This window comes from Denticeps clupeoides, chromosome 16 (genome assembly GCF_900700375.1).
Source record: "Denticeps clupeoides chromosome 16, fDenClu1.1, whole genome shotgun sequence".
Lineage (NCBI taxonomy): Eukaryota > Metazoa > Chordata > Actinopteri > Clupeiformes > Denticipitidae > Denticeps > Denticeps clupeoides.
The window spans coordinates 5803488-5873284 of NC_041722.1; the positions used below are offsets into that span (position 1 = coordinate 5803488).

The window sequence follows — 69797 nt, forward strand, 5'->3', positions numbered from 1 at the left end:
TAGAGCCTGATAGCAAAGATTAAAAAAAAAAAAAAAAAACTTTTATTATTGCACCACAGTGAAAACCTGCTCCTTTTGCAGGCATTTAGGCTTCTGCTACCAGAATGGTCTCAAATAATTTGCACTAATTGACTCTGAAGGCAATTACTTGGGGGGGAGAAAAAAAAATCAAGCGAGTGGAATGTTTTAAACCAAGTTGTGCGGGATGAAATGCATATTGATGGCTAACATCAAAAGAACTAGCTTTGAAGTGGTGTGGTGTCAGCGTGTGATCAGAGTGCAGATAGGGAGCCCCCGATTCTAGACAAGTCCTTCTCGACCAGGAGCCCACGTTTGATGAAGGGGAGAGCTTCATCTCCATATTCCTTCAACCTTCAGCAATGACGTTAAAATCAGAAAGGCTGTAATGGCTCATCATTGAAATAGAATAATGGGAGTAAGTGACTGATGGTTCTCCAATGGTACCACAGGGTATCATTAGATGGAAATGTATCATAAAGTTGATCATAAAGTATATATACTTGCAAGCAGAGCTGTGCATGAACACCGTTCATTAAAGAATTCATTAATCTGTATGAATGAATCATTTACAAAATTATGAAGATGCTTGGTGTCTCATGACACCTTGATAGACACATGCCGCTCTGTGCCCTTTGACCGATTCATTCTGCACATTGCCTGCTTGTGCATTCAAAAAACATTTGAAATTTATCATCAGTTGTGTCAGAAGCACGTTTTTGATTCCATTTTATGAACAATCAAGCATAGTCTTAGACAGAAAGAAGAGGTTAAAAGAACAAATGAATGTGAAGTAATACATTTTTTAATTTTCTTTATTTTTCTGTGTGAACTGACACAACACTGCTTATAATATAGGACATAGAATATTACACACATACACATATTAACCATAATATTATAAATTAAACATATTATGTGAAACTCTACATGGACCCTGGAACCACTGACTGTGCCTACACCAGTGTAATCTGAGCACATTAGAGATGCAGTAGCCAAGGGTCTGGCTGGCCATCAATGTTTGCCACTCTTGTTCAGTGGCTAAGCTCTGATGCTGCTTGTAATTTCTCTCCCCTTGTGCCTCAAGGGCTGTGACAAGCCCATAACCACAATGAGCAAATCCCTTGGCAGCGTACTGGGGGGGTGGGCAGCGAATTTGTCGTTCCTCTGGGGCAAAAATGTGTGCTGCAGCTTGACAGCCAGCGCTATAATTCCCCGCAATGACCCCACAATGCAAAGGGTCAGCACAATATCACTATCAGCCTTTGTGCTACTGGGCAGCCCTCAAAGCTCTTTCGCCTGTTCTTTTGTTCAGTGTCACAATGTGCATTTACAAAAACGAATTTGACTCATTTCAACTTTGATTTCATGTTTAATTGCATTGTCCCAGAGCTCAGAATTAATACTAAACGAGCATAAAAATGAATTGCAATTTGATCCAATTGTTTGCCCAATAAAAAATATGACAAAAATGTTAACGTATCATCTTTTTTTCACTTATATTAAAGGGGAATAAATGGGAGTAAATATTGGGAGCTCACATTTCATAGCCGTGTGTTCTCTGGTTCATCCTATTGATTTCTCCCCTTCTGAAACATACATTTTAAAAAGGCTTCCAGCCATCTGACACCATGGTCTGGCTAGACGCAGTCGGGCAATGCTGTGCCCTCAGGGTGTTCCAAAAGACCCAGCACGGAACCGTAGAGAAAAAGGGGCAAAGGTGCTTTTTCACAAGACAATGTCTTGCAGGTCCCTCCTCCCTGCAATCTGCACGAGCATGACCTTATATTCTACATGAAAGGGGGCACTGCATTTAGCACTGGTCGGGATGTGTGGAGAGAGAGAGATATATATATATTTTAAATTCCCTTGTGCTATTCAGACACACTTCCAACCAGCTGGTCCCTCACTTCCTGAGCCTAAATCACCTGACCTCACACTGTATACCCACTCAGAAAGGGAGCGGAAACAATTATAGGTGTATCCATCTATCAGGTTTATGTTTGATAGCATACCAGTTTGTCAACCATCTTATAAGTCTTTTCTCAGGTGCCTGCCGTTGCTTCTTCTTCTTTTTCTTCACCCTGCATTAAGTGGTTGTTTAGCTGGTTTTTCATGGAGATTATTGAACACGGTGGGGGGTGGGGACCAGACGTCGCCTTGAATAAAAAAAATGAAAAAACATCTGTGATGTTGGTGGTTCTATTGATTTTCCAATCCACAGGTGGTGAATTAATATATTTGACTAACCTTACATAAGGGGGCAAACAGCTTGAAAGTCTGTCCAAATTCATTAAGAGCCTGTGTGCTTGAGACTGCGTGCATGAAAGTACTCTTCCCAGAGCCAAACTTGGGTTTTAATGTCAAGCTGCAGCTACTTGCTCATGTAAAATGGCTCCTCATTTGGAAAACCAACAAAGACTTCCTTCAGATGGGGTGGTATGGAGCAAAGAAAACACATTCGCCCCGCCACCTACCACTGCAGAAGTGTTGCTTTTAGCCTTGTGAAAACACAGGGCCGCGTCGCCGCAGCATTATTCCGCGGCCTATCGCTGACCATAAGTCACATTTACGCCTGACCTGTGGGAGCCAAGAGTGATGGCTTCAGGAACTGGGACTTCCTCGGTGGCCAGGCATGCCGGAAACGCCGTGTGTGGGGCTGTGAAGGAGGGCCACTCAGTGCGTGTCATGTGCTCCCTCAGGTTTTTCGACCCTCAAGGGGTTCAAGGGCGAAAGTCAAGAGAGAGTGGGGGGGGGGCATTAGGAAGAGCTCCGTAATTTATGGGCAAGTGCTGCAAAATGGAGGCTCTGAAAATGTGTTCTGTGGAAAAATGGTGGAAAAGCTGAAAACGACCCAATTAAAACTTTTCTGACATGCAGAATGCGGCAAAAAGGTCATATTTTCAATCACACGTCTGCTCAGGAGGATGTTGTGTACGTCCCCGAGTTCTTTTGAATTCTTAGGCAAATTCATCTGCCCTCTTTGAACCGAGGGATCAACAGGTCCGAGGACTGAAAAGACCGAACGTTTCCCTCAGACAAGAATCAAAGCACATTTCTTCTGTCTCCGGCATTTGCCTCCGCCGTGAGCACGCTCTTCCCTCTCTGCCTCGCTCGCCCCCTGGTATTGTGAGCAGCCACGCTGGGGGAGAGCGAGCGCGCCATGCATGTGCTCGGTGTCATCTGACTTTCCGGGCCGGCTCGCTGATCTCCTGTGATGTACAGTACGTGACATGCCGGTGAGAGCCATCCTCTAATCAGAGCGATGAGGGCCGGGGGTGCGGGAGCGTAGCGCGGCCCTGCGAGAGGGACTGTGGGGGAGGGGGGGGGGGACAGGCGAGGGCACACGGCGGCTGCACACGTGGCGCTCAGGTGGAATGAGGGGATTGGTGCGGGGAATGGAAGCGGAGCAGAAGGTTAGCCGAGCAAAAAAGCCGGAGATGTTTGCATGCCTGTGCTGCCTCCAAAGCCCCCAATTACCACTGTAGTCCCACCAGCTGCGGACGGCTCGCGGACGGTGGCTGGGGCCGGTGGTGGCATTCCTTTTGTCGGGGGAGATTAGCCACACTCCTTCTCCTCCCGTCTTGATGCTGCAGACCTGTGCTGGTGATGACCATTTCCCAGCCTTGGAAAGGTCAGGCCTCACCAACACATCTATCTACACCCGGATTCATTAAATAAACTGGCTTAACCAAGCCAGGATGGTCCGGAGACTAGAAGCAATCACGGCAAGAGAGAAACCAATCGGCCATATTATTAACATCACAGACAGGTGGAGGGAATAAAACTGGTTGTCTCATTACACTGCCACCAGACGAGCTCACATTTTGTCCTGGAAGGCAGAAGAAATTGGCAAGTGTGAGGATTTAACCAAATTTGACCCAGACCTAATTGTGACGACTAGCTGGCTGGGTCATAACATTTCCAAAACTGCAGATCAGGTGGGGTGTTTCTGGTCTGCAGTGGTCAGGTCCTACCAAATGTGGTCCAAGGAAGGAAAACTGGCAACATAAGTCATGGGCAGCCAGAGAAGAGTTACTGTACATTTACAGCATTTATCAGACGCCCTTATCCACTTACAATCAGTAGTTACAGGGACAGTCTCCCTGGAGCAACTTAGGGTTAAGTGTCTTGCTCAGGGACACAATGGTAGTAAGTGGGATTCGAACCCGGGTCTTCTGGTTCATAGGCGAGTGTGTTACCCACTAGGCTACTACCACCCTGTACTGTACGTTCTCAGAACACGCAATGCAACATCAGTCTGTTGCATATAGAGCTGTGTAGCTGACCCGTGTCCACATGCCTACAATGACCATGTGGGTATCAAAAATGGACCATGGAGCAATGGTTCCTTTTATGTGTGGATGTGGTGCTTGTGCGTCTGGGCAGTGGTGGCCTAGCGGTTAAGGAAGCGGCCCTGTAATCAGAAGGTTGCCGGTTCGAATCCCGATCCGCCAAGGTGCCTCTGAGGTGCCACTGAGCAAAGCACCGTCCCCCCACACTGCTCCCCGGGCACCTGTCATGGCTGCCCACTGTTCACTCAGGGTGATGGGTTAAATGCAGACACATTTTACTGTGTGCACCGTGTGCTGTGCTGCTGTGTATCACATGTGACATTCACTTCTCATCCCCGGGGAAGACATGGAAGACATGAGAAGGCAAGCTGTTGGAATCTTTGGGCGATGTTCTGCTGGGAAACCTTGAGTACTGCTTTCTTGTGGACTTTACTTTGACACCCTCCTAAACATTGTTGCTGGCCCCGTCCACCCCTTCAGAATATTGTGCTCTGCGCCACCAAAAAAAAAAATGGTTTGAGGAACACAACAACTAGTTTGGCCTCGAAATTCTCCAGATCTCAATAAAATCGAGCATCTGTGGGATGCGCTGGATCCTCGAAGGCACCACCTCACAACTTACTTGACGGCTTGGTGCCACAGACCGCAGCATTCGTCCAGAGGTCCATCGGAGTCCATGCCTTGAAGAGTCAGGGCTGTTCTGGCAACCAAAGCAAAACCAAATCAATAAAGTTATGAGTGATCAGAGTAAAATAACATAATAACAACAATTGTTCTAGATTTATGCCAAGTTTTTTCCCCCCTTTTTAGGAAGTACAATTAATCACCCCATGATGGTTGTCGGTGCCCAGGGAGAAATCTGTTTGCCTTTTAATTACAACTGTCAGACTCGCGAGATGGATCACAGGACATATTCAGTAGGAGGGAGCCGGTGCCTAAACGTGCCCCAGCGTCTGCTCTGTGTGTTAGCCGCGTCCGTCCCTGACACCGCTCCTCGATCTGAAGAAGGCATCGACGAGCACATCCCTGAACAGGAGCACATGGAGGGGGTTGTAGGAGGTAAAAAAAAAAAAAAAAAAAAAAGAAAAAGCAATAACTGCGGAGCCAGAAAGAGTGCACTATGCTGTGGCGGAAGAGCGAGGTGCCCGAGGGGGAAGAAATCACCGCACAGGGAGTTCAGGCAGGAACTACAGATAGAAATTACAGTGTCTATGGCTGAGCAATCAATACTGTCACTGAGGAATGGGCACTGGTGCAAGACCTAACAGCACCTCCGTTATTGGCCAGGCTTTGTTTGTGTGTACATGTGTGTGAGCGAGATGGGGAAAGCGAGAGGGAGGGAGGACGGGAGCGAAAGAGGGGGAAAGTGCGAGAGAAAGACAAAGACAGAAGGAGGCAGAGCAAAGCATCCCTCACCACATCAAAGATCTGTAATTGAAACCGACACAAAAAAAGAAGAAAAAAAAAAAAACATGTTACTGTGGGTCGGGAAATAAATAGTTATACAGATTAAAAGTGTAACCTAAAATAAAGGTGATGTCGAGAAATAAACTTTTAGAAATAAATCTCTGGAAACAGACTTTCATTGTGCAGAGGAGGTTGTGCGCTTTACGCTAAACAAAACTATTTCATGCTGCTTTATATTACTAACTAAAATCCCATCAAATCCCGTCAGTGTGCCACGGTATTGACGAGTGTTGTTTCTCGTAGAGAAATAAAATTTCTCAATCTTTAATCTGTGATTTTTGCACAAGTGCACGACCTCAAACAACACCGACAGTCAAGCGTGCAAGACGGGAAATCGTACACGGTGTATGCAGCAATCATCTGGAGGTTCTTTTCTCGAGGTTCTTAGACCATAAATAAACGTGGCTTGCCAGATCCGTCGCTTGAGGGAAAACACCGGGATCCCCTCCCCTCACTGTCAAAGTAAATGACACACATGAAAGTACAAAAAGCAGGAGTCGGTAGTTTTGATGAGTAAAGGATGTCAAAGCAACTTGGAAGGCCAGTTTATACACACACACACACACACACACACATTTTAAGATTTGCCAGTGAATGCTGGGTTTATGTAGAGAAAATGGCTTACTTTCACCATTAAAGCACTTGAGATGCTGCTCTCTCCAATAAAGCGTGTCACAAGCCTCGTCAAAGTCGTCTTTTTCTTCCTGGGGTCTGGTTGGTGACAGTAAATCAGGTCGGATCGAACCAACTCCATGTATCGTCCACGCCTTCATAATCCATAAGGCCGGGACAGGAGGGACAGCCCGCGGCGTCTGATTGGCCTCCTGTCACGCAGAGCCCGCGGGAGCGCGCGCGTGTCACCTGTGTCGCGTTAATGAGCGCGCGCCGCTCTCGGCTTGCGACAAATCGTCGCGCCCGTTTCCGCCGGACGCCGAGAGGACCAAACGTGCGACAAAACGCGCCGGCACAGCGGCCTATAGTGTGACCAAGTGGCGCCCAGAGGTGCGGGATGGCGTCGGTAAGTCACCCTGTAGGTGCGCGTCGCGGGTCCTGGATTTGGGGACGGGAACTAGCATGAACAAAAAAAAAAACAGATTAACTTTCTTAATTCACCAAAGAAAATTTCTTTAATGCTCAGTAACGTATAAAAAAATTAGAACCTAGTGTCACATTGATTGACATTTTACATTTACGGCATTTATCAGACGCCATTATCCAGAGCGTCTTACAACCAGTAGTGACAGGGACAGTCCCCCCAGGAGACACTCAGGGTTAAGTGTCTCGCTCGGGGACACGACGGGAGTAAGTGGGTTTTTTTTCAAGAAATAAAATTTTCCTTACGTTTCCATCACGTGGAATTAGTGCGATTCTAAGGCCAGAGAGGAAGTGACATCCTTTGACCAAGGTGACACTGACGTCGACCAGCGGTGACTTGTCTGAATTTAATAAAGCGTAAAGTGAAATGTCCTGTCAAACTAAACATTTGCAGCAGAGAATTAATTTAGATCCAAAATGCACGTTTTTGCACGTTAACAATTTTGATGCTCGCACGCTAAATCGGCTGATATGAAATATCTGAAATGTCCTCACATCGCAAGCCGGCTGTTTTTGTGGTGAGATTTAAATAATACTTAAAATAAGTGTAATATATCCTCCACATATCTCAGACATAAGGTCCAAGAATAAAGTTCAGAGATTCAAGTGTAAATGTACGTGCAAAGAACTCTATAGCAAAACAGAACATGAAACCTATGCAATGATTAGCAAACTAATCTAATAAAGGCCTATATTAGTGAAATTTGTCACTTGATGTCCTCTATCTCTCCCCTTGGATATCTCGCTGACATCCACAGGATTGTTAAATTGATCTAATATTGACCGTGGAGTAAAACATGACCGGTGCTACGGGGGTTTTTTTCTTCGTAGAGCAAGCAACAGATATGAACAAAAAAGTGAAAGTGAAGTGATTGTCACTGTGAAACACTGCAGCACAGCACACGGTGACACAACGAAATGTGTCCTCTGCTTTTAACCAGCACCCTTGGTGAGCAGTGGGCAGCCATGAGTAGCGCGTGGGGACGGGGATTCGAACCAGCAACCTTACCCGCCAGGCCCCCACTGCCCTATACAAATCTATACAAATATAGTGATGGTGACAAATGTGGCATTGGTCATACCATTGCACACAATTACGGTGATTGGTAATGTGATTGGTGTTCCTAGTGAAATAATGTTATACGATCAGTATATTGATCATGTTGGTTGAGTAGAGGTGAGCTGTGCAGGTACTAGTGATGAGATAATGTACATTTACTTATCTTAGGGGGGTTCCCTAGTAGCGGTTTAACACGTCCAGGACTTAATGTTTAAATGTTTAAATCGGAATTATTTTCTTAAAACAACAATTTATTAGTTGAAGAAATAGTGAGACCCTTATTGTGTGGGCAAATCCTCGTTATTTCCCCGAGATGATCATATCACAACCACACGACACCATTGCATGATTGTCATCTTTTCAAACTCGCCACCTCTCCGCTGGTGCGGAGAAAACACATGTCTTAACAGGAGGCAGGGTGAATATTTTAGCATCAACAAAGGCATTAGCGGTGTCAGGGTAGTTGATGCTGGTGGGGTTTTAAAGTGCACATCTGGCAGCGGCCGTGGGCGTAGCCAGTGGCAGCTCCCTCTTCCCTGTACCAGTCTCTGCAAGGGAGCCGTCGCCCGGCTGATTTATGCTCCCCTAATGTCACGGGATAGCGATGTGGAAATTGTGGCATAAACACCCGAATACCTCCAGAGTTCAGCGATTATGATTCAGCGCGCAGGGAGGAGGGCTTTGCCGGCCTCGCACCGGCACTCAGCGCGCTCCACTCCCCGTGGGCCGGGGAGATATCCCAAATCGCGCTGTGCCTCGCCGTTACTGACACAAGGAGGTGGTCATTACCGAGAGGGTCGGTGTTATCTCATAGTGACATACACTGCATTTTTTAAGCCAATTTTTTTTTTTTTTCCCAGGGCTGCTTCAGGTAATTGTCCTTGACTAAAACCACCCACCCCCACCCTCTTATCAGTTTTTACAGAGCATTTGAAGCCCGACTCCGGCTCTCTTCCGCACAGGAGTGGATAAATGGCCACCGGCCTGAAGTAATACTGAAACATTCAGCCGTTTCAGATGACGGCAAAAATCACGGTTTACGCCGCCCGGCCAGAGCCGATTTCATCACCCGAGACGAACCAACGAAACCGCACCGCACCGTACCAGTAGCCTCTGACGACTTTGTCACGGGTCCGACGCGCCATCGTTTTGCTAATGACCCCCCCCCCGACTTGAAACGCAGAGCATCCTTGCTCGAGTATTCTGTTTTGGAGGCAACGGCGTCCTCCAAGGAGGCCTAGCGCCAGGGCAGGCCAGGCAGCTCGCGGAGCCTCTGAAACATTAATGCCCACGCTGGATTACCAATGCCATCGTAGGCATTGCGCTCGAGTTTATTGATTTTCCTTCCGCTCCTCCGAAAAAGGAGGGTTGCCAGGGGGCCCACGAGGGGAGTCACTTATGAGATTTTGAACCTGTCTTTACTACAAGACCTCGCGTTGTCCAGTTCGGTGCTTCTGCAATAACACTCTAATTATATTGTTTTCTGGCCTCCCCCACTACATGCTATCATTCGAGTTCGCTGATGCCATGTTAGGGAAATCGGCCTCAAGTGTCACCTCAACTTTCTCCAGAATGCCGATTCGGAATGGTTCCGAGAGATTGCCGTTCTTCCTGGACTGCGATGGAATAATGGATATGAGCGTGTATGTTATCGTGAATTGTCGGTTAATTCCATCTAAATGCACCCAACCTCACTTCGCGTTCTTCCGTCGGACCGGCACGACAGTCTTTGTCTCATGTGACCGTTCAGTCGTTCGCTCTTGTTCTCATCTTTCGTTAAGTATTATTTTTTCGACAAACGGGCAGTATTCAAAAAGTCCTTCGGGGACCCAGCGGCTCCCACGACGCCCATTTCTTTAACCTGAAGCACCTTTTCATGTGACGAGGGGAACATTTTTCTACATATTTTTATGTTTAAATCATTTAAATATGAAGAGAGAAACGCTGCTTGATTAAAGAACGACTCATCTTGGTTTAGCGATCAGCCAGTGTTCAACCAGTTTCATATTAAACAGGGGAGAGTGAGGCACCCATGCGGTCGTCTCGATTGTGACGGTAATACCGTGGTGAAATACTGCTGCTTGTCGTTCGGCAGTCCGGCGTTTTTTCCTGCGCTTGTTCACAACAAGGAGGAAAAAAGAAGAGTGCAGCATCTCATGTGAGAAATGTAACGATTGCGGCTTCAGGCGAGCCACCGTGAAATGCCTCGCCAGAGGCGCAGCACCCTTCACCGTGTCTGTTGACACAGTCAACTGCCTCACTTTGGAGCAAACACCTAATTACAGTAATTATGTTTAGGTGACACGGTCTAGACAAGCTGAGGTGGGAGGAAGTCATCTGTTTAGAGGGAGAAAATGATCTTTCGTTAACCTTAAATTGTGCTGCCCCGGCAAGACCACACATGCCCGAATGGAAGGGAGAGTCCTGTTGTGTGGCCACACCGGGAGGGACGCTGACGACTCCGCTAGGCTGGACCGTTCTTATTTGTGACACAGTTACCGAGTCATTGGTCACTTAAAAACATTCCTCGGAATGAGGTGGACCTCACATGCTCCGGGGTGAAATTAATTGTTTTAATGACAGACGTGCTTCAGGCAAGCATGTACTGAAAGGTGACCTGAAAACTTATAAATGTGTGTGTGTGTGTGTGTTTTTTCTCGCCACGGACCTCTCCGTGTTTTTCCATGTGCAGAGCTCCGGGGGTGAGGAGGTGGGGGTCTGAGCGGTATTGATGATGTGCTGGCACCGCGGTGAAGGCCAGCCTGGCTCTCATCATCACTACAGTGAGCCGCACTGAGAGCCCCTCCGCTCCCGTTCACGTCAGGTAGCGTAAAGCCTGATCAAGAGATAAGGCTGGCATTACTCTCCGGACAGGCAGGCCTTGCAGTTACTGCGTTATCTATAATTTAGGAGTACTTTCCCCGCTACAAACACGGCCGTACAACAGAATATTTAAGCTTCCCGGCTGTAATTGGTGCTCATCATTATTCAGTCCCTTTACTGCAAGGAGGACGACGGCGGACTGTAAATAACCGCGTCCAGCACTCCGCTTTTATTTACATACTCCCTTTTGTGAAGAGACGTGAAATACCAGAAACTCATAAGAGCAAAGAATTTTATCTGTTTTCTTGGCCTGAGCCCATTTGAGCCGAAGACCGAGGGGAGGGCAGACCCTGAGAACTTGGCGGGTCTCCTGTGGCATGTTCCAGGAGTGCGGGGGTCGGCCCAAGCCGATCCTCCACAAGTCCCCGTTTTTGGGGGTTTTTTTTTTTTTACTTTCAGTAAAGTTTGAGAGCGTTGGCACTCTGGGCGGTGCCTCCATTCCAGCTGAGTCTGGTGCCAGATTTCACTGGTCACTGTCCCTGACTGCACAGCTTAATAAAATCAAATAATAATGCTAACAATTGTAGTAGTAGTGTTATTGGTTTATTTTGATTAGATTGGATTAGATGATTTAGATTTAAATAGTTTTTCCAGGACAAAAGACTGTGGCTGTGACTGAATTTGCTAATGTTCTTTATTTAACCCAGAAAATAGTAAAAAAAAAATTCTGATGAATAATTGGTCAAATAACAGCTGGTTCATCATACATGCATCATTTTCTATTATGAATATAAGATACTGTTCAAAATTGTATTGCACTAATTACCTTTGATAATTATGATTAAAAATGATCAGACAAACTGATAATTAAGGTAATCTAAGGATCATGTTCAGATATTATGTGTCTACTCCATGATATGTGGCAATGCTGATCCTTACCACTTTCATTATGTTGGCTGTGCCTGAAAGACAAGACGTCCTAAGGTCCCTGATGCCAGAGGAGGAATCAGATGAATTATCTTCCCTCCCCACCCATAAAAGCGTCTGTAGGCAAACGTTTATGGGAGGCAGGGACCTGAGACAGAAAAGGCATAGAAGGTGCCTTAGTTTAAATGCTGATTGATGTAACTTTGGCTTTTGCAGCCCTTTGGCATAGGTGGAACAGGTGTGACTCCGCCACAGAGCCCAGCTCAGACAAGCTCCATCACAGCACAATGAGGTCATTGTGTAACATCAACATTCTTGCAAAAGGGCCTAGACTTTTACAGGCAGCATTGCTAAAGGTGGCCATCTGCGAGCTACGGATCCAGGTGAGGAGGATTTTTGTGTGTGTGTGTGTGTGTGTGTGTGTGTGTGTGTGTGTGTCAAGACTCATAGCCATAAGCTGAAAATTCTGGTCTGGTTAAGTCCTGGCAAACTGTCTCTCCCTCCCCAAGTGTTTAAGAGCAAACAGGGAGAATACATGCCCTGGAGAGGGAGTCTTTCTCTAGTCTCGAAACAGGTCTGAATGACACAGGCAAATCCGAAATACCTCTGGACCTGCATACGGGTTTAGAGTTACTGCTTGCATGAAGTGGGGTTCAGACTCACGGCTCAATTCGTAGTCTTTAATCATTCAGCCTGAGTGTTTTACCTTACAGTTTTGCGATTTTTCTCTCTTTTTTTTTTAATTCATTTGTTTTGTAATGGGGAACCCAATATCACTTTTCCTCCTGTCTTCGCCCAGGTGGACGATGGAGAACCCAGCGCTGCCGAGTGTCAGAAAGTGACAGAGACGTGTATTTTTGTTTGAGCGGAGTTGGGTGTCTGGACGAGGTCCCTTAGCTGTTTTATAGTTTAACCAGCCTTGACTTGCTCTGTGGTGACATGCATCTGCTGACTCGGAGGATCAGTGCGTTAAGCTCGGGGCTGACTGGTGGGCCATGCTTGAAAGACTTTTGGCATGTGCTGGTGCCTGCATTTTTCACCCTTGACTGAAAGCATATGCCGCGCACAATCGAGACAGTGTTAGCGTGTGGGTCCCAGGCAGCTTCCTACACATCTGGCAGCGCTTGGCCCCCCTTCCAGGTGAATCATCTCCCCTGGGAGGGTGGCTCGCAGTGCTGTGGCATCTGTGGAGTGGCAGGAAGTGTCTGAATCTGTCGGAGAGTGATTTCTATCTCCACATGCTTTTCCAATTTCATCAGACCCTCCTCCTCCCCTGTTCCCTCTCCCCCCCTGTACCCCGAGCCCATTACACCCACCTTCCCCTATTTGGCTCCCAGTTATGTGATGAACCCAGTCACAGATGCAGCAACGGCTGGCTGGTTTTAAAAAGGAAAGGGGGGGGGGGGTATGTATGTATGACCCTTAAACAGGGGTGTCATGGCCAAGATGGGTAATTATGTCCTGTAGCCTGATGGGAAACACCAGTCACTCGTGCAGGGCAACTTGAATCACACTGATTGTTTGTGACACAAACAGATGTATGCTGTGCTTCCAAAATGCGTGTCAGTGCCCATGTGGGATTGGAATATTGAGACCTTTTTTTTTTTTTTAATTGAAACAGCCTCATTCTGCCAATTTTTATTTATTTATTTACACATTTCTCCCTAAAATCTTAATGTTGATCACATTAGCTGGCTATAGTATGTTAATTTGTGTTCATTTTTAGCATTCATTGTGAACGTTGTTAAAACTGCGAATTCCAGCAGAATTACACCCGACCCCTTTAGCTGGGAATGCTGTTTGGGTTTCAGATTTCACTCGGGATCCGAGAGGAGGGGAAGGAAAGCACCACGGTAGTCGATGCTCATTTGGTGTCAGAAGATGCGTGATTGAGTGCATCAAACGGCTTTTCCTTCGCCACAGCACGCTGCTCAGCGTATCGCCCCGATCTGCCTAGTCAAGGCGGGGGCTTTGATTAGCCGCGAGTGTCGGGCGGTCCACTGCGGTTGCCTGCGCAGGGTCCGTGATTGGCAGGGCACGATGTTTGCTCGCCGCTCAGGAGCCCGGGTTTGTACCCCCTCCAACCCCCCGGGGTACGCTGGCAGAACAGGGAGGCCTCCCTCCTGTGACCCGGTTTCCTGCTCCGCTGAGGGAGAGCGTTAGTGTCAATCTGGAAGCTTCTCTGGCAGACAGAGACATGCTGGTCACGGTCAAAACAATAACACCTCGGTGGTAATTGCCACCCCCCCACACAGATTGCGCACATCCACGTGCAATTTTTTTTTTTTCCGGTGCACCGTACCGTCTGTATTTTGTATGTGACTTACGGTGGACACATACATTTCAATTCGGCGATTCTGTCCCTTTTTTTTTCTCTCTCTCTCTCTCTCTCTCTCTGCTTTTGTCAGGCAGGCCACGGTGTCGCTGCTACGGGTGCGGTTCAGGCCGGCTGTCAGTCCTGCAAGTCCTGACACACACACGCTGCCTGGGGCCACCGAGCGCTTCTCTCCTCTCGCCTACGAGAAAGAAAAAAAAAAAAAGCAGGGACCTGATCAGGAGACGGTGCTCATGACACGCGTTAACCCTTTTCCTCCTTTGAGCAGACGGCATCAAACCACCTGCAGCGGCTGGCGGTGAAGGAATACAATGCAGGGAGGCGCTTCTGAGCCTTCATACCTGCCGGTCCCTGCTGGTTCCGCGCGAGTCCAAGGTCTCGCCGAGGCCCTGTGGCCCATGGAAGGGAGGCCAAAAGCCGGATCACCCCTTCATTTGATTCGGTGGTTAATTGGAGCCTGGTGGACTGTTTTTCAGGACAGGGGTGGGGGGTGGGAGATGCGAAGGAGACAAATAAACAGACAGTGAGTGCAAGAGACCTACCCCACAGAACTCTGTCTTAACGAGACCTAAACAATATGGAGGCACGCACGCTCGGAAAAACAATCTTCTGCCCCTCTCTCCTTCATACGTGCGCGCAGTTATCCCCCCCAGAGAAGCCCGGCTCTCGCCGCGTCCAGCGCTGACACCAGCTGGTCCGAGGTCAGGGTGTGGGGCTGCGGTGCCAGCTGGAAAAAGAAAGAAAACTCCTTCACCTCGATCAACCAGCCGAACTTCTTACAAGCTGGGTCAATATGGATCCTCGGGTGACAAAGACTAGGGTAGCTGACGAGCGCGGCGTGGGAAATTAGAGCCTATCGGCGTCCGTCGTGACGGGATGGGAAAAAAAACGGGTTGATGTGAAGACGTAGGGCACGGCACATATGAAAGGTGCTGTTTAAGAATTAAATTATTCCCTTTGAGCGTGACAGGGACATTCGTTATACACTGGCCTGCCACATGTGTGGCTCGATCCAGTAAGAGATCACAAAGCTGTCAAAGACGAGGGTGAACGCCGCGCTGGCCTGGAACCGTCCCGTGGCGCGGGCCTCTGTCACTGATACGTGTTTGTGTTGGTGGGGGGACTCCCACGGACACGCGGCGAGCGAGCGCATGTGGACGGAGATGTCCCTCTCTGAGTCCTGGGCAGAGCGCTGGAAAATGTGTCACGTTGGAAAGGGGAGTAAGGAACAGGCAGGGCGTGGGGTCAGAGCCAGGCCGGAGTGGAGGGGTCGCCAGAACGCCCACCGCGGCCGCACTGAGTCACCGCACACGGTGCAGAGCAGGTCGGAGAGCGTTATTCATGTCTTCTGGTCTGTCTCATGTCACTTGAGGTTCGCTATGGAATGTGTTCAAATTCAGGGAAACACACCAGAACATTCTGTTGCTGTGTTTCTCTGCTTTTTGTTCTGATTCAGTAACCGACGTTCATCATCCAGAACCATAGATACTTGAGGGGAATTATTATAGATTTACATTTAAGGCATTTGGCAGACGCCCTTATCCAGTTACCTGCTTTCAAGTTACCGACGATGAAGTGGTCAGTTCTGGTTCACTAGGACCCCCAACCATGAATACAATCTTTTTATTCACTCTGTTGTAGATTCTATACATAAGTTAGACATAAGTCAGAGCTTCCGTTTCATTCTTAGAAATGATTTATAGAAATGATTTTAAGCACATCTTTGTTAGTGTGACATGTATTGGCAGTGCGTACTCTGTATTTGTACAATATTAAATATTCATCTGCTCTGTATGCCTTAATAAATAAATATTAATGTTCCGTGCGTTAGTCGGGTCGCGCCGTACTTTGTGCTGAATCGGTGGGACTTCCCTTGTCCCATATTTGGCCCGACCCTGGTTGCACTCTCACCAGGTCTTGTCCCACGTTTCTGTGCTGGAGGTGACAGTCGTTTCACACCTGCAGAGGTGGAATCCTCTCGCATTCCCGCGCGGAATTTTATCTCCACCGGTGCTGCTTAGCACATTGTCTGCATTCCACTTCTATGAAATATTGTCATTACACGCCTCTCGCGTGTAACCCCCCCGCTTCTCAAACATCACTACCGTTCCCAATCTTCTCTCCTTGTTGGAGGGGGGAATCTTTGATTTATTTGCATCCCTCTCTTTCTTCTGCTGTTCTGACAGCTTTAAAGGTTTGCTCTTCAATTCATGAGTGTCATGCAGCGTTACGACTTCACAGTAAATTACAGACACTTACATTAGGATGTCAGGACTCTGTAGTCGAGGCGCTCTGAGCGCGCCGGCGTGACTCAGCTGCTGTGACTATTTGACTGCAAGGCCACTCGGGCCCCTAAGGGCCCCTGGGGCCTGCTGGCCAGGAGAAGGCAGCCGCATTCACTGGTGCAGTGCCACGTTGGCCGTGGGCGGGCCTGGTACCGAGGGCCACCGGTGTCAGCCCCTGGTAACGATCCCCTCCCTTTGAATGCTAAGTGTTGTCCCCGTTGAAAGATTCCAGAAACTTCACTAGCGCTCAGGGCTCCTGGGTCACTCGTTTGTCATCATGACCCCTGACCTGTGCAGGCCAGCGTGCCTGGAGGAATGTCGGGGATGTTTACCTTGGGTGAGACTGATGGTGTCCAGGTGGCTTTTTTTTTTCTTTCAGTGGTCTGTTCCTCTCCTGCCCGGGGTTTATAGTCTCACCCCTTCAGCTCGCAAAGTAACAAATCTTCCGCTTTGTACCGACAAAACACAGTAATTCGCGTTGTGTCTGCCCAAGGAATAGGGCGATGAGCGAAGCGTAATCGGGTTAAAGCCGGCGTGCAGTGCTGCGGCTGCGTGGCCGAGGCGACAGCCGTGCTTTATTGGGACGCGATCGGTGAAGAAGAAGCCTATCGATCGGACTTAACTCCGCTGTCTGGGTCCACGCTTAAGCTAATACACCCTACTTCTGTGCAGCACTGAGCTCAACAACAGGGGAAAGAGTGGCGACCATAATGGACAAAGCAAAACAGTGTCATCTATCACTCGATCATTGGATATCCCAGGATGGCTTTTTGAAGTGCTCTCTCCGGGTGGAACTTCTGGAAAGTTTTCCACCATGCCCTCCCCCACCCCGGGCCCACTAAAGAGGCCATTAAACACCGTTGTAATGCAAACAGTAATTCTAAAGAGACCAAACAGGTGTCAGATGCTAAGGGATGGTGCCTCTAATGTAGCCATTACATGGAGCAAGGAAAGATTATCATAAAAGCATCGCTGGTCTAATGTGGATATGTCTGATCAATACCAGACAGGCGGAATGGAGCGCCCAGGAAGAGGGAGTACTTGTATTAATCTTTCTGCGTTCTCCAGTGGCCTGATCATCGCGCTGTCCTCGGCTGGGGGAGTGGTGGGGACCCGACACTTTGGTGGGGCCGAGCACGGTGGTCAGAAAATGTGGAAAGAGCGCTGTCTGCAGCCTGCCGGACAATTAGAACTAATGACATGGGTGCGTCTACCTAAAGTCATTATCGACCGACCTACGTCCACCTATGATGGTGCTTTTATTTGGGTTTCTGTTGTGCCAATTCAGTCACCTGCTTCACCTTCACTCCCATATTTACTACACGCTTCTCACTAAATACCTGGCTCACATTCGTCAGGGTGCCGAACTCTCTGAGAATGCGACAGCAGTCGACAAAACCGTGTGGTCCATTTCACACCTTGTGCGGTAGAATTGATAGCGGCTGCTGTGGTGCCTTCTCTTTCCCGTGTATTGTTTGAAATGCACAGACTCGGTGCGAATGTTCTGACCCGCGCTCCCGTTTTCTGCCTCTCACCCAAGTTTATATTTTTAGAGTCGACTGTGGAATTAGCCGCTCTTTTGCTTTTACATTTGAAGTGCACTCAGAGGACTTAAATGCTTTTACTCGCCCCATTTTATATTAAACTGATAGTCATTAAAGCACGATGAGCCCCCTCATCAGATCTAAAGCGCATGGGGAGGCTTTTTAAATGTGCCTTTTGTTGGAGAAGCGCGCTTTTAAACTGCGCCGTTTCAGTTCTAATATGCAGTGCAAAAGGACAGCTTCATCTTTTTTATGCCATTTTTGTCATATTTCATGTCTGTGATGTCTGATCAGATACTTTTTTGTCATGCTTCATATCTATTTCATTTGATCACATTCAACTAAATTGTGGTACTTATAGGTCGGTTTAAGAGTCTTAGTTTTTTAAATGGCTTTGACTTCAGGTGGAAGTCCCTCTTTTGTAGTTTCATTTTAAAATGACCCAGTATGACAGCGTCCATTGAAATATGGAACCAAATTTGGAGGAGAGGCCAGTACCTTGTACCTTTTTGCAGGAGTCATTTCTAGGTCCCCCGCCCCTCCGGCCCGATTTTTTTATTGCCAGGTAAACTGAAGACAGACACCCGGTGTGGTGTGGCTTGAGCACCGGCCGGCCGTGTCTGGGCAGGGTCGCGGGGCTCAGCAGCATGTCTCTGCACTTCCAGTGCTCAAGGCCTCTTTTTCTCTTTGAACGGATCGGGTCACATTTGGCATATATGACGTGGCAGGTTGTTGTGTGCTTTATGTGTTTTATTGATGTTTATGAAATGTCGCAAAGTATTACAAACGTACATTTTTCTGAAAAACCGATTCACTTTGTAAAAAAAAACAAAAAAAAAACTTATGCGATTCCGGTGCTGTTTCACTTGTTATACGTATGCTAATACAATGTGATGTTTTTAAAGTAGCATATCCATCATACATATATAATGTAGACACAGCCACAAACATAAATATCAAATATGAAATATGAAAATTTCTTCTGAGACCTGTTTGGATCAACATGCAGTGACGCATTATGCCTCGCCCCAGACTCTGCCCTGGAGGGAGGGACCAGGTCTGGAGTTATTCAGTTTAAAAACTGCGATTTTTACAAGCGGCAGCCTCTTAATGCCAGCTATTTCTGCGAATTGATTTTCTATGCATCCCCTGGGTGCGGAATAAATAAGATCTTTGCTCGACAGGACGACCGCTTCCATCTTGTGGTACATGTCTGATTGAAAGCATCCCATATGTAGCCTCATAAAATTTTGCTTCTGACAAAATAAAAGCTTTGATCTTCTGGAAGCACTGCCTATTTAATTGAATATTTCAAGGCTTGTTAGTTACACATTAATAGATGATGCCTGGGTGTTTTTTTTTTTTTTTTTTTTTTTGCTAGTTGATATAACAGAGTGGCCGCAAGATACTTAAAAAGAAAAAAAAAAGATTTTGCCCATCACATTCTGTAAGAGCCTCATTCCTCTCTCAATTACAGAACCTTCGCACAAAACATACCTGTTAAAACTTGCGTAGTAATTTATGGATTAAATGCCACACCTAATGGGCTGGAGCCACGGCACAGCTTGTTACCTTCAGATGCACGGCGGATCTAAGCATCCCTTCCCACTAAGAGCTGCAGCCATCTTCATCATCTTCAGTGCCGGAGAAAAACAGTGCCTGTTTCTAAATGTTAAGAAGGGACCATTTATAAATGGTCATTCAGATTCAGATTAAGAGCATCAGAATCTAATATCATTAGTTGAGGAAAATTGTGACTCCCCCTCTTTTGTTTTTTCAATGTAATTGACTGGGGCAACTTTTTCAAATTCCAAATGATGTCTCCAAAATGATCTGAACTCCGTTATTAATCTGTAACATGAAAAAACGGATTTGCTTTAACATGCTAATGACTATAATGTATGTAAGGGACTATAAGAGTCACCTGAGACGGGCTTAGGAAGAAGCTGAAACAGACAGGTAAGCTGCGCGAACATGTTTCAGGATACTTGGTCCAGACGTTGACGTGTTCCCATTGGCACAAGGTACAACTTGTTATTGGGACTGTTCACGGAGTGGTGGTGAGCACACACACACACACACAACACACACACTCAGTCAGAGTCCGACTCTGGGGTGAGCTCTGTGCAGGGCTGCATTGATTTAATGCATTACTCAAGCTGCCTTGGAGAGGGAAAGAAAGAGAGAGAGCAGAGAGGTAGAGTCTCTCCTGACTGCATTAGGAGTGCCTGGAGCCTTTGTGATTCCTTTTGATCAAATCTCTGTGAAAGATGAGTGTCATGCCCTCTTCCAGCCAGCTGTGAGGGGACTGCCCTGTGACTCGGCGGGGGAGGGTGTGTGTGCGCGCCAGTGTGTGTGTGTGTGTGTGTGTGTGGAGGGGGAGGTGGTGAGCGGAAGGGTGGAGGGGGGGCATGCTCAAACACACCACGCTGGGGCTCGCCGGGGAGAGAGAAGGCAGCTCCTGAGGTGAGAACGCGGAGTGGGAGGGAGGGAGGATCTCGTTCCAGTCCCCTGTGCCCAGTTTCAGCACGCTGCACATCTTGAGCAGTTTAGAGCCAGACCACGGCAAACATAGGAAGAGGGGGAGAGGAGTGAAGAAAGGAGGCATGTGTGAGAGTGGCGCGTTTGTTGTTTTTAAAGCGTGAGCTTGAGCTTTGTGTGTGTGTGTGTGTGTGTGTGTGTGAGAGAGAGAGAGCGAGAGAGAGACATGAGTGTTCATGTGCGACAAACTGCAAGAGCCGGCGTGTGACGGCTGCTCAGCCATAGTACTTGTGCAGACAGGAGAGTTTGAGGCATTTCTTTTGTAGGGACACGTAGGGAATGGCAAACTACATGGTTACCCTGGGAACGTCCATTTAATAAGAATGTCGGAGGTAAGAACAAGAAATGATTTCCCCCTTTTTCCCTCTTTTCTTTCCTTAACTCTGTAGGTGACACTATGTAATTTAATGATTTATGTATTAAAATGTTTTTTGACTCATTTTCAATGTCGGAACTTTAATCTTTCAGTTATTTAGTCACAGTTTTTTTATATATAGAAATGTGTATTTCATTTATCTTTCTTGGGTAATTACCTGGAACATGACTGTTCTTTTTTTTTTTATTATTAAAAAAATAATAAATCTGAGATATAGCAAAGGAGGAACTTCTCCAAACTTGAATGGGCAACTTAAACAAATACCACTTGACATCCGTACCACCAGAAACAAACACCCTTTACAACCACTGTCACGTCCATTGCGCCACGTATCCTGTTGGATTGTGTACCTAATTATTTCCATTTTTTTTTTTGAAAACGTCTATATTTTCCTTCCTTTTCTCTGGGCTTTCATTAGTTCCGGCACTTACTTTCACTCTCGCTGAGTAGCTCTCTTACAAGAAGGACTGCGCTGGCGCGCTATTAGCCGCTCGCAGCTGGCAGCCAGCCACCCACTATTGGAATGTAATTTAAGACCGGCGTAATGTTTTGTCGCAGCCTTAATGCAACAATTAGCCGGGCCGCCTGCGCGCCTGTTTGTATCGGTGTCTACGGCAGGCAGATTCGTACGGGGAGCGACCGCAGCCTGTCCAGTCTGGGGGCTTAGTCATCAGCAAATCCCGAGCAGGAGATGTTAAGTAATGCGGAAACCATTGCCACATGAATTCATGGTGCAGTTCAGACTCATTCTACTTGGAATTAGTTTTTTTTTTTTTTTTTTTTTTTCTACTCAGTTTTAAGTAAATTGTCTTAAAATGCATATTTTGTCATGGTTGCAAAGATGACCCTGGCCTGTTGAATTATGTTTCTAGCGGGAAGTTGGGAAGTTTGATAGTTGATGACTGCAGGGCTCCTTTCACTTCCAGACCGACTTTGTGTTGCACTTTTCATGCTGTTGGTCAAACAGCATCCCAGCAGAGATGCCGCCGTCTCCGTGCTGTTATCTGTTCTTCCCGTCTCCACTGGCTGAACTGCGTTGTGTGGGTTTTCCCTCTTTTTTTTTTTTGGCCTCTCTCGCCCCTCTCTCTGTCTGTCTGGGTGCGCCAAGGCCCCGGGGTGTCCAGGGCCCCGCCGCTTTTGTGCCGGGCCCCGGCGCTGCAGCCTGCGAGCCCCAGTCAGCTTCATTAGTTTTATGATGGGTCCATCAGCGCGGGACCCCGGCGCTGTAGGCCCTTTCCAGCTCGTCTCAGAGCCCAATCCCGCCACCGCCGCCGCCTCTCTGGTGAGGAACGGGAGGCTTGCAAGGATTTGTCAGCCAGATGTGACAAGATTGTCAAGGGGCAGGCGGGCGGGGAGAAGACGAAGGGAGAATCTGATATTAATCAGCGGATCGCTCAGAGCCAAACTTTCTCAGACGCAGTGTACTAACACGTCCCCCTCATTTACAGCCTGTTTCTTGTGGTCTCTGGGCTGCCACTGTCTGCTTCTCGCTGGAAGAGCAGAGGTGCTGCAAGCCAGTAACGCCTTTCTCTCCGTCTCGTTTGCTTCTTGCTGAACTTTTCTTCTTCCCCTTTAAACTTGGTTCAAAGGTTTTTCAGGAGGTTCAGCAGAGGAGAGAACGTTACACAGTCATCAGGGAACCGTGAAACTGTGATTTAGAAGGTACATATTTAAGGAGATCATGACGGTTCTTGTGCGACACGCCGCAAGCGACAACGTGTAGCGGCCGCCCGGCCGTGGTGCTTGTGCAGGCAGGAGCGTTTTCTTTTTGTAGCGACTTGTAAAGAATGGGAAATGACGTTACGCTGGGAGAAGACATTTAATTAGAAAACTTCATTGTGTGGCCCATTCAAAGTCATTAAGTCACCTTTTCTGGATGACATGTATATGATTTTATTACTTTTTTTATTTTATTAGATTTTTTTTTGCCTTTTTAAGCTTCTATACATCATCTGTACTTTGATTCATCACAGCAATAGAAAGTTTGCAGGCATTTCGACGTTTATAATGGTTTTTTTTTGTTTATTATGAATCCATTTTATTCATATATGTAACAAATTTAATCCTAATATCTGTGTTCTGCTAAAACTGAAATCCTGGATTTTTTGTTCCCCCCTCCGTATCCTGAGGTAGGAATGGTGATGAAAATAAGAAAATAATTTATGAGTCACGGTGAGCGTGCTGCCTCAGATTGAGGAGGCAGTTGTTGCCGGCGTTGAGCCTCATTCCCTCATTCCCGGCATTAAGTACTACAAGTGTAGCGTTCTAGCTGGCAGTGTGCGCCAGGCGCCTTTTAATTGATTCGCCGTACAGTAAATAATTTCAGCAAGGCCACTCGGTTCCAACTGTCAGCCCACAGCTGTCCGCGGCGTTCATGAATATCGCTTAACAATTACCCGACACGGATGTGGTGTACATATGGCGGGATTTATTTAAATGACCAAAACGAGAACAGGCTTTCGGTTCTGTGGAGGTTCTTATGGCTTTGGTCCATAAACCATGTTCCCACAACTCTAAATAACTTGTGCGCTTTACCATTGGACACACTTGCCACACATTTCCGGGCATTGGCTTAATGCAAAATCATTTCTCAACCATGTCTCAATCAAACCTCACACAGTTAAATTTGTGGTGATTTCTTATAGCTACAGTTGTACTGTGAGTTTAGCTGAGCAGCTCTGATTTAAACCGTGCCTGTCTCCCGCCTGTGTTTGCGAACGGTTGGTGCGAAGGTATCCGTGTCGTTTACATCTGGCAATCTGGCCCCAGAAGCCCTGCCTCCCACTGGCGCATGTTATCACTTAGAGTTTGGGGCTTCGTGGTACGCCAGCCGTTTTCCCAGACTCCCTACTTGACCATTTTGGACAGCCCCCCTGGAGAACCTGGCTTCGTTTTGGCTTTGGCTAAGGAGCATTTCATTGGAACAAATGAGTGCAGACGGTTGTATAACCACAGATTTACAGCACTTTAACTGAGCAGATTACTGTAAAACATTTTAGTTCATTATCCTTATTAGTGCTAAATCACTGCAGTTTAAGCATTTTCATACAACACTCTCCAATTATGTTTTTATTACTTTCTGACCTGTGCAATTAATGGGAGATTGATTTTTCTAATTCTTTATTCTAAACTTTATTTTTCATTGTTTTGATTGAATGTTTTCATGGTTTGTGCATGCAGTTATCAAGCTCTTTTTAGTTCAAGCCCTGAACCATCTCTTCTTTTAGTTCAAAAGAAAGTCAATTGCACATCATATTTATTACAAGCATGGTTTTTTCTCTCTCGGACTTTAATGATGAATGTGAGATTAACTTTGAGGAAAGGCATGTTGAAAAGGAGGCCATTCCGACCCCTCCTGGAGAGAACACCTCTCCAGACATCTGCTTCCCATTCTCAAGCCATGCAATACAACACCCAGGAGCTGAGTGACACAATTAACACCAGGGTCGGTGGAGACGGGGGGGCTTATTTATTCACATATTATTTCAATAGATATTTCAATACTGTGCATTTTTTGCTCCAAAAGTAAATCACTTCAAAATGAGTTTTCACAGACTAGTTTGAATAAATCGCGTGATAATTGTTGGTTTTATATAGTAGTCATTGCACAACGCCAGATTATATAAAATGAAATGGAACTGATTTTGAACATTTTCTATTGTGAGAATGTGACACTGCATGAGCTGAGGTACCGCTGTCCTTTACCTTGAGTAAGTGTGTGAGTCTCTCTATTTATTACCGCTGCTAAATCATAGAAAATAGTAAATAATGAAGATCGTCAGTCCATTTTTTCTCTGTTCACTATTTGCAAAGCAATATTGTCAAACAAGTCAATTATTTCCTTTAAAGCTCAAAAATCATGTAATTGTAAAAAAACTATATAATTTGGTCCTGTCTGCTTCCGGTGGAAATGATTGAGAATTATATTAGACATAACAGCCTGTGAAATGGGATTACATTAGTTGGACCGTGTTAATTCTGCGCTGGATAATGACGGGATTTTGCTGCTTTTAAGAAGAGAGGTTATTATATAATTTTTTTCTACCAAATGAAAATCAGGTACCTCGCAGGGTCCAGGGAAACCAGCATTAAAGTCAGTCTGGTAATTAACCCCAGGAGTCATATTTGATTAACAGAGTGAGAGGCTCGCCTGCCTTTTGACCTGATCAGATTCATATTTGTTTCACCAGGAATGTAAAACCTTTCCGCATTTGCCCGTATTTTATAAAAAAAAAAAAAAAAGTGAAGACGTACAAAAGTTATGATATCAGCGTACAGTAAAAAGCATTTTTTTTCAATATATTACTGTGTAATAAAAAATTGTACTATTTAATACTGATTTGTGACTTAAGAGATAGGAGATCTTGTGAAATCAGGATCATTTTGTCCTAGTTTGCCCAACTCCTAGAACATCTTGTGTATTTTGGAACACAGCCGGACTTGAAATATTGAATTATGCACCTCACCTCCATTAAAGGGTTGGCTGGTATCGGTGCCCATAAAATCATACCTACGGCGCATGCTCCTGTCAAACCAGTGAAAAGCGGTACCAGGCACCCGAAAATACACACCTCTCTGGAAGTAAAGCCTTGTTACAGATAATCACGGTGTGGTTTGTTTGGAAGTCAGCTTGACTGTGCTAAAGTTATGAAAAATTATATTTAAAAAAATGCTATGCTTTTGTCTCTTCCTATAAGATTTAAAAACTCCCATGCTTTGTTCAGACTGGTTTTGAGCAGTCAGTGATCACACATGCTGTGAACATCATATTCGATTCCCCTCATTTACTCAACTCTGGGTTTTGTATCTGCTTTAAACTTTTTAAACAATATTTGATAACTGAGTACAGATGATGTGAGAAATGATTTATTAGATTAGAATGTTTTTTTTTTTTAAGTTGTCGTGTGACTTCAGTAAATATCCCGTTGTATAGGGGCAGTAAAGTTCACAATTTTTGAGGGCATTTTGACGGCTGGTTTATGAGGCTTGACAACTGCTGGTCAAGGAGGATGCAGTGCCTGCCCCAGCTGTGATGCAGCCCCCGACGAATGCATGCCTCCCACCACCTTATACCTCTATTAACAGCAGGCAGGAAGCGCACAGAACATCAGCAGGCAACATGACAAACACAATATCGAGTGCTTGGCTGGGGAGATAAGCCCCATTACGTGAACCCAATCCCTCCCGATGGACTATAAAACGTCATCTAGCCAGAAATCACCCCAGAGCTTTGATTTTTTATTTTTTTTTTCCTCCCCCTTCAAGTGGGATGGCCGGTACAGGTGTGGCTGAGTCGGCCTTTGTTAGGGAGGATGAGCGTGGCTGATGCAGCCCTGCAGCTGTGTGCGCTTTTGCACTCCCTCCTCTCTTCAACACACACACACACACACGCACACACAGGAGGACCGGGTCCGGTGTGACATGCCCCACAGTGAACCAGCCAACATAATCCCCTTTGGTTTCCTGCGCTGCTCTTTAGAGAATAGGTCTGAGTTATTCAGCAGAGCCGGGCAACTGACTGCCTCAAATCTATATTCTTCCCTAGGCAGTGTGAGCTCAAACTGCCGAGAGCCTTGTGTTTTATTCATGGCCAAGATTTCACTGAATCCGAAAGAAAAGTGGATCGCAGATTTTGGATATGGGTTGGAAATCATGAAATGAAATGGCCAGAGAAATCAAAAGACTGACGTATCTCTGAATGGGTTTGCCAAGTGGGAGATTTTAACTCGTTGGACACCAATGTCAACATCATCAATAGCTTCCTCTTGAGGTGATCTTTTTTTTTTTCTTCACTACACTGATTAGTAAATTGGACTTTTATTGGTTTTATTGAACAGGCAATTTGCTGTACTTTGGTGAACTGCGACTGTGAAAGTTTCAAACCTGGGAAGCTGAAGAGACGACAATGTGACAGCTGCAAGCACGGCTGGGTCGCTCACGGTAAATGTAGACAATTAAAATTTAACAACTAAAATTATGCAAATATGTGTCTTCTCCTGTTATTTAGTACTTGCAAGCAGTGTGTGTGGGAGGTGGGCGTAAAATCCTTTAAGTTTAATTTTGCTGAACGCAGTGTTTCTCTTTCTCCATTTTCATTTTTCGTTTAAAGCACTGAGTAAACTGAAGATGCACCACATGTATCAGGGAAGTCAGGTGGAGATTGTCCACTCCAACGTGGTGTTTGACATCTGCAGTCTGATGCTGTACGGGACCCAGGCTATTCCGGTGCGCCTGAAGATCCTACTGGACCGCCTCTTCAGCGTCCTCAAGCAGGAAGAGGTCATTCAGATTCTCAACGCGCTGGACTGGACGCTGCAGGACTACATCCGAGGCTACGTGCTCCAGGTGCGTGCACACCTGTGTATTTTTCGTTCCTTTACAATATAACTGCTTCATCCGATTGTATCGGCACTTCCTTTTAAAATAGTTTTTCTTCACTTAGCAGTGTTCTCCACTATTCGAGGATTCGAGATTGATTCATGGTAGCCCATCTAGCATGAATCGACAGGCTCTCTGACGAACATCGTGTGATGAAATATTTATTGTGGCTAGAGCACCAAGCCGCAGCTGCCTTGACTTTCAAAGAAACTGGTAACGCTCACATGTAATTATTGTGGGGCTGATCAGCACAGGCACTTGATCAGTGTGAAGCCAGCTTTCCTCTGATCTCCTAACCCTCAGCCTCAGTTTCCAAGAAGTCCTTCTCAGGAAAGGGACAATCAACGGGATATAAATTAGATGAAATAATAAAAATCAAATTACGTGCGGCCATAATTATTTGCGTTTTGTGGTGTGTTGAATGGCAGGTTGTTTCTTGTGGTAAAAATACATCAATTTTGAAGTGCATGATTATTTCTGTCCACATTTATTTATTTTTCTATTTATATTGAAGGATGTGGCTGGAAAGGTGCTGGACCGCTGGGCTATCATGACGTTTGAAGAGGAGATTGCTACACTGCAGCAGTTCCTTCGTTTTGGTGAAACCAAGTCCATTGTTGAGCTCATGGCTCTCCAGGACAAAGAGGGTCAAGCTATCATAGTCCCCAGCACCCGAACCAATTCTGACATCCGCACCTTCATTGAGAGCAGCACACAGCGCAGCCCCAACCTGCCCACAAAGGTAGAGAAGCTCAGCACCAGTAATGTGCATCACTTCGAGAACTTCATCAACAGCATGGCCTTCATGCTGCCCTTCCAGCTGCTGAACTCCGTCCCACCGCCACTCCTGGGCTCGCCCCCAGACTCATTCCAGCTGGAGGCAGCACAGAGGCGGGAAGCGCAGGTCCGGCTGGAGGATCCCGGGCCCCCCCCTGAGAGCAGTCTCCTGGGCTCCAGCTCCGCCTCCTTCGCCTCCGACCTGGAGCGCATTGACAATCCTTTGGATGGCCCTACCACCAAAATGGAGGCCGACGACTTTCATACTAGCGATAATTATTCGGACGGGCCCTCCACTCCATGCACGCCATCTGTGAGCTCAGATGCCAATCAGATGTCCCCAGATTCCAAGATGAGGTCTCTAGAGAAAAACAGCGGGAGCCTCAAGAAGGGTCGCGTGTACTGCAGCGCTTGTGAGAAAACCTTCTATGACAAGGGCACCTTGAAGATCCATTACAATGCCGTGCACCTGAAGATCAAGCACAAGTGTACCATTGAGGGCTGCAACATGGTGTTCAGCTCCCTCCGCAGTCGTAACCGCCACAGTGCCAACCCCAACCCTCGACTTCACATGCCAATGAACCGCAACAACCGCGACAAGGATCTACGCACCAGCCTCTCCCATGATGAGGTGAAGGAGAGCGAGAAGCACCCCGACTTCAGCCCCATGTCCAACTCTGTGGTCAGCAGGTCGGCCTCCAGCTACATGGTCAACAGCACAGACTCCAAACTGCAGAGCTCCTTCCCTAGCATCAGCCAAACTGGGATCCTCTTCCCCAACCTGAAGACGGTGCAGCCCGTTCTGCCCTTCTACCGCAGCCTGGTGACCCCGGAAGAGCTGGCCAACACCCCGGGAACCCTGCCCTCTCTGCCCCTCATATCGTCCTCCGTCCCCATGAAGCCTGCAGTCACAGAGATGTCGTCAGAACCTGTGCCAAAGAAGAAGTCCCGCAAGTCCAGCATGCCCATCAAGATCGAAAAAGAGGCGGTGGAAGGTATGGACGAGTTGGCGGAGGGCAGTGACTCTGACGACGAGACCCCTCTGGTTAGTAGAGAAGTGGGTGAGTCAGATGGCAACTACCTTGCATGCAGGAGACAGGTGGCCAGCGATGAGCAGGGGATCCCATCCACCATTGTGAAGCGTTCGTTCGATTTCATCCCTAATATCAGTGCAGAGGTGAATGGCAGCAAGGAGGAAGAGGGTCTCCACTATGGAGACATGGGCTTTAGGTGCGGCGTGGAGGGTGGCGTGATCACCTGCACCTCCCCCAAGGAGAAGGATCACCACGTTCTCAACAGCAATATCACCACAGGGCCTGAAGATGACGACTGTGCCATTTATCAAGCACAAAACAAGCCCTGTGATTCCATCTGCATGGACGGTGACCACCAAGCGAGTAACGGGCCATCATTCCAGAAATCCGCCAGCGATGTCTGTACGGAGAGCTACAGCGACCACCATGAACACATGGACCCTCAGGCCACGTGCTTAGATGACAAAGATGACTTGTCCCACCACTGTGACATCTGCAATAAAAACTTCAAGAATCCATACAGTGTGAAAATGCACTACAGGAACGTTCACCTGAAGGAGATGCACATGTGCACCGTTGATGGCTGCAATGCAGCCTTTCCATCACGAAGGAGCCGAGACAGGTGAGCGACCAAGAGAACTAAAAAATGATTCTAGAACATTTGACTGTAGAATTACTGCTGTTGTCAACTAATGCCAACTATTAATTTGATCAATTTTTTAATTCTAGGCACAGCGCGAACCTAAATCTTCACCACAAGCTGCTGACCAAAGACCACTACGGGGCGCCCAGCACCTTCTATTCAGCATCATCTCTTTGCAGAGACATAAGCAGTGACTTCCGTCATGACTTCCCCGTAAAAGAGCACGTTGGACAGACATCAGTGATCTTTAAGGGACATAACCGGATGGGGTTGGTGTTTCCCATGAGCAAGATCACAGGCACCACAGAGCTGGCCACCGACGGGGCTGTGGAGGACGGGGCCGTGCTGGACCTCAGCACCACGGCAGCGCCCCGCTCGGGGGGCAGCGGCCACTCGTCCTGGGACTCGGACGGCGGCAGCGAGGAAGGCTGTGCCATGGAGGACAGCGACGAGAGCTGCGACGGGCTGAGCCTGGGCGGCAGCGAGGGCGTGGTCCCCGAGCTGGCTGAGCGCTCGCCGGGCTGCCACGCGCTGCAGCTGCACGGCGGCTCGCCCATCACCTGCCACGTCTGCCAGAAGGTCTACAGCAACAAGGGCACGTTCAGGGCGCACTACAAAACGGTGCACCTCCGGCTGCTGCACAAGTGTAAGGTGCCGGGCTGTGACACCACGTTCTCCTCGGTCCGGAGCCGGAACAGGCACAGCCAGAACCCGAACCTACACAGAAACATAAACATTTCCCACGAGCAGGAGTAGCACTCCTCCCAACACGGCAAACATTCCTTTAAAAACTGGTTTTTGTTTGTGTGTTTTTTTTTTTTCTCCTCGTTCATGATTTCTCTGCATTTTTGGGGGTAACTGTCTTTTCAGTCAGCACTTTTGGGGTTTAAGATGCATGTGGAAAATATTTGAAGATGCATTCAGATTATTGTATTACCATTCAGGATTCTCATGTCTGACCGGGACAAATGACTTTTGCTTGTAAAATTTAAATCTTACAATTCCACATGGATCGCTCAGTATTTACAAATGGCTTATTACAAGTTTGTCAGTATTTTCTATTTTTCCCAGAAAGATCACACTTCTTTTGGAACTTAAATGTCAAGTAATGTACTGAAGCTTACAGAATCCTATCACTGACTGCTGCATGTACAAAAATATAAAAAGTACCTCATACCTAAGAAGGTCTTGTCTAACAAGATCTTGACATTTCCATGTCCGATGTTTGACGAGACCACTTACCCAGCAATGAAATCAGTACCGTGGCATCAGTCACAATCTCCACTCCTTTTAGTTCTATGCACTTATTTAACTGATTCAGACGTCGCTTGCCTTAGTCTGCATAAAGTCATAAAGTCCTAGTCTACAGGAATATATTACACTGAGAAACCAAAGTGCTGTCTGTCTCACTCTGTACATACCTGGTGCAGGGTTCTGTCCTCGTGTTCTTTGACTCAAGTGCCGGTTGTGACGCGTGCAACATTTTGGATGTATTTTTGTGCTAACCGGCCATTCACATTTATTTGTGAGTTACGATTTATTGTTCCGACAAAAAAAACATAAGTTGTGAAGTTTTTGTGGAAGTTTGGGATTTTGGTCCCACAGGTCTTTGTCAAATCATTTAAGTGTAATGCTCCTGTTAATTTATTGTTTGGTGTTATCTGTACAGTATTGGTTTCCCTCTGTTCTTGACTACAATACTCAGAAGGCTCAAGTTGACCAAAGATTCCTGTCATAACAACATATGTATAATAAATTAATCTCACAAAAGAAGAGCAGTATGAAAAAAACACCCATCACCTATTTAGGATTTGATGGTGCATCAGTATTTTGCTGGGGAAATAAACAGTTGTTTTAATTATTCAAGGAATTTCAACAATTTACCCTAAATTCTGCATAATGTTTCATGAAAGGCTTCAAGAGTCTTTTGTCTGGACCTGTAAAACACCGTTGTAATTACACAGATAGTATTATGAATACTTTACTGTTGCATTAGACATTCAAGTGAAATTGTAATTTGGAACCTAAGTGAACAAACCTTCTGTTATCTAAATGGCAATTTAACTGTATATTTTGTGAATAGTCATTTGTTATTTGAAAGAAACCAAAAAAAAAAGTGTATACTGTATTGGACTGTATTGGTTCTGTATATTGGATACATGTGAAATTGTATCTGCAGGTAAAACAACATTTCTCCCTGGTGTATTTTCATTTTTGTCCTTTTATTGTACTCACACTTTATTTCATTATGCATCCTGGATAATGGTGGATACAGTTTTAAATACATTTTCTTTGTGTTTTGTAAAAAAAAAAAAACTGTTTAATAAATGTTCATGTTTTTGATTTATTGTATTGATATTCGTTCATTCTAAATAAAGCCATAATTATTTGCATGTTTTTGTTTTGATGTACATTTTAAACCCACATTTAACCTACATTTAAAAATATATTTGTTTATTATTATTTACCATTTACTTAGGCAAGTGATTGTCATGAAATTGGTATCTGATTACAAAATGATTTAAATCCAGATTTAATTTATATACACTTTGAAATATAGAAATTTAAACTGGCTTTATTATTAACCTCATTGCCAGGGCAGGTGAATCACCTTTACATGCATTTCGCATTTAACTTGGTATAAAGTACTCGGGAACAACGGCAAAGAAGGGGTTGGCCTGGGCCGGATACTGGAATTGCAGCTTGTTCCCAGTTCCCCTTTACCAGCACACCTCACAATCTCCAGACAGACACAGAAAACCTTCTGTCTCAGCAGCATGCTGCTAACGTACTCGCCCGGTGGTGGCGATCCAGCAGGAGATTAAGACATTACATGCAAAAGAAGTGTCATTAGAAGAGGTAGTTCCAGGTGGCAATGCTAATCGGAAACGATGTGTCAGAGGTCTTATTGGAGAGGATGAATAAAAATTATGCAATAAAGTGGCACTAGAAAAAAAGGCTTCTACATTTAGGCTGAAAGCATTACATAACTTAACAGTTTCAGTGAACCCACCATTAAAATTTACATTTGTGAAAGCAGTTCATTGCCACTTCACTAACAAAAAGTTTTGCCAAGTGTGATCTTAGATCGGCGTTGTGGAGAAACCTGCCCTGCCGATATATATGTATTTTCTCTGCTATAGCCACATATTGTAATATCCTGTAACACTACTTGTGCTACTCCAACATGTTGTCGAGAGTCCTTGTACAAGGCTGATACCGGATCCCACATCCCGGGCGGATGCTGCGGAGGAGTGTGAGCAGAGGAGAGAATGGATTGTCCACGGGGGTTTGGAAAACTGATGGATACGGGGAGGGGGTCGTGCTGCCCACACTCACAAAGGACAGATGTGCAAAAAACATGATGTTCTTTTACCCCCTCGTACCAAACATTTGGTTGGACCGAGAGTTGAATTTTTTTTCCTTCATAGTGACCAGATTTCCCTGCACGGTGGCTAAACCCAACATACTGGATGCTCGGTCCAAAGACCATGATCAGTATGAAATATGCTGTACTGCACGTCACATTCTGACAGGTGAAGAAGATATTATTGCTGAAATTGTTTTAATAGAGCCTGTCAAAGACAGCGAGTAAACTGTCAGATCTTGGAGTTGGTGTCTTAGAAGTACAGGGTAAGAGTAATGATCTGAGCAACCATGACAAGGGCCAAATTGAGACATTACTAAAAGTAAAATTGTAAAGAATTTCGCATTAAAAGAACTTCCTTTTTTTTAATTCTACTGGGAGACCGCTCTTGTATATCTAGTTTAACTTGATCAGGACTAATTAGTATGAACAAACCAATGGAATGTACTGGAGTGTATAAAGGGTGAAAATGATGTCTGCCCCCTGTTGGTGTAGAGGAGTACTTGTTAATATGGTTTCTGTTGTCCTACAGCGACCCCTGGTGACGCAATGTGCGGCCTGCAAGTGTCTGACGCTTTATCTCTCATGAAGGCGTTTTTAAGTTTGTTCGGAACATGTTTGCTGCTAATTGTGCATGTATGTGTGACGCCATCTCAGCAACATTTAAAAAAGTATTAGTACTGCAAAAGTACTTCATAAAATACACTAAATACTGAATTAGTATTAGATGCAATTTTTAAAATGCAACAGATGATTATATATTACATCTGTTTCAGTGATAGAAAGAGCTAGACATAGCCCCACTGATCTGCCATAGCGCCACATAGTGCAGGGTATTGTGAGGACAATGTGGTGTTATCAAGTAAAACAAGATAAGAGAGTCAATACATGAAAAACAGTGTCTGGCAATAACTTATATGACCCTCAGCAGTGAAATAGCAGAAGTAACCCTCAGGCCTGAATGACAAACTCATGCATCAGCTTAGTTGCTCAGATTATGGCCCCACTTGCCATTACACTCATCTTTTATAGTGTGAAGCATGCTGTGGATGGTTAAAAAGGTCTATTTGCAGAAAATTGTATAGTTTGGGTGTTTGTGCATGTCTATGTAATGATCTTGACTTAATCAAAGTAATTTGAAGAACTGCACACATTTTCAGTGTAGAATGTACTACAAAAGCTGTCTGATAAAATTTTAACCTGAACTACATTTACATTTACAGCATTTATCAGACGCCCTTATCCAGAGCGACTTACAATCAGTATTACAGGGACAGTCCCCCTGGAGCAATTTAGGGTTAAGTGTCTTGCTCAGGGACACAATGGTAGTAAGTGGGATTCAATCTCGTCTGGTTCATAGACGAGTGTGTTACCCACGAGGCTACTACCCCACCTTTCGTATTAAAGAACATGCCCAATCTCACCTCTACCTATATGTTTGTGTTTATCCTCAGGGATATGATGTATTTTTTTATCCTAGAGCTGTTCCATTAAAAACTTTTTCATTCATTCATTTCTATGTGCAAATGACCCGTTGCACATAAGGCAATGTTTTATTAAGACTTCAGACATTTTACACTAATGATAAAATAAATGACCAGTCAGCAAGGCAGCCCACTTGTGGATTAAGTAGTTAATGAAAGTGTGTGTGTGTGTATGTGTATGTGTATGTACAATGTCTGTCCCATTTTCTTGAAGCTTGTTCATTTTGATTACCAGCTACGAATTGGTTACTTTTAATTGGCAGTTATGTTAAGAAAACCTAGTACAGCTGAAAGAGTCCTGATCAGCCAGACTACATTAAACCCGTTTCTCATTTTCTAAATATTTTTGTTGAGGAATGTGTTACAACAGGATTCTCACATTTACATTTGTAGTAGTTACAGGGACAGGTGAAGTGTCTTGCTCAGAGGAGTTCGAACCTGTGACTTTGAGGTATTCTGGTTCGTAGGCTTCTTCCACCCTATGGGATGGGCTGGTTCTGCAAACCCAAAAGGAATCCAGGCCTTGTTTTCTGTTCTCCCAGGAAGTTCACACTGGTGTAGAAAGTCTTGATGTCAAGGGGCCTGTGAATACACTTTCCAGTTTGAACCTTTTTTGAATGTTGCTGAGATAAGTAATACCATACACAATGGATATCTTCCCAAAGATGCAAATGCAATGTGGAATTCATGTGCAGTAAGGTTTCTACCTCTCCCTTTAATTTAAATGTTAGCTTTTGTATTCCATGTGTATATGTCTTCTTTTAAAGCTAGCTTTCACACACAGTATTTAAGATGCCTCTCTGGCTAAGGAACTGCACCTAATTCCGTTGTACTTGTTACAGTGACAATAGATTGTACGTGAGTCCCACTGAAGAGGTAATGAGCTATAGCACTGTGAGGCCATAATGTTAACATGTAAGTAGGCAGGTATGCGAGTAATCACAGGGGTCTTTGAAAGGGGACTGTGCTACAAGTTCATCTGAATTCTGTTAAGTAAAAAAAAAAAGAGGCTGTGAGTTGGAATCCTGGCTCAGACCTTGGGTGTAAGGAGCTTGCATGCTCTCTCCATGTTGATGGAGGTTTCCTCTGCCATCCAAAGGCATGTACAAACCCTCCCCTGCACCTTTTCAAGGGGCAGTGGTCGCCTAGTGGTTAAGGAAGCAACCCCATCATCAGAAGGTTGCCGGTTCAAATCCCAATCTGCCAAGGTGCCACAAGGTCCCCACACACTGCTCCTCGGACGCCTTTCATGGAAGCCCACTACTCACTAAGGGTGATGGTTAAAAGCAGAGGACACATTTTCACTTTCAATCACTTCTGGACTCTATCCCCCCAGAATTTTGCACAAATTTTGACTTTACACATTGGTACACCTTCACCCTACCTGTGAGGCATATTTTATGTTTAAAAACATAAAATTGTAATATGGGTTTGCAATATTTGAATATTGGTTCACTTGAATACTTCTACAGAAGTCTATAGCAGTCGCAAAAGCATTTCATTGCATATCATACCTTGTATGACTGTGTGTGTGACAAATAAGATTAGAATTTTGAATTTGATTTTCAAAAATCTAATTTTGAATATATACAGTATATATATATTTTTTAGATAATCCTAACGTGGGTTCAGTGTATGTGTGCATGTACGTATTTTGTATGGAAATGATTTAGAACAGACAGAAATACAAAGCACGCTTCGTATAAGCATGAGTGATTTGAATAGAATTTATAAAGCAGCGTCTGTCATTTGAACCGCGTGCGGACGGTAATAAATGACGGTAACGCGGGTGACGCGAGCGTCGCCGCCGCAAGAAGGACCGGGCAGGGGGGGGAAGCGGGGAGCTCCGCGCTGCGCCGCCGCCGCCACCACCACCCGGAGCTCGTAGCCGGCACCGCGCCGCCACCGGAGGGCCGCGGTTCTCTCTGTGCGGGGTGGAGGAAGGAGGAAGAGGAAGCGCCGGCGCGTCCGCGGCCTTTTTTCGCCTCTCCGTAGCGTGAGCGCGCGCGCGCGCGTGTTGTGTGTTTTTTTTTTTTTTTTTTTTTTTAATTATTTATTTCCTCATAAACTGCAGCCTGGCTTATCAAAACATTGATGGTCGATCATTCGAGGAATATATACCAGCACAGCCTTGAAATAGTAATAATAAAAAAAAAAAAATCATAAAAAAGAACCATGGCTCGCCCGCGGCCTCGGGAGTACAAGGCTGGAGATTTGGTTTTTGCCAAAATGAAGGGATACCCACACTGGCCAGCGAGGGTGAGTACGAGACGCGGCCGAGGCGACGTGCGGGGAGGCGGGGTTGCCGAGGACAATACGGCCGGGGCTGCAGGGCGCTCCGCACGCCGAGAATTGATCGACGTGCCCGGTGTGGCTCGGCTGTGCGGTTTATGTGTCTTTTTTGGCGGCGGGGCTTCGCCCCCCCATGTGCACGCGCACGCCCCGAGTGTAAAGCGGCTCGGCGCTGAGCTGGAGTCCCGCGAACCGCCGCGCGTTTTTTTTGTTTTTTGGGGCGTTTAAACGGCGGCGCGGCTCTGGGACGGGCCTGGCGGGACGCGACTAGCTTGTTAGCGGGCCGCCCTCCTCTCCCGCGGCCGGACGAGACGCACACTGGCGGACTCGTCGAGCGTCGAGCGCCGAGCTCAGCCTCCATTTTGCCGCGTCGCCGTGCTACTGTGGAGGGCTGGGACTTTCGTCGCAACGCACGGGCGTCTCGGAAGCAGTCCTGTTGCGTGCAAATAGTAACGCACCCTGAGCATAAAATTCACCAATAACTCACTTTCACACCCAGTGTTATACGGCGTTCTTATTCAGACCTTCCGTAACACTTAATGTGCAGCTCCGTTGGTGTTTTAAAGGGCTTTTTAACTAAATATGGTACAGTGTGGTAAAAAGCCATCATTATTTCATTAGGGTGCATCTGAAACATCCTGTGACGTTTATATACGTTTTAAGTGTGAAATAGCATTGCAGCAGAAAAGCTACAAGCCCCCTGCTAGTCAACGGTGCAGGTGTGCAGAATTGTTGCTCTGTGGGAACACGTTTGCACGCTGAACACAGTAGCGAGAAACGTAAGCTGTTTCAATCAGTGAGAATGTGAATTTGCCGAAGCCGTCTTGTTCCTACACACTGTGGATTTCTACAGTTTCATCGGCGTCCTCAAACCGACTTGAGCTGCTTGGTGGTAATCACCTCCTTGCAGACCCCCGCAGGCCTGATCTGAGAGCAGCAAGATTGCTGCTGACCTCTGTGCAAATAGTCTGTTCGGGCGCAGGAGTTTTGAGTTGAAGGAATCCCGGTGACTTTGCGCGTCGATTTGTGTCAGTTGTTATTATCACCGTTAATTGCACTTTACAGCTTGTCTTTGGTGACACGTTTGCTGAAACATTCCCCAAATCGTCACCAAACATGACAGAACATGAACATACTTTGTTTTTAATCAATTACAGCTAATCACTTTAACTGAACTGAGTCCATCCCGTTGTTCCATTATCCCGATGAAAGAGCCGACTGCCTTCAGGGATGTACACATGAATGACTTCTTCCCATAAAAAACATGCCAGCTCAAACCAGACCACCTTTTCACAAGTTCTGACACCCACATGCCCATTGTAGGCCCTTTCTGTGGTGGGCAGGGGTAAGTGAGGGCACAGCATATGGATCCCAAATGCATGAACAAGTCTTGTGCGCTAATGGCCCTGTTTACCATGATTTGACCACATTTAGTCGGTACTAACCACTGCCTGCCATGAACACCCCACAGGGACTGCAGTTTTAGACATGCTCTCACCCTGTTGTTTTGCATTGTGATTACAATTCAACATCTTGTGCCATCGTAACCACAACATCTGTTATTCACCTAATTCCCCATTGTTTTTAATGTTGGTGTCCAATATTTATCTGTGTCCTTAGAGATATTTCAGCAGAAACGCTGATCGTGCTGCACTGGGCCTGTTGCTGTGTAGTATTTGATGGATCAAGTAAAATCATAAGATTAGTTTTTGTAAGTCACAGTAAGTGTTAAATTTGCCACATCTGAGCTTGGATGGGTAAATGCAGGCGGACCGCAACAAAAAAAGTCAGAAGACCGTGTATATATGCCAAATAAAGAAATGTATTAATAATTAATAAAAGAAATGTATTTTAATGGGCCATATTTCCACAGAAGTGAAAAATATATGCAATTACATAATTGTAAAATGCGGAGAGAGAAGCAAAGAAACAACCATTCTTATAACATAATTTACATTAGTGGCATGTGGCAGACTTACAACGTTCTTACATGTTACCGTCAAGGAAGTAATCAGTTCTGGTTGACTAGGACTCAAACCATGAATTCAATCATTTTATTCAATCTGTTGTTAATCCTTGCATAAGTCAGACTATATAAAAGTTACAAGTTAGACTAAGTAATCTCTAAAGAGTAAAGTCTTAAATTGGCGTTTGAAGAAACTCTGTTCTGACCTTGAGGGGAAGTTCATTCCACACCTAGGGGCCAAGACAGAGAAGAGTCTAGATGAGTGTCTTCCTCGTACCTTCAGCAGTGGTGGGACCAGGCGAGCAGTACTGGAGTGTTGGAGAGTGTGAGGTGCAGTATAATAACAGCTCTGTGGTAGGGTGTTAGGGAGGTAGGACTTTTTGAACAGAAACTTTACATTTGACATTTTTTCATTCATCAGACGCCCTTATCCAGATCGACTTACAGTCAGTAGTTACAGGGACAGTCCCCCCCTGGAGACACTCAGGGTTAAGTGTCTTGCTCAGGGACACAATGGTAGTACGTTTGAACTTGGGTTAGTGTGTTACCCACTAGGCTACTACCACCCATTAATTTACTCCTCTCTCAAAACTCTGATGGTCAATGCTTTGCTATATTTGCTGTTCGCTTTGGTAGCGATAACTTTAACCCTCTTCTTGCAAACGGGCTTGTCCACATATTTAGTTTTTCCTCGATCATCTGGTTCATATCCAGAATACTTCCAGACAGTGCTCTTGCTTTTTACCATCTCTATCAAGCTTGGTGCAGCAGAATCATTTTAAGGTGTCTCTCGTGTAAACATTGGGTCCTCCTGGTTGCCGGGGGAGGGGCTGCCTGCCGTAGTCTGCCGGCGAGTTTTCGTGAACTGGCAGATGCAAAACTGGAATTTAAGTATCGATACCAAAATTAATACAAAATGTTAGTATACAAAATATTAGCATCTTAGAATATTAGTATATATGGATAAATAGATAGCCGTGTAATCAGTTGCTCTTTCCCAAAGATCACCAGATGAAGGGGTGAAACCAAGGAAAAAATGCAAGACCAAAGTTGGATATATTTGTTCGATGATAGATAGATACATACTGGAAGTGATTAATATCATTTTCCACATACAGTACAGGCCCAAACTTTGGATCCTTCAAGACTGTTGGAAAAGCATTTCAGGTGACGACCTCTTGAAGCTCATCGAGAGAAATACCAAGAGTGTGCAAAGCAGTAATCAGAGCAAAGAAACTAGAATATAAAACATGTTTTCAGTAATTTCACCTTTTTTTGTTAAGTACATAACTCCACATGTGTTCATTCATAGTTTTGATGCCTTCAGTGAGAATCTACCAACGTAAATTGCCATTAAAATAAAGAAAAACACATTGAATGAGAAGGTGTGTCCAAACTTTTGGCCTGTACTGTATATGACCATAAGCATGGACAGGAACCATGCAAGTGACACTTAAATCCTGCTAGTGGGTGTGCAGACACTGTTGTCCTAAGTTCATCCAGGACTGTCACTGTGCCTGGACAGCTCTGTGAGACTTACATGCAACAAAGCAGGGCCACTTATACAGTATATCCCAATGGGTTAATTAATTCACAATACAGTATATTCTATCAATTGACCTACAGTAGGTCAGTTCTATATTCTCAATAATATTCTAGTATTACATCAATATAAAGCACATGTTGATTATTAATAAAATAGTTACATGTACCCCTGGTTGTTAACATAGAGTTCAAGACACAGAACAATAACTTTATGACACAATATGGCTATGTTGGATTAATATGAGCTGTAAGATTTAGACCTGGGTTTTGTCATTTCTTCATGACCACTGTAACCTGGAATCTGATTTGAATGCCTAATCATGGCGGTGGCAACATGCATGGATGAAGGACTCAAATGCACAACTTCACAGGACAGGGTTTACTTACACAACATAATACAAGGACAAAAGACAGCAATACATGGCACAAGGTACACAGACAAGACATTACACACAATGACTGGGCAGCGACACAGTGGACACTAGACACAGCAGGTGGGAACATACAGACGCACAATACAAACGCATCCCGATGTCCAAGTCCATCTACTCAAGGCAACTCTTTCATTCTTCACTCAACATTGGTATCATGCTGTATTTAATAAAGCAATATCCCACCACTGACATATTCTGCACAGCCCTGGTTTTAAAAAATGAACAATTGGCTTAAATCATTACTGCTGTGATTTTGGGTATACACATCATCGGGATGAAGGCCGTCCCTGAATGTCGTGCTGTCTGGTCCCCACTGGATCCAGTCCATAGTTTTAACAGAGAGTTTAGGTTCTGAATAGTTGTATTAAACACTAGGCGTTGCTGGAGGGGAAGTTCATGTCTCTTCCTGCCCAAAGTCTTGCCCTTGCTACAGTTTGATGTTACATGCTGATTTTCTGGAAATGATGTGGTTAACCCTGATCTCATGTCTTTTTCTCCCCTTCTAATTGATGTCCCCAGATTGATGAACTCCCTGAGGGAGCTGTCAAGCCACCTGCAAATAAATATCCCATCTTCTTCTTTGGAACCCATGAAACGTAAGTATGCACAGTCCTCTGACAGCCACCACTCACTGAAAGCTAACAATTTGCAGTTTGGGTTCCACTCTCAACAAGTTTGGTGTCCTTTGTCCATGAATATTTTGTCTGTTCTATCAGAACCACTTTTCTAGCATCCAGTCTCCTGAAGCCGAACATCCTATTTTTTATTATAGTGCCGTTCCCAAGTCTCGGCTGTTTTTGACTGCTCTGTTTATTAACCAACATTTATAAAAAAATGAATAACTTAATGTCTGTGGCGAATTTTTCACTTTTTAAAAAACATTGTTATCCTCTCAAAGCCTCCGGAATCAGCACCATAGACAGCTCCTATGTATTATTCAGTAATAACACATTATTAATGCAGTTACATGGAACAGTGACATGGAGTGGGTGTCTGGACCCAATAACAGTCTTCCAAACCGTGACCAAGGGATTTAGTGATTTGTGTTTGTTTCAGTATTTAGCAATATATACAATATTAATTCATATTCATGTGAATAATAAATATTAACGAATAATAATCAATAATTTTCATTTGCAGGGCATTCCTTGGCCCAAAGGATCTACTGCCATACAAGGAATACAAGGATAAATTTGGCAAGTCAAACAAAAGAAAAGGATTCAATGAAGGCCTTTGGGAGATTGAGAATAATCCTGGTGTCAAATTCACTGGTTATCAGGTCAGTTGTATGTCTCCGGTGGGAATAAAGTGCCCACAGATGGTGGCACTATACACCCCTTTACAAACTTGAAAACGTATTTTCCATAAAGAATGATACTCTTCTGTGAAAATGAGAACCCCTGTGCAATAATGGCTAGAATAGTTAAAGAATATATTTACACTATTTTGATTTTTTTATGCATTTGGGGCTGTTTGTTTCCCTATGAGTCTTCTTCACACATGCAGTGCCTTCTGTTCAGTAGACAGTACAGTCTGTAAGTCACCCGCAGTTAAAATTCTCACTGGCTCTGTGCTTGACTGCAGTATTGACAGAGAGTGACAGTCAATAATAAATTATATTCATATTAGGAATAAAATTGCCCCTTGTGCAAACACAAAGTTTACTTATGAGACAGAAGTAAAGCTAAGATGATTAAGATTGATTTTTGAGGAACTCCCTGCAGCATGATTTAATGAATTGTTTTTAGGAAGCTAGTATGACTACAAAATTAATGGTGATGACATGAGGTCTCTCAGATTGTAAATGCATTATTTTAGCAAACTCCATCTCACAAATCCATCTGGACTTGATGATCAGTTGGTGATCTCTGATTAATCCAGCCGAAGGTGACTGTAAACTGTGTAGAAAATGGCTCCCAATGTGAGGTGACTGCAGGCAGGTAGGTGTGTCAGTGATGCTGAGCCTTCTGCTGTTAACTGTACAACAGGCCCTTCAGCAGCAGAGCTCCTCAGAGACGGAGGGAGAGGGGGGAAACGCCGCCGACGCCAGCAGTGAAGGGGAAGAGGGGGATTCCATAGAGGATGATGACAAGGGGAACATGAAGGGAGAAAAAGTTGGATCCAAACGGAAAAAGACAGCTTCCTCCAAGGTAAACAGGGATAATTTACCACTATGGGTCACTACCACACTGAGCAAATGAATAACAAAATATATGATGAGGAATCACTTCTGTGTTAGACAGGGTGAGATAGTTCAGCTGTCGGGGGTCTGCAGCACTTTTACAAATACACAGCAGTTTTTCTCTGAACAATTTATACTTTGTGTCTGAAAACAAGCATTACAAGACAGTTTGCAGCATACTGTTTTATGTTCAACCCAAAAATGCTATGTGCTATGGGGGTTTTTAAGCATTGCCAGAATTTAAAGACACATTTTCTAACATACTTTTTTGACATTGTCTTGCTCTGGCATTGAAGCATTTTAACCCGATGATTTGTTCATATCAGGGGTCTTTGTATTATTACATTACACTTTAATAAAATGCATTTGAATTTAAATTTAAGATTAAGACAAACATACTGCACAGCACAGTACAGTAGCTCGGCTAATGTTTTCAAGGTGGTGGATGAAAGCATTTGAACAAGGATCCCTTTTTAAAATTTTCCTTCCACATTCGCCCCTCATCTTGCTGAGTCCTCGCTTAGCAACTGCTGTTGCCTAGCAACAGGGGTCTGTCACATGCACACATATCCCCTGGAATGTTAGAAGGGGAGAATGAGATATGACATGGATATATTGAGTTATATTACAATATATTTTTTATTTCTGCTCCATTTTGAAATTCCTCTCCCTGTGCCATTAAAATGTACATTTTACAGTTTCAGCATTAAATCTGCATGAGATGCATCACTCCATCACTCAGCATGCTGCTTTAAGGTCTTGACTACCCTTAGTATTTTTTTTTATCCTAGAAGTCGTCTAAGCTGTCGAGGAAATCCTCAGGAGAGGAGGAACTGGACAAGGATGGCAAAGAGGAGGACCATAAGAGCAGTTCGGAGGCAGGAGACCCCGACAATGACATCCAAAATACTTCAGAAAGCAAGACATGCAGTCAAGGGGTAAACTGATGATCCTCATACAGTATCGAGCCTGGAGGTCCACTGTTTAAACGATGCTATAAGTGACACTCAGGTCCACGCATGGGACTGTAATCCCCATTTATTTTGGATACTGGCGTAAAGAGGCGTACTTCATTCATGAATCCACATAGAAAATACTCATGTATGTTACAGTGTTTTCTCTGTGCAGACACTCGTTCACATAAAGCACTTACCTGTGCACATTGTGTGATGTTACTAAGGTGGTGTGGTCACATTGTCAAGTCATTCAATTTGTGTAATAATAATTTTTCTGACATTTGTTTCTGATGTGTAGAAGTGACCTGTTCTGGGATTATTTGTGCCATATAATTAAAGAAACACACATTAATAGCACATTTGTAATTATATTGACTGTATTTAATTTAATGCAAAATGTCAATACTGGACAAAATTACCTTTCTAAGGGGTGTGAAATGTTTAAAATCACCATAAGGGGTCAGTATAGTCTTTACCATACGCGGTATGTTTGCCACACATTTCAGAAATTCACCACATTAAAAACAAAAACATTCCCATGAATTTGGAACTTGGGAGAGAGAAAATTTGAAAATCAAGTAATTTTTACGTTTGTGTTTTTATTCTTTGCCAGAACCAGTTGCTCCGAGAAGAACACTAAATGTCAAAGAAGTCCCATCAGGGAGGTCATTCATCGTGGTTGTTATGTGCTATTGGAATTGTGAAATTCTCATTGACCATCAACATCAGGATTCCCCACAGTCTAGTATACAAATGTCCTTTTTAAACCACTGACACATTTACTGCACTAGCACATTACAGACTTCATCTCTACTTCATTATGGGGTCAAACAGTCCAGTGAGGGTAAGCTTAAACTGATTCACTCTCTTATCCCCTAAAAATCTGTACACCCTTTTCAAATCAATAGCGAAATGTAATATATAGTAGCCATACATTGATAATAACATTTCACAGCTTGAGCTCTCCAGTCCAAGACACCAATTTTAACATATTGATAACTTTCTATGGTTAGGTTTGCAGAGAATTGTTGATAGCTAATCTCCAGTCCATGTAGTATGTCCCATTAAGCAGTGTTCGGCTCATTGTATAACAAACATGTTGTAGCTCGAGTGCATTTCAAAAAACAGAGGAAAAGGCTGATGGACTAGCTTCTGGAATAGTTGTCTGTAAAAAAAAATAAAAATAAAAAAGCATAATTCATGTCATTATATGTTACTCTTTTATGTAATCTGAAAAAAAGAATGGAAAAAAGTAGATTAAATGTATGAAGTATCGTGCACAAGCTGAGTTACGCATTGTAACTCAATATTATCTCTATATGTTTTATTTTGCTGTAGAATCTAGGACCACTATCCAACCGGAACGCTCTCTAGGTGATTGCTCATCTTTTTATGGACAAGTGAAATATTTGTTTCTGTGTGTCTGTGGAATGGGTTACGTTACGCTTTTTAGTGGCATGCACAACTGTCGTATACACCATATAAGATGGAGATAGTCTTGATTGTTTTATGAAGGTTTCCAATTACTTGTCGTTTTACATTTGCACTTACCCAGATTTGGGAAAATTCAAGATCCAAAACCCTTAAGATGTGTACAATAGACCACTCTGATAACCAATGACGTTTTTGTTCTTTAAGATTGCACTGATTGGTGCATAGCTGGCAACTGGCTACATACAGTCGTTGCCAGGTTCCTTTTCCAAACTAAACATTATCCCCATTAAAGTTGCCTTTGTTGCTTTCTTACCTTTCTTTATATAAAGTATATATTCTATTTATTTTTTAACAATTGTAAAACTGATACAAACTGTGGTAAATGTAGACCCATCAGTTCCCATTTTTGGTTATCTTTAAATCTATGTTATGCTTGTAATTGGAACATGTTTTACATTTTCAAGGTTTGTAGTTCAATGTTAACTGTTTTCTGCTGTTTATTGACAAAAAGTTTTACAGAATAAACTCATTGGAATGCAGCATGTGTCTAAACGGTAATTTTAAAAACCAACAAACATAGCATCTACCAAGAACACAGACAGTGACTATCTTTATTGACTAATATATATACATTAATATTACATACATTTAACACAGCTTCCACTTACAGTATATAATTTATATTGTAAATCAGTTTGTTTTGTTGCCGATTTAAAATATGTTAAAGCAATAAGGCAAAAGTTAATAAGGTAGTTAAAATGTAGAACAGGTAATGGTGGAAAGTTTGTGCAACTGTAAAATACAAAATATATTTTTAAACTTAGAAGGCATGTTTCTTTGCAGTAAAAAGGAATGTTTGAACTCAAACTTTGCCAACAGCAATTTTACCCTAACTTGCATCATATCCAAACCGTTAATCAACAAATATTGTAGGTAGGCTATTCACGTAATATAGATTTAATATATAATATATTTCTATACCATTTCTACATTATAAAGGAGGGATCAAGGAGGAGTAAGACATTTTAAATGCATAGCTATGACCAAATCAGGGTTTAGGAGAAGGTTCATTTTTTTTGTCTAAGATTCATTCAAATAAGGAGTTTTGTTTAATGCTTCTTTTGTTTGGTACTAGTTCACTGCAGTATAAACTAAAAAGGCTGTGGGCTTTACCTGACTTATTACTTCTACTGTCTAGCTATAAAACAGTATAAAGCACTGTTGCAGTCCTGTTGAGTGGAATGCTCCTTTCACCAAACTGACACAGGTGAACTAGACGTTTCATTCCTTCTTCTTCTCCTGGGATGGCTTGAGGAAGAAGGTAGGGAAGTTCAACACATAATAACAGAATGCTTGAGGAACCAGTCCATATAGAATGTTAACAGTCAAGAAAAGGATCTGGCTGTCAGAAGGGACTCTGAATGTGAATGGTGTCCTGGTATGGAGAGAAGCACCAATGTGGGAAAACTGGGCCTACAAACAGAGAACAACAGGACATTCACATTGCATTTATGAAACATCATTTTATTGTAAAAATAATTTTTTGATACCCTAATATTGTATCTGAAGTCTCTTTCCATAATTCAGCCTTGGTGCAGAATTACAGCCACTTTGAACCAGTCCCACAATAAGATTGCCCAGGCAGCTCCAATTCTGTATCTTTCTGTAAGCTTTAAATGAGAGCTGCCGCTCTCTGAACGGCAGCCACTGCAGGCCCATAAACAGGCTGGGGGGACTTGTATTAATGTTAAATAATCTTACAAAGTGAAGTATTCTTGTCATGGGATCTTTAAAAACTCCATAAAGAATATTCTTATTTGAGCATCACACCTCTTCAAGCGCATTACTAAATTTTTATAAACATAATTTACACAAAAAATGCCTTGCCACTCCAGACAACTGTAATATCACTGGAGAAGATACCAGGTAAACATTGGATCAGGTTCCCATTCATGGATTAATCTTAGTCCTAGACTTGAAGTGTTCTTCATTCAAAAGTGCTTTTAGTCACTGTGTTTTACCTAATGGAAATGGTTTGCCTCAATATTTTGTGCTTATGATCATTTTAATGAATGTCAAACATACTGTAAAAAGATTGTTGTGCCAACAGTCAGTCTGTTCACCTAAAGCTAGTTGCTTAATCAAGAGCTCTTCAACAAAATGAATAATACAACATTAGAACCAAAATAAAACAACAGTAATATTGGTACTTTTTGAATTCTTTTGTATTGGTATTTTAAAGGGAAGGCTTTTACTTATACTGGAGTAAAATTTTACCTTGTGTATCTCTATGTTAAGAGCATGGCTTGTGTACCACCACATGTGAGACAGTGGAACACCTTGGATGCCACTCGCCCTTTTGCTTTTATTGCCTGATTTGTATCTTTTTATGCCATTATTGCCTCACTATTTATTCATTGTTCTGTTTGTAAAAAAAAAAGTTGCCAAGTTCAACAGTTTGCTGTTCTATCTATCTATCTGTCTCTCTATCTATCTCTGTCTCTATATTAATAATTATTTTTAAAATGAAATGTCAATTGTTTACTTCAAAACATGTTTATGGTCTTGGCCTCTTTATGTATTGTGTGTGCACATGATTTGCTTATTCACATTAATGAGTGTACCAAATAATTTGTATTCAACTTTAATAATGGACCAGTGGATGCAATAAGCCAACAGAGAGATGAATTAAGTACAATAAGACCACAAAGGGCAGCTAATCCACTCTGCTCTCTACTCGTGCATCCTGGGTCATTGATAAGGTTTCTCAATGAACAGGGTTTTCAACAAACTAACCAACAACAGCATGAACCCAATAATACAACACACTTAAAAATTGCAATTTCACTGCAATTTGTTCATCCATTTAAAACACAAAACTACAAAAATAATAATTAAACTGCACATCATGGCACTGTGAAAAGTCCCAGATGATACATTTTTTAAAAAGAGTGTATGAGGCTGTCGCATAGCAACACAAGCCATCGATCAGCATACAGTTAGCCTGCTGCTATATATAGTGCGGGCAGCTGACATTTGAAGAATACCTTTACTCCTCCATGTCTAAAGTAAGTCGCTGCTTTTGCCTACCACAGCTCGTTGACTGGCTGGACAGACTGCCTGCTCCAGAGACAAACAGAAGATGTTTGTGTGTCGTCACAAACATCTCACTCAGCTGTCATGCTTCCATGTTTGGAAGACAACAGATGAGCTGTTGAAACTCACTCTGAAGGTATGTGTGTCCATTCTGTAGGTTTTGGGTCCACAGGCTCATCCCCATATCCAATTACTGTGCATTTTGATAAAATGGCAGAAAAATCGCCCCCCTACCTGCGCTGAAGCTCCAGCGTGAACTAGAGCTAGGTCAGTGATCCACTCACAGCCAGGGACCACCAGTCCATAAAGGGTTATAACATAGCACGGGACAAAATACAGCATGTTTACCAGCATCTGGAAAGAATGCAAACAATACATACTGTGAATATCTGTCTGTCACTATAAACATTCTCTACCAAAATAGACATTTTCATTTATACATACGCATAAGCATGTGCTAGGTGCATGCAAGAGACATTATAACTGCACCTGAATTTTGGGATAGGCAGAGGGGTCCTTTAGGTATGGCTCATAATACTGAGTATATGTGAGACACAAGTCGGTGGGACAATCCAGCGCCACCTGGCATAAGAGATGAAAAAAAAAAAAAAAAAAAAGAGTGCCATACGAACTGGAACTGAATCACCAGTAGCAAGATCTCTCAAGATCAACTCACTTTTATAAATGCCTGAAATGGACACTTGATTACGCTGTTCATTCCATGCATTACTGCTATTGTTGGCCTAGCGGGCAAGGAAGAGGAATTGTATCCGATGGTTGCGAATTCAAATCCCGAACTGGCATGGTGCCACTTAGGTCCCCTTGAACAAGGTACAGTCCCCACACATTGCTCCCTGGGTTCCTGTCATGGCTGCCCAGTGCTCAATAGGGGTGATGCGCTAAATGCTGAGGACACATTTTGTTTTGTGCACCATGTGCTGTGCTTGCTCGCAATGACGAAAACAATCGCTTTCATTATGAATTGGGGGAGGCCTATACCTAATGATTCACTTCATAAGACATCCAGATATGGTGATGGGTGTAAAATGGGTGTGATGGGCTTGGATGTACATACCAAGCCCCTAAAGATGCAGAAGGCTGAAGCAAGTATAAAATAGATGGCAAACATCAAATGCACGGGTCTCTGCAACAGGCTCTTTCTTTGATCATCCTCGGTATTCTGTATATAAAAGAAAATTTTAATAATATTAATAAATGAATATGCATAATCATACAAAAATGCATTAATGACACTTCACTCATTTCTCGAATGCCCCATCTTGATTTCGAAAGCATATCCTGCATATACACCGTATGTAGCCCACCCTAACAAAATCCCCTCAATCAAGAGATAGCAAGTGTGGCAGAGCGGGGATTAAACACACACACATACACACACACACTCAGCTGTGTTTGCCACTCCAGGAACCCAGCAGCAGTCAGACTAATAGAGCAGCGCAGTGTCTTTCTCACACTTTGAGCTATTTTGGGCTGCATTCTCCAACAGTGTGTGAAAAAAGGCAAGTGATTTTGAACTGTGTACTGTGCTACTTCAACCAAATGTCATTTGTATTTCATGTGCTTGCTACAGCATTAATACTGTCCAGGTCCTGCCAAAACTACAATCGGAGACAAAAGCAGCAGATCCTGCGGGTATTTAGGCGTGGCATCCGTGGTTCAGACAATCACAGTCTGTCCTGCTGAAAGACTTCACTGCCACCAGTGAAGATTGTTGTGACACATGGTGGGCTGCATGAATATTTATGTGGCAGGATCATCACACACACCACAGGATCATCAGACCTTCTTCCACTGCTCCACGTCCAGTTCTGGATGAAAGTGAAGCGATTGTCATTGTAAAACACTGCACAGCACCACAGCACAGCACACAATGCACACAACAAAAAGTGTCACCCTTGGTGAGCAGTGGGCAGCCATGAAAGGCGCCCAGCGGCTTTGCTCAGTGGCACCTTGGCGGTCCGGGATTCGAACCGGCAACCTTCTGATTATGAGTCCGTTACCTGCTAGGCCAACCACTGCCAAAGTTCAGCAAGCTGTACTGTACACCTTCCTACCATGACCATTAAGGTCCTCAGCTGTCTGTGCAAGAGTAGTATATCATCTTGTATAAGTCACAACAGGCAGTCCTGTCATTCCTTTGGCCGTTTTTGGTACGTACAAAATGCTGTATAAAATGTTAATGAAAAAAAAAAACTTTTTGGAAGAGCTTCACAATTTCATCCTCAGCAGAATCTCTCATAAGTATAATATTTTATATTTGCCCCCCGCAACTGTTCATTTGGTGACCAATATTTCACTTCATCAACAGTTGTACAAATGCTACATTATTTTAGAATCGGCAGTATATTACGATATAAAAAAAAAAAAACAATAGGCAATCTAGACACAGGTATAGTTACTATTCACACTGCATCGAAATACTTTACCAGTGGTTGATCCTCACGGACGCGGCGGAGGCTGAAAACTCTAAAGCAGGCCCACAATGAGACAAGCACATACAGCATGTGCACAAGAAATAAGAGGCTGATCTGGGTTCCATATTTGCCTGGAGACGGGAATATAGTTCACTATGTGTCATTAACACAATTCACTGTATGCATGGTGATACGGACAGGAGCGGAAAATACCACATTTTCACTTACCCACAATATTGCCAGGTATGTAAACAATCATGCGCATTAAAAAGGATCCCACCCAGTACAAGCCAATGGACCTGTAATTCTCGCTGTTAGGTGGACAACAAAAAGAATACATCTATATTATGAAGTTACAATTACAAGGCAATTCAATAATCTTTATACTTTTAATATGCTGTGTAGACAGACTATCTAGCACCAACACTTAGGACATTTGACCTGAATGTGTATAAAAGCACATTCAAACTAAGTTTAATGCCCGGCCTAATATAGCCAGCTCATTCTTACTTGTCTGCAATTCAGCTGAATGAAGAAAAGACGGATTTAACATGTGTATGTTGTGCCTGTCAACAGGGATGGGAAACAGCAAAATCCTCATAACTGGCCACATTAGGGCACTTCAGACATGATCAAATTCCACTTCAAGAAATTGGACTACATTCATTGGGTCTAACAGAGCGATGCAAGCAAAAAATATATTACCAAAAATGCCCCTGTAGTGAACATGTATGTCCGGTTTCTGAAATAAATGGAACTGAAGTGAACATACATACCCCCATGTTATTGCTGCCACCATCAACAGGTACATGAGGTAGTGAGCACAGCCGTCCCAATAGGAAACCATGTGCCCGTGCGCTGTATTAATATAGGGGTCGGCCTATAAATACAAGTTTCATTACGCAGTCGTGCACATTCTCTTAAGGCAGTTCAAATTCTATTATATGAATCATATAAAAACACAACGGATGAGTCTGACGCGGAATAGTTACCCTTTTCAAATAAAATGTCATAAATCCGTCAATGATCCCATCCTGTTCCAGTCCTATGATAAGGTTCACCACACTCAAAAAGGCGTATACTGCATAAACTGAGAAAAAAAAGGCACATACACATTCTCACTGGGTGAACAAGATTCCAGAACCTTCCGAGACTTTCGGATTGCTTTTTGGTTAGGGTGAATTTTACACACACACACCGTACCATAGAACAGAGGATCTCTTGGTGCTTTCTTGTTGAGTAACAGGCTGGCCGATATCGTAATGATAATAAGTGTCGATGCCCCCGCGAAGAGGATTGCTCCAATACTGCCACAGACAGAAAGGGAGTTCGATAACAGACTAGCTACTCCATTAATTTTGTTGCCAGAGAAATTCTCACATACATTTTAAAATGTAGGTTCCCCGAAAGTAAAGACTCACCTGTTGGAGTAAACGAGCACGTTAAATAAATAGGAGATGGGTATGGACATCAGGGACAGCACGAAAACTCCGGTTCCCGCCGAGGCGTTCATTTCTGAACTTCTGTCCTCTCGCCTCCAGCCTTCTTCACTGGTGGGAGAACTCCATTTTACTGCCGAACGCGGGTGTTTGCCGTGACTGCCTGTGCCCGACGGCGGACAGACCGTCTGCTCTGTCCCGCAGCGCCACGATTCGTTCAAAAGAGCGAATCTTTTAAAGGAACCGAATTGCAGTTCATTTGAGCTGAATGAACCAATCCCTCGGCGAACTACACTGTCCGGAATTTTCATCTGAGGGCGACCGGTGTTCTCGGTTTTTAAAAACAGTTAGACTGGCAGTAATGAGACGAGAGGGGTTCAAGATTCAACATTTATATTTGTCACGTTTATAGTTATAGCAGCACAACACGCAGTGAAATGCATCGTGAACCACCCTGTTATGGAGAGCATAAGACAAGACATCGTTGGGAAGTGGCTATGGATTCTGCTAAAGTGCTTTGTGCATAGATCATGCATGACCAGTGTAGCGGTAGTGGTTAATGGGTAGGGATTAAATGAGCAGTCAACAACAGTGAACATTCAGGAAGCGGCCCCGCAATCAGAAAGTTGCCGGTTCGAATCCCGAGCCACCAAGGTGCCACTGAGGTGCCGTCCCCACACACTGCTCCCCGGACACCTTTCATGGCTGCCCACTGCTCACAAAGGTTGATGGTTAAAAGCAGAGAACACATTTTGTTGTGTATGCTGTGCTGCCGTGTTTCACAATGACAATCACTTCACTTTCACACTTTAAGGGTACATCAGAGAAAACTAACTGCTAAACACGCAGTTTTACTCACGCACAGAAGCACACAGCAGCTAATATGCAGTGTATAAAACCTGCATGTTTTCATAAGAGATACAATTATAATGCCTAAAAAAAAGATATATATATATATACTATAAATCAATGAGACAGTGCACTTGAACAGATGGAGTTCCAGAGCCTGGGTGCGGAGTGACTAAAAGCTCTGCTCCCCATAGAGGTAAGACGGGCCATAGGGACATTCAAATGGACGGAAGAGGATGATCTGATTGTACGAGAGAGAGTTGCACCTGGAGAAGGTCAGACAGATATGGAGGGGCAAGGCCGTGGATGGCCTAACGGAATGATTTTGAATTCAACCCCAGAACGGGAGTTACGTGATGGATAGAAGGAGTTCTAGTATGCAGGTGGCTGAATTCTGAGCCAACTGAAGCTTATGGAGAGGTAGACCGTAAATTAGTTACAATAATCCAAGGCTATGAACTAGGGATGCACAATGTTAATCACGATCACAATTTTGGCTGCGACGATTAAATTAAGATGATCATTGGCGATATTTACATTTAAATAACCATAGGGCCCTATATATTGCAGAGTTAGTTTATTGTCTATAGTTGACAAATCTATACAAAATGCCTCGGTTTATGGACCTCTCCTGTGTATAGTTTTTTTTTTTTCCAAATAAGCAGGTAAACGGACGCTCATCTTTCATATTAAATATACAAAAAAGTATTTTCATAGTGACCTGCCTTTGGTTATCGCTTAAGCCAGAAAATGTTGACAGGCTGGTTTTTATCGCCAAAAATCTGAAAGCCTTGTTCACTTATTGTTTCTTTAAAATAGAAAGTGCAATAAGTGTTTGTATGTGTTTTAGCTACAATAACAAAAAATCATGATTAATAATCGTGATTACAATATTGATAAAAGTAATCTGGATGATGATTTTGGCCATAATCATGCAACCCACATAAACCATGATGGCAGTAGTATGGTAGGTGAGGGAGCGATGGAGGAGATCGATATTACGAAATTGACAGTATGGGGTATCGGGTAATGTTATTGATATGAGATTGAAAAGAAAGGGTATTGTCGATGAGGACTCTTAACCTGCTGAGAGGGCGAGACGGAACAGTTCTAAATATAATCATCCAGTTTTGGATAATGTTGATTTAGTACCAGTAAGTAGGATTTCAGTTTTATCCCTGTGTAATTTAAGGAAATGTGAGGTACAAAGTACAGATGAGTACAGATAAGATGTTAGAGAATCCAGGGGTTGGATAAGGCTCTTATACAATGAGAATAGTGACTTTGTATAACCTTCATTAGAGCAGAAAATAAACCAGAGAAGTACTAGTACTAGTCAAAAGTGAAAGTGATTGTGAAACACTGCAGCACAGCACACGGTGACACAGCGAAATGTGTCCTCTGCATTTAACCAATCACCCTTGGTGAGCGGTGGACAGCCATGACAGGTGCCCGGGAAGCAGTGTGTGGGGACGGTGCTTTGCTCAGTGGCACCTCAGTGGCACCTTGGCAGATCGGGATTCGAACCAGCAACCCTCTGATTACGGGGCCGCTTCCTTAACCGCTAGGCCACCACTGTCCCAAGCTCTGTTTGGTGTGAAGTATAGTAATGGACCAGTTAAATAGCATACCATAGGACAGAACACTTTTAACATCATGACTTATAAAGTTTAGTTTTCACAAAGGTACTAGTCAAAGTAACACCCGGCCAATGCAATTGACCTTTGGGGTAGTGGTGGCCTAGTGGTTAAAGAAGTAGCCCCGTAATCAGAAGGTTGCTGGTTCGAATCCTGATCCACTGAGGTGCCATTGAGCAAAGCACCGTCCCCACACACTGCTCCCCGGGCGCCTGTCATGGCTGCCCACTGCTCACCAAGGGTGATGGGTTCAATTCAGAGGACAAATTTCAATGTGTGCACCGTGTGCTGTGCATCACATGTGACAATCACTTCACTTCACTTCACTTTACTCAGTTCAAGAAATCGGGTTCACAGGCTCCTCCTGCCATGAACAAATCTTTTTGGTGAACTGATTCTAAAGATTCAGTACATCTAAAAGAATTGCCCATCATCACTACCATCGGCATTCACCCGCCTACTGTGAGCGATTCCCATTTTAGTTCCAGCATACCTGAACTAAAGGTCAGACAAGGAGAAATTTCGCTGCACTGCACCGCGTCTCACTGACATACGCGTTTATTAAAATGTGTGTGAGTGTTTTTTTTTTTTTTACATCGGAGTTCCTTCTCTTATTCAAATATTAATGATTGTGTACAACCGCGACGTTTGGCATGAACGAAATCACCGGCGGAGTCGTTGTTAATGTATTCGTGCCACCTTGCGGTCGAAATATGTAGCACGCTTTGCGACGGTTCCCTTGCTGGGCTGATCTGGGACCAGTTCATTTCCGAAGATACCATTATGGTCGTATGAGCAGAAGACGTTGAGTGTTGTTGCCAGTTTCGTGATTTTCAATCGTAATTACAAGTGAAAGTTTCTGTACATCCATCTTAATTATATAAGATCATATACATTTGCTATTCTAGTGTGAGCCCCAGATCATATGGTAAAATCTTTTGTTTTGCTAACTGAAAAAAAATAATTTTATGGTTGATAGACATTACATTTTATTTTGAGTTAATGATGTATTATTCTATAGATTCTATTATATCAACTATTTTAAACAACGATATAGTTGTGAAATATTTTTTAATTTTATTTAATTCCATAAAGAACTAGCTGAGGCCAGAATGACAATGGAAAGTCACAAAGTCCCTTTAAATGCGCCATATTGGTTTTGATGGTCACTGGGCCCGCTTCGGTCACGCAGACCTGGCAACATCCGCCCTGTGACGTCACTGACACAATCATATTCCTGAAAACAAGGCGAGTAGTAAACAGGAGGTCTTAACCTTACGCACTCTCCGCAACATGGTCGGCTGACGCGCTTGGGCTGCATGCGTTCCGCGCGTCAACAGCACAGCCGGTAGACACTCGATGGCGACGGGCGGCGGCGGAGGCGCATCAATCGGGGACGGACAGGCGTCCAACTTCGCCCAGACAGGTACGGGGAGGAACGCAGACGGCGTCTCCATCTCCAATGTCGCCGTCGCCGTGATCGCCGCGCCGCCAATGGCGCTCCACAGAGAGCCCGCGTACAACTGGCAGGCCACGAAGAGCACGGTGAAGGAGCGCTTCGCGTTCCTCTTCACCAACGAGCTGCTCAGCGACGTCAGGTTCGTGGTGGGCAAGGGGAGGCTGGCGCAGCGGATCCCGGCGCACAAATTCGTCTTGGCCGCGGGAAGTGCCGTCTTTGACGCCATGTTCAACGGGGGCATGGCCACGACCTCCGCCGAGATCGAGCTGCCCGACGTGGAGCCGGCGGCGTTCCTGGCGCTGCTGAGGTAAGATGGAAGCCGCTTTTTCCTGGTTTGGTACGAAACGGGAGAGAATTTACAAATCGCAGACCTATTTACTAAAACATGGCATTGAAGAATAACTGTGCGCACTTCAGTTCCAACATTATGACAAATGATGACTGTAAAGATAGTACAGATATAGACCATCTTTTTACATTACCACACAAAAAGTGGGTGCTGATAAGAAGTGTTTTTCTAATACCATTTCCTGTACGTTTCTACTTCAATAGTAATAATCATCCACAAACACTTCATAATGTTCAACAGTAAATGTTCTGTTCCATGCTGGGTGCAGGTGAAACAGGGGCCATGTAGAAAATACCATGGTAAAATTCATCCACTCATTATTTCACTTTGTTATTGGACAGGACAAAATATTGTGTAGTAAGGACGGTCAACAATAGCATATTTATTTGGTGCAGATTTATTATTTCAAAAATCGTTATAAAAAGTTTTTTCCTCCCAGCTCCACTCACACCTCAATAACAATAATTTGTATGAACAATTTAAGTCTGGTTTCAACCCCACCATAGCACAGAAATAGGTTGACAATAACCAATGGCAGCTGATTCTGATCTTCCCATCATCCTCATCCCTATCATCCTTTTGATACCGTTTGATAGCATTTCCCATAATATCCTTCTGAACATTCATTTGTATTAGTCATATCTCATATCTCTCAGGTCTCTCATTCTATTTAAATCCCACTCTTCACATCTGTTTCCTGTTTCTGCAGGTGTGCCCCATGGTTCAGTATTAGGACCTCTATTATTCATTATTTACATTCTCCCTCTTGGCCATATTTTCTGAAAAGAATTATAGCAGTTTTTATTGTTATGCTGATGACACCCAGATCTACATTTCCTGCATACCCAATTTCTCCCTTCCACCTACTTCCATTTGGACTGTTTAATGGAGATTCGATCAGGGTTCTCCTCTACTTTTATCAAGCTTAACAGTAATAAAACTCATTGGCACAGCCTCCACTCAAACAAATCTCACAATTTTTCCATTAATATTGGTAATTCCTCCATCCATCTATCCCCTCAGGTAAAGAGTTTGGGTGTCACACTTGATAGTACTTTCTCATTCCAGCCTCATATTAATTACATCACCTGGTCTGCATATTTTCATCTATGTAATATTAACCGACTCTTACGCCCCATGCTGCTGCCATTTTTGTCCATAGCTTTATCACCTCCAAGATTGACTATTGCAGTTCTCTTGTTTTTTGGTCTTCCCAATAAGTCTCAGAACTTCTTCAGAATTTTGGAGCTCAGTTTATAACTCATACTCCCTCAACACGTTACCCCAGTTCTCCAACAGCTTCATTGGTTGTCCATAGAAGCGAGAATATATTGTAAAATTAAATATTTTGTGAGATTATGCTTTTTGTTCTGCTGTTTTAATTAATTGTTTTAAATTTGATTCTGTAAGGTGACCTTGGATTTCAGAAAGGCACCCTGAAATAAAATTATTGTTATTAATAATGTCATTTTTTAATAGTAACAGTGAAAATTACAGCAATATTATAACAATTGGGATACATTATACATTTACTAGTCATATATTTCAGGCCATGCCATATTGAACCTATATTTAACTCAATCAGTGCAAATCCATTCCAAAATCTAGAATAATAGTTATAAGGGAAAAAAAAAAAAAAAAAAAAAACAGGTGTTAAGCACAAGTCACTCATGATGTTACAGAACACGTTGTGCAGTTACGAGGAATAGGAGATGGGTGCGGTGTTATTTACAACCACATGAGCTGGCTGAATTTGTTTCTCTCTCCCCCCCCCCCCCCAGGTTCTTGTATTCTGATGAAGTGCACATCGGTCCCGAGACAGTCATGACCACACTTTACACGGCCAAAAAATATGCCGTGCCCGCGTTAGAGGCACATTGCGTGGAGTTCCTAACTAAGCACCTCAGGGCTGACAATGCTTTTATGCTCCTCACTCAGGTAAACAAGCGTCTTCGAGTGATCTTCATCGAAACACTTCCCCCATCGCAACAATGTGTGTAGATTTGATACGTTTGCAATCAACCGATGCTCTCTTCGTTTCAGGCCAGGTTATTTGATGAACCTCAACTTGCCAGTCTTTGCTTAGATACGATAGACAAAAGCACGGCGGATGCAATAAATGCAGAGGGCTTCACGGATATTGATTTAGGTATGTTTTTTTTCCTCTTTCTTCTTCTATTCACCAAACTGGTTGTCTGAGTTTGTATGGTTAAAACCCCACCTGTGTCCCATGTTCAGACACTTTGTGTGCGGTGCTGGAGAGAGACACTTTGGGCATACGGGAGAGCCGTCTGTTCAGCGCCGTCGTTCGCTGGGCAGACGCTGAGTGTTACAGACAGCAGCTCCCTCTCACGTCGGAGAACAAGCAGAAAGTTTTGGGCAAAGCCCTGACCCTCATTCGATTCCCTCTCATGACCGTGGAAGAGTTTGCAGCTGGTAAGCAGGCGTCTTTGGGAATGTCAGATATTGTGAAGTAGATATTTAACAGTCACATTGGTCTTACTTTTTATAACTGTTTTTGTTCTGTAACTTGTCTTTTACAACCAACCAACCATGGAAACCAGTTTGATATTCTTTCTTGTGCAACAGGGCCTGCCCAGTCTGGGATATTGTTCGATCGGGAGGTGGTAAATCTGTTTTTACACTTTACAGTAAACCCCAAACCCCGGGTTGACTACATTGACAGGCCACGGTGTTGTCTCAGGGGCAAGGAATGCAGCATAAATAGGTTCCAGCAGGTTGAGAGTCGCTGGGGATACAGTGGAACCAGTGACAGAATTAGGTGGGTTGAGACTGTCTGGTAATACTTTCTAACATGACCTGACATAAAGATCACACATCATTCTGCTGATTTAGCTAGCCATTTTTTTTCATGGGGGCATGCTTAACATGTTCAGAATAAAATGCAAAATCAGCACCGGCACCCCTTTTCAGACATTTAATATCTATACATAGATATTAAAAGTGCAGAGTTTGAGCTTGTTTGCATTTTTGTCATCACAAAGGCTACTTTAACTCCTGTATAGACCTGTAGGTTCCATTGCTGAGGAGCCTTTTTATGCAAAATGGTTTTATAATTTGAATGACTTTAAATGAACATTTTAAGTGTTGAAAATCAAAGAGCTGCTCTTCTTCTCAAGAAGTTAATCTGTTTGCAAACACCTGAGAAGGCGTATTTAAATGTATGTGCTGTAATTACAAGAAACATTCAGTTATGGAGTAAAATTGAGTGCATGTGACCCATTGTCCCCTCCTTTCATCTCTACAGATTTAATGTTAACAGGCGAATATCAGTAGTGGGGTTTGGCTTGTATGGTGGGCTGCATGGGCCAACGGATTATCAGGTCAGCATACAGGTAGGTGTTTTTTTTTTTTTTTATATATACATATATACAGGGCAGTGGTGGCCTAAAAGCAGAGGACACAATTCGTTGTGTCACCATGTGCTGTGCTGCAGTGTTTTACAACGAAAATCACTTCACTGTCATTTTTCACAAGTCCCCATTTTTTTAACAGGACACACACACACACACAGACAATTTCTTCACTCTGGGATGGTGTGTGTGTTTCATATGCTTCACCTTCTCTCTCTCAACAGATCCTCGAGAGTGACAGAAATCAAACACTGGGACAGAACGAAACAGGGTTTAACTGTGATGGCACGGCCAGTACGTTCAGGGTCATGTTCAAGGAGCCTGTTGAAATTTTACCCAATATCAGCTACACTGCCTGTGCAACTCTAAAGGTGCTCATGTATACTATATTAAGAGTAAAATTCTGTTGCTGGATAGATTTTCATTTATTCATTTACAAATGCGCTGCATTTCAGGGGCCTGATTCACACTACGGCACAAGAGGTTTAAAGAAAGTGACGCACGAATCATCAACAGGGACCAAAACAACATTTTTCTTCTGCAGCTCACCTGGAAATAACAATGGTACGTCTGTCGAAGACGGACAAATCCCTGAAATAATCTTTTATACCTAAACAAAGAAGCTCCGGTTTTGATTGGGACGAGCGTACCTCATATTTAGGTATGGACAGAGACTGAGACTGAAGCCTGTTGCTGTCTGCTTCCTGCAGTGTGTGTGTACCAGCCTGGCATCTCAAGGAGAGTAATAAAACGTGTGCATCTTATACTACGTCATGTCTCATTCGTCTAATGACTGAGGGATTGAATTATGTCTTTTAATCAGTTGCATTTGTAACTTGCATTTGTGTGTTTTAAAATGTCGTTGTAATGGACGTTTGTACAAATGTTGAATGTTTGCATGTTAAGGCAACAGAGAAGGAAAAAATGACTGTTATTTGTTTACAGAAAGGTATATTTTTTAGCTTTGACATTAAAACAATTCTCACAGGCCTTTCAAGCTGTTTTAGATTTCTGATGTCGTACTGCACATTTTTCAAAGTATGTAAATATAATACAATACAAAAAAATACAAAAGTATTATACAAGTCCAGTGAATTTTTGTTTTCTACAGATACACACGGTTAGTAAATTTTTAGGAAGTTTAGCGTTATTTTTTGGATTCTGGATTTGGAAAAAATGTCTTCAAAAAAATATCTGCAACATTACATTGATATTCCTATTGTGATGCAATCTGTTACCAATTGGTCCTATTTAGTTAAGATGGTTTGAATCACATTGGTAAGGTGTGTGCTTGGCTTATTTCCATATTTATAAATTTTTTTGTTTGTAAAAGCAGTGTTCTTTCCATCTCAGATGGTTGGTTTCCGGAGCTGTTTTAACTACCTGCTTTTGCACCCTCAATTCATCAGATGGATTTTCTTTTGTAAATTTAGCTGTGTCTCAAGCTACAGGCACCTGCTTTTTCTTCTGATGTGCCATGTATGAAATAACTTCCCCGTAAAAAAGACTTTGGCTGTGTCCCAGTGAAGGTGAGGTTTTACCTTGGGAGTTTTGTTTTCATTGATAAAATATGTAAACTGATGCATAAAATATGTTCTGCAAATGGGGTCCTTTAGTAAATGATGAAAAAGAAAGCTCTAAAAATATTGGCGCATGATCCTACCTATCAAACATGAAGCCACTCTGTCCAGTGATGCCTTAGGTGTAAAGAAATAGAAGAGGTCTTGTGTATATTTGAATATATTACATGACCAGACCTTTCGGGCAGCAGCAGATGATCTGACTGGCTGGAGCAGCATCTAATAAACAAGCCACTGAAGTAGGATTGGATTGTCAGTTCCTACTTAAATACTGCTCACATCTGCAGTACCGTATTACACCGGTACGTCAGCGAGTCTCAACATCCTGAAATATTAGAAATGGTATCAAGTATTACCTGTCTGGCACGACACTGTTTTTGCTTAACATTTCACATGGGAACTGTGTATTGGGTTGATGAATGCCATTATTTTACAAAAAAAACATTCAGTTCAAAAACTCTGGGTCACTGAATACGCACTTGTTAAGGTTAAAATAGGATGTCTAAAATTATCAACTAATACATTCCTGGAACAAAACACTTTTCACTGTAAAATTTAACTGGGAACTTTGCTCCTGTGCACATAGATTTATGATGAATATGGACAGTTCAATGTAAAATAACTAGTATTGCAGCCTGCAGTGGAACAGACAATTTGAATAAGGAGCTGTGAATAAGAAGCCTTCTTCTTAATTCTATCACATTCTATCAAGCAGGCCACGGTTCATCTCACCAATATAGATGTGAAACAGTTATTCATATTGGGAGTCTGCTGCGTTACTGCTCCTGCCCTATTTGTGCACTTTGTGTGGCATCCAGCTCGGGCCAACAAGCTCCTGCAACAGCCAGGGAATTCCCCGTGTAACCTGGTTGTGATGAATCGGATGTGGCCGGTTCCTGTGAATTCGCTGGCAGATGGGTAGCTGGTTCAGCTGGATGGGCAAATCCAGGGTCTCTAGCACGTTTTCTTTCCTGAATTCTATTTGTAATTGTCTGTTGAAGATCTTGACTATACATCACTTACCATGAAAATACATGTTACTAAAGGCTTTAGCTGTACATGTAGCTGCTACGTGAACAGTAACAAGACAACATATTTCTGCTCGTATGATGTTTGTATCCGTACAAACTCGTGTTTGGGACCCACTGTCCATTTCACTCGTGAGCTGAGCAGATCCATGTTTTTAAAACATTTTAAGAAGAGGAGCAGCTTATAGGACTGAACCGCCCTCTTGTCAGTATTTCATGCACAAAACTGTAGCACAAAACTGTTCCTGATAATACAGCGTTTAGCGAACACCCTTATCCAGAGCGACTTACAACCAGTAGTTACAGGGACAGTGTGTTACCCGCTAGGCTACTGCCACACCCGGACACCTTTGCCATCAGTGGACATTTGCAGACATGTTGGGACTGCAGCCTCATCCAAAACCAAAAATGGTGATAGATTATTAGTGCTAATGGCTTGTAATCAAAGCATTTTGAATGGTGAACTAGTGTCTTGTGACATTTTGTGACATTACAATCACAAACTTAAGTGAAGTGACTGTCATCGTGAAACACTGCAGCACAGGACACGGTGACACAACGAAATATGTCCTCGGCTTTTAACCATCACCCTCGGGTGCAGTGTGTGAGGACTTTGCTCAGAGGCACCTTGGCAGGTTTGGATTCGAACCAGCAACCTACTGATTTCAGGGCTGCTGCCTTAACCTCTAGGCCACCACTGTCCACTGTCCCAATAATATTAAGTCACTTACATTTTTGATGAAATAGTGACTGTTTTTATCTATTTTAGCAGCGAAAATAGATCCAATGAATCCAAACAAAGATCGCAATTTTCCTTTTTCAGTTTTTTTTCCTCCCATCCTGTAGCCTACTCGCGCTCACCCGGTTGAGAACCACTGTACTATATGAAAGGAACTGAACAATTGAATGACCAGGGAAATTACTTAGCAGAAGTGTTCACAATAGATATTAATATCTTTACATATATTCATATAATACATATGAGTCAGCATTTAATGCTGATTACAAGTAATATTCATCTTGTCTTGGTCTCCAGGCTGGCTTTCCAATCAAGGTGGATTTCAGCTCATTTCTCCAGGCCCTGACCTGTGACCAGGCCCCCACCCTGTCATGGAGGAAGCTATCCAGTGCATCCGTGCTGAGGGCGGGAAAGCAGCTCTTCTCACAAACAACTTCCTGTTGCCAAGTGGAGCCTCTTTCCTGCCTGTGAACAGCTCACACTTTCATGTGGTGGGTAAATGAGAGATTTCTACTTTTTCCTAATTTACACAGTATTAGGCGATTCTCTGGAAAATGAAACTAAAAAGATGGTAAAAAAATCTGTAATATTTGCATTTGTACTTGTCTTAATGTTTAAGATGGATACTCAGATAATGTGGAACATCTTAATGGCAAAGAATTTGAAAAACCGAAGGTTTTGAAGATATTTAAAACATGGTTATCACAATGTAAACTATTTACTCATTTCAATGGAATTCAAAGCAAATTGCTATCATAACCCAGACATTCGAAGTTCAGTTTATGTAGCAGTCAGTCAATATCGAGAAGGCCAGAACTGATGGTCAAATGATGATTTATTGAAGCCGTCCGTGTCATCAACCAACGTAAGAGCTAAGCAAGAGCAGATACCAATAATTACAATCACATCCCCCGTCATGCACAGCACCTTACGTTAGTATATTTCTTTCCCTTAGCATAACAAATCACGTCTTTTCTCACAAACATTACAAGATGCTCAAATATACTTTAGTCATAGTTACAAACCTTGTTCCCTTATCAACTGATGCTAGATTTGTTGCTTTTAACTCTTTCGGTTGTCCTTCTCCTGCTTTACTTCGCGCCTTCTGTCTCACCTCAAGCTCAGTTCCGTTACCGTACTTCCGCTCACAAAGGGGTTATCAAAATAAGAGCGGGTAACATTACATTCATGTAAATCTTACGTTTTTTGGTCTTTACAGTTTATATATGTTGTACTGAAAAGTGCATCAGACTAAATATATTCATACAAAGCACCACATTTCAACTCTTAGTACACTTAACAGGGACCAGACGGCAGTCGGCGAGGCAAAATCTCGAGTTTGGTGAGGCCATGGAGAAAGACTATCGACCGGCTCCAAAGAGTTTCTGGCAAACCATCCGACGCCTCAGGAGAAGAAGGCAGCAACTCGCTCACACTTTACAGTGGGGATGGGGAGCTGCTGACGTCGACTGGGGCTATATTCGGGTGGTGGAAGGAATACTTTGAGGAGCTCCTCAATCCCACGGACACATATTCCAAGGAGGAAACAGGGCTGAGATACCTGGGTATGGACTGTTCAATCTCAGGGGCAAAATTTGCTGAGGTAGTCAAACAGCGACACAGCAGCGCAGCCCCAGGGGTGGATGAGATCCATCCTGGGTATCTCATGGCTATGGATGTTGTAGGGCTGTCATGGTTGACACGTCTCTGCAACATTGCGTGGACATCGGGGGCAGTTCCTGTGGAGTGGCAGACTGGGGTGGTGGTCCCCGTTTTTTAAGAAGGGGGACCAGAGGGTGTGTTCCATTTATAGGGGGATCACACTCCTCAGCCTCCCTGGAAAGATCTACTCCAAGGTACTGGAGAGGAGGGTCCAGTCGATAGTTGAACTTCAGATTGAGGTGGAGCATTGTGGTTGTCGTCCTGGCCATGGAACTGTGGACCAGCTCTCCACCCGTCAACTCCATATCATCTGGATCCAATGGACCAGGGGAGTTGAGACCAACACCTAGAGAGGAACGGGATAAAGAGCAAAATCAGCATTAAAAAACAATCTAATTACAAAAATAAAAAACGACAGACACAAACCTTCATCAGATGAGGCATCTGAAGCAAATGAAGGAATCTTCACAAGCTGAGCTTTTTTCTGCTGGGGGGGGGGGGGGGGGTCACATTGACTAAAAAGAGAAAAATAAGCATGAACTATTATATAAAAAGCCAATACCATAAGATAGCAGAGAGCACGAGGATAATAGCTTATTAAAGCGTTTAGAAAGTGCACCTGTTCATGTTCATGGACAAATTAGTCACGGGGGACATCACGTCCGCGGGTCCTGTGGGGGAGAACAGCGAGACCTCAGGGAATCCGAGTCTTCGGCCAGGCTGGAGGTGATGGCTGTCCGGGCTGAAGTCCATATTCAATCTGCCGCTATGCGCAGTGTCCCCAAAAAATGGGATTACAACACAATCAGTGGCAAATTCCTGTGAATTATCAGACAGGCTATCGATTTATCTTAACAGCGCACTGGCGGTTAAGACATTTTTAATATGTCGTTAATTAGCCATTCAATCTCAAGTGCCATGGTTTTAGGGCATAAACAGTTATCTGGAGATGATATCTTGAAGCTTGGCACAACCCAAGTTATGAGCCTGGTACAGATGAGTTATTCAATCATTTTACCTTATATTCATTTATCAGATTCTTTAAACCAAAATAGTTTATATAGGAGGAATAAGACTTTTCTTCAGGACAAAGGGGGAAATTTAAGACCAGTGAGGATCTGAAAATGGTGACTGTAACTAATTGGGAACGTTTCTGTAATGATAATAATAAAATAACTCAAAGCTATGTTAACCAGAGGGCTTCTTTCAGCTTAAAATGATTTACAGCTAAGGTGATACCATCTTCTTACATTTGGTCCCAATCAACTGTTTTCATTGAAATTGGCATTTTTAATTTAGTTTAAAACTGAACTTCACCAAATGAAACAGAAACACTTCTCAGACTGTTCATGTCATGCAGTTTAATACCTTGTTATTACAGTCCTTCAAGCAAGCGCTGCAGGTTCTGTTTATTAGTTATGGTATGACTGTGTGTGTGTGTGTTAAACCTGCCAAATGCTAGCAAAACCAGCTTTCTAGTATGTTTCTTTTTCTTTTTTTTCTACCTTGTATCATTTACCTTACTTAGTCCACCTCTTAGACATGCGTTTGTGTATAAAGTTGTGGGAAAATTGACATTTTCAGCAACATTCTATTATCAATTGTAATAATTATATCGTTTTTGTTTTTTTTAACACACACTCATTGTTTTATGAGCAATAAATGAACAAGACAAGGTTTTAAAATCCCTATATCCCCAGGGGGAGCGGTTGGTAAATGTTCCCACTCAGAATAAACTCGGGAATGTGAGTTGCTCTCTCTCATACACACCACAAGGGCACAATTTGAAAAGACTGAGGGGATGTAAAAGACAACTGTTCTATTAGGCTATAAACACACTTTGTATTAACTTTTAAAATAGAGAAACTGAAATGACTTAAGATGCTCAGAAGTATTTTATTCTCCTCCTTCACATTACATTACATTACACATTACATATTACATGCAGTCCTGCTGTGTTGCTCCAGATTCCCACCCCCCACACATCTAGCAAGGGGTGGTAGTAGCCTAGTGGGTAACACACTCGTCTATGAACCAGAAGTGGGTTCAAATCCCACTTACTACCATTGTGTCCCTGAGAAAGACACTTAACCCTAAGTTGCTCCAGGGGGGACTATGCCTGTAAATACTGATTGTAAGTCGCTCTGGTTAAGGGCGTCTCATAAATGCTGTAAATGTAAATGTAAAGGGTATATAAGGTATATATAAAAAAATATAACAATATAGGTCACAAAACAATATAGGTTTTGCGAGGAAAAACTATATACAGAATTTTTACCACTGAGGCACCATCCGAATCTATTGTCAATTTAAGTGCTTATGTAAAAAAAAAAAAAAAAAAAAAGCTTAGAAGGCAGAAAGTCATGGAGGTGCTCAGGTCTTCTTGAGGCGGCTGCTCCTCAGCCCAGGCCCGGCTCTTCTGATGCGATTTCCGATCTTCCTCCCTTCCTGAGAAGTATCTGCTCTTCCCATTCAAATTCGGAAAAGGCCACGTCGTTGACAGCGAATCACACGCTACAATCCAGGAGGACAAAGATGTAGAGTCAGATTCTACAGAGGATTCAAAAGAATCAAACAGTAAAGAATCAAATTGTGTCTCACCGATCCAGGACCTTTCGCTGGTTTATTAGTCACTACTGGAGCAGTAAAGAGACTGGCCATTCCCACTGGAACATTGGCATCAATCTGAATTTTAAGGATTACACAGAACTGTTTTAGTATGAAACATTAAACTCTCATGGTAACAAACACTGACATGCAAACAATAACAGCTATGAATAAAATAATAGTGAACTCTTTGATCTTTGAACCTGAGACAAGAAAATAAATAAATAGATAGATATATGAGTCCATTATGGGGAGGGATTGAGGATCTGTAGTTACAGAGTAGATATATATTACTTACAGTTTGAGAGGGTCTGACTTCATGCACCATTGGGATGTAAGTATCAGCTGAGATCCTCGTCCTCTTTTCTCTGACATGTGGACTCTCATCTGGTGGCGCCCTTCTTTTTAATTGAGACCGTCCCTGAAGACTGGACGTTGAGGGAGAGCAGAAAAGCCCACATGGTTGACCGCGAATCACAGGCTACAGTCCAGGAGGACAAAGATGTAGAGTCAGAATCTACAGAATCTACAGAATCAAACGAATCAAACAGTAAAGAATCAAATCGTGTCTCACCGATCCAGGACCTTCAGCTGGTTCATCAGTCACTACTGGAGCAGTAAGGACACTGGCCATTCCCACTGGAACGTTGGAGTCAATCTGAAGAATTAAATGTCATTTTAAGGATTACACAGAACTGTTTTAGTATGAAACATTAAACTGTCATGGTAGCAAACACTGACATACAAACAATAACAGCTATGAATAAAATAATAGTGAACTCTTTGACCTTTGCACCTGAGACAAGAAAATAAATAGATAGATAGATAGATAGATAGATAGATAGATAGATAGATAGATAGATAGATAGATAGATAGATATATGAGTCCATTATGGGGAGGGATTGAGGATCTGTAGTTACAGAGTAGAGTTATATATTACTTACAGTTTGGGAGGGTCTGACTTCATGCACCAATGGGATGTTTGTATCAGCTGACATCCTCCTGCTCTTTTCACTGACAGGTGGACTCTCATCTGGTGGTGCCCTTCTTTTTAATTGAGACCGTCCCTGAATACTGGACATTGAGGGAATCTTCAGCTTGGGCGGTTCACATTGACTGTAAAGAGAAAAAGAAGCATTAACTTTTATATGAAAAGCCAATAAGACAGCAGACAACACGAGGATAACGGCTTATTAAAGAGTTTAGAAACTGTACCTTCCGAGACCTGCCAGGTTGTTCATGTTTATGCACAATTTATTCACGGGGGACAGCACGTCCGAGGGTCCAGCGGGGGAGAAGAACAGAGTCTTCACAATTGGGGAGCCCGTGGACACCAAATCCGGCAGCGAGACCTGAGCGAGTCTTCGGCCAGGCTGGGGGTGAAGGCTGTCCGGGCTGAAGTCCATATTTGCCCGCTATGCGCAGTGTCCCCAAAAATGTTTAATCAGGATTAATCGGTGACAAACTCCTGTGAATTTGCAAATCGCACTGGCGACGAACACGGACACGGAGTAAGCACGCTAACGGTCCCGATTGCAAAGCAGTTGAAATGTTTCAAATTAATAATTAAAAAGACATCTTCATTTGTCTTCCTCCTTCCTTCGGCTGTCAGAAAGCTGCCGCCAAACGCGCACTCTCTCTGACCCTCGGGATCCACTGTGGGGGAGAAAAACTCGAGTATGGATGTCAGCCAGTTTGTATCTATGTCGAAACCAAGGCAACCAGAAGCGTCAAACCTTTGACCAATAGCAGACACTGTTATTATCTCCTCAACCAATCACAACCAAGGCGGAGGGGTGACATACAGAATCGACATCCAATCAGAAGCGGGTCAGTGACAGCCATTATCCAATCAACCTGGAGCTGAAGGGTGGGTGCAGAAAAATCCGCGTAAAAAAATGGCAGATTTTCCCGCGGAACGTTTCAAGCTGCGACTGGACCACCCCCGACTAAAGCCCGTCAGCCAACAGACGTGCGAGTTTTCGTTGCGGAAACGTGCCATTTAAACACGACACGCCGTATTTTAAGATTCGCTATACATTACATTTAATTTCACAATGGCTGGGCAGGATACAGTTAGAAGAATCGTTTTGTTAATATACATATAGGCAAATGATTTCCAACTTTTGGAAAAAGTTGCATACTAACCTGTGTGTGTCTTCTGTTTATCAGAGTATTGAGTACATGAGTATCATATTTTAAACAGAAAATCTGCCCACCGTGTTTCACTGATCACGAACACCCTCCTCCTGGATAGGTCACACTTGTATAAAAAATGAATACA

At 43.6% G+C, this 69797-nt stretch overlaps 5 protein-coding genes and 1 long non-coding RNA gene across 10 annotated transcripts; 3 read left to right on the plus strand and 3 right to left on the minus strand.

Annotated features, from left to right (window-relative positions):
• Positions 1-1995: 1995 nt before the first annotated feature.
• On the minus strand, positions 1996-11866 carry LOC114766314 (uncharacterized). The gene is made up of 3 exons (XR_003742775.1): positions 11698-11866; positions 4936-5013; positions 1996-2177 (listed from the first exon to the last, which is right to left on the minus strand). It is a non-coding gene; the product is annotated as an uncharacterized LOC114766314 (long non-coding RNA).
• An 8475-nt stretch (positions 11867-20341) lies between these two features.
• On the plus strand, positions 20342-30367 carry bnc1 (basonuclin zinc finger protein 1). The gene is made up of 5 exons (XM_028956524.1): positions 20342-20722; positions 26604-26706; positions 26876-27111; positions 27659-29577; positions 29685-30367. The coding sequence occupies exons 1-5, from the start codon at positions 20714-20716 to the stop codon at positions 30352-30354; spliced, it is 2937 nt and encodes a 978-aa protein (XP_028812357.1). The 5' UTR covers positions 20342-20713; the 3' UTR covers positions 30355-30367.
• Positions 30368-36492: 6125 nt separating this feature from the next.
• On the plus strand, positions 36493-45797 carry hdgfl3 (HDGF like 3). Its single transcript, XM_028955870.1, has 6 exons — positions 36493-36708; positions 41206-41282; positions 41827-41965; positions 42675-42836; positions 43660-43806; positions 44438-45797. The coding sequence occupies exons 1-6, from the start codon at positions 36625-36627 to the stop codon at positions 44462-44464; spliced, it is 636 nt and encodes a 211-aa protein (XP_028811703.1). The 5' UTR covers positions 36493-36624; the 3' UTR covers positions 44465-45797.
• A 58-nt stretch (positions 45798-45855) lies between these two features.
• On the minus strand, positions 45856-53782 carry LOC114765631 (transmembrane 6 superfamily member 1-like). 4 transcript variants are annotated; one of them, XM_028955869.1, is made up of 10 exons: positions 52211-53782; positions 51993-52096; positions 51782-51879; positions 51566-51647; positions 51018-51100; positions 50802-50920; positions 49430-49534; positions 48844-48936; positions 48589-48708; positions 45856-46731 (listed from the first exon to the last, which is right to left on the minus strand). In XM_028955869.1, the coding sequence occupies exons 4-10, from the start codon at positions 51634-51636 to the stop codon at positions 46540-46542; spliced, it is 783 nt and encodes a 260-aa protein (XP_028811702.1). In that variant the 5' UTR covers positions 51637-51647; positions 51782-51879; positions 51993-52096; positions 52211-53782; the 3' UTR covers positions 45856-46539. The 4 variants fall into 4 exon arrangements, with proteins under 4 accessions (XP_028811702.1, XP_028811699.1, XP_028811700.1 ...); XM_028955866.1 differs by having other exon boundaries at positions 51566-51669; positions 52211-53779; XM_028955867.1 differs by lacking the exon at positions 48844-48936 and having other exon boundaries at positions 51566-51669; positions 52211-53780.
• A 2129-nt stretch (positions 53783-55911) lies between these two features.
• On the plus strand, positions 55912-60973 carry LOC114765629 (BTB/POZ domain-containing protein 1-like). 2 transcript variants are annotated; one of them, XM_028955864.1, is made up of 8 exons: positions 55912-56480; positions 58304-58460; positions 58566-58671; positions 58761-58958; positions 59112-59304; positions 59791-59878; positions 60121-60267; positions 60352-60973. In XM_028955864.1, exons 1-8 carry the CDS (start codon positions 56074-56076, stop codon positions 60508-60510), a joined length of 1455 nt encoding a protein of 484 aa, XP_028811697.1. In that variant the 5' UTR covers positions 55912-56073; the 3' UTR covers positions 60511-60973. The 2 variants fall into 2 exon arrangements, with proteins under 2 accessions (XP_028811697.1, XP_028811698.1); XM_028955865.1 differs by having other exon boundaries at positions 55913-56480; positions 59175-59304.
• A 5822-nt stretch (positions 60974-66795) lies between these two features.
• Positions 66796-69752, minus strand: LOC114766260 (uncharacterized). The gene is made up of 7 exons (XM_028956938.1): positions 69733-69752; positions 68729-69169; positions 68458-68629; positions 68087-68170; positions 67811-67993; positions 67507-67590; positions 66796-67419 (listed from the first exon to the last, which is right to left on the minus strand). Exons 2-7 carry the CDS (start codon positions 68917-68919, stop codon positions 67378-67380), a joined length of 756 nt encoding a protein of 251 aa, XP_028812771.1. The 5' UTR covers positions 68920-69169; positions 69733-69752; the 3' UTR covers positions 66796-67377.
• Between the last annotated feature and the right edge of the window lie 45 nt (positions 69753-69797).

What these genes read in the sequence shown, in the direction of transcription:
- bnc1 (XM_028956524.1), top strand. An exon ending in GCACGGCTGGGTCGCTCACG is followed by an intron (nt 26,707 to 26,875) that starts GTAAATGTAGAC and finishes TTTCGTTTAAAG; the next exon opens with CACTGAGTAAACTGAAGATG. An exon ending in TCCGAGGCTACGTGCTCCAG is followed by an intron (nt 27,112 to 27,658) that starts GTGCGTGCACAC and finishes TTTATATTGAAG; the next exon opens with GATGTGGCTGGAAAGGTGCT.
- hdgfl3 (XM_028955870.1), top strand. Translation starts at nt 36,625, where the DNA reads ATGGCTCGCCCGCGGCCTCGGGAGTACAAGGCTGGAGATTTGGTTTTT. An exon ending in ACCCACACTGGCCAGCGAGG is followed by an intron (nt 36,709 to 41,205) that starts GTGAGTACGAGA and finishes TGATGTCCCCAG; the next exon opens with ATTGATGAACTCCCTGAGGG. An exon ending in TCAAATTCACTGGTTATCAG is followed by an intron (nt 41,966 to 42,674) that starts GTCAGTTGTATG and finishes ACTGTACAACAG; the next exon opens with GCCCTTCAGCAGCAGAGCTC.
- LOC114765631 (XM_028955866.1), bottom strand. Translation starts at nt 52,539, where the DNA reads ATGAAAATTCCGGACAGTGTAGTTCGCCGAGGGATTGGTTCATTCAGC. An exon ending in AAGAGATCCTCTGTTCTATG is followed by an intron (nt 51,880 to 51,992) that starts GTACGGTGTGTG and finishes TTTTTTTCTCAG; the next exon opens with TTTATGCAGTATACGCCTTT. An exon ending in CTGCCTATCCCAAAATTCAG is followed by an intron (nt 48,709 to 48,843) that starts GTGCAGTTATAA and finishes CATTCTTTCCAG; the next exon opens with ATGCTGGTAAACATGCTGTA.
- LOC114765629 (XM_028955864.1), top strand. Translation starts at nt 56,074, where the DNA reads ATGGCGACGGGCGGCGGCGGAGGCGCATCAATCGGGGACGGACAGGCG. An exon ending in CGTGGAAGAGTTTGCAGCTG is followed by an intron (nt 58,959 to 59,111) that starts GTAAGCAGGCGT and finishes CTTGTGCAACAG; the next exon opens with GGCCTGCCCAGTCTGGGATA. An exon ending in ATTATCAGGTCAGCATACAG is followed by an intron (nt 59,879 to 60,120) that starts GTAGGTGTTTTT and finishes CTCTCTCAACAG; the next exon opens with ATCCTCGAGAGTGACAGAAA.
- LOC114766260 (XM_028956938.1), bottom strand. Translation starts at nt 68,919, where the DNA reads ATGGACTTCAGCCCGGACAGCCTTCACCCCCAGCCTGGCCGAAGACTC. An exon ending in AACCTGGCAGGTCTCGGAAG is followed by an intron (nt 68,630 to 68,728) that starts GTACAGTTTCTA and finishes TTCTCTTTACAG; the next exon opens with TCAATGTGAACCGCCCAAGC. An exon ending in CAGCGAAAGGTCCTGGATCG is followed by an intron (nt 67,420 to 67,506) that starts GTGAGACACAAT and finishes CCTGGATTGTAG; the next exon opens with CGTGTGATTCGCTGTCAACG.